Source organism: Sus scrofa, chromosome 2, assembly GCF_000003025.6.
Source record: "Sus scrofa isolate TJ Tabasco breed Duroc chromosome 2, Sscrofa11.1, whole genome shotgun sequence".
Taxonomy (NCBI): domain Eukaryota; kingdom Metazoa; phylum Chordata; class Mammalia; order Artiodactyla; family Suidae; genus Sus; species Sus scrofa.
This window is the reverse complement of record NC_010444.4, coordinates 1,395,565-1,447,500: the sequence shown is the minus strand read 5'-3', so window position 1 is coordinate 1,447,500 and position 51,936 is coordinate 1,395,565. Positions and strand designations below refer to the sequence as shown.

The 51,936-nt window shown below is 64.9% G+C and overlaps 1 protein-coding gene and 1 long non-coding RNA gene across 3 annotated transcripts; one reads left to right on the top strand and one right to left on the bottom strand.

Moving 5' to 3' along the window:
• On the top strand, positions 6,339–22,798 carry LOC110259219. 2 transcript variants are annotated; one of them, XR_002341386.1, is made up of 6 exons: positions 6,339–6,630; positions 18,936–19,741; positions 19,922–19,986; positions 20,222–20,437; positions 20,741–20,796; positions 22,669–22,798. It is a non-coding gene; the product is annotated as an uncharacterized LOC110259219 (long non-coding RNA). The 2 variants fall into 2 exon arrangements; XR_002341385.1 differs by having other exon boundaries at positions 19,919–19,986.
• On the bottom strand, positions 20,433–23,370 carry LOC110259218. The gene is made up of 2 exons (XM_021082609.1): positions 22,921–23,370; positions 20,433–22,890 (listed from the first exon to the last, which is right to left on the bottom strand). Exons 1-2 carry the CDS (start codon positions 23,343–23,345, stop codon positions 22,383–22,385), a joined length of 933 nt encoding a protein of 310 aa, XP_020938268.1. The 5' UTR covers positions 23,346–23,370; the 3' UTR covers positions 20,433–22,382.

Genomic DNA, 51,936 nt, shown 5'->3' with positions numbered 1-51,936 from the left:
GTTGTGTCAGCTGAGCCATGTGTGTCTGGGTGGCAGAGGTAGGTTAAAAGCATACCTCCACTGTGACCCCCCTCCTCTGGACTGGGTCCATACACAGACCCCACCTGGTGACCTGGCCTCTGCTGGCTTGGGATGGAGCCCTGGGTCCTGGATTCCCTGGGGCAGGGCCCTCATTTCTGGGCATTGTGGGCACAGCCCCCCAAGACACAATGTCCTGGACAGCAGAGGTGGGGAAGCCATGCTGTTCCTGACTCAGGCCCAAGAGTTTCCTGGCTGGGTAATTTGACCCCAGGAGCCACTGTTGGATTTGATGGACAAGAGGCTGACTCAGCGCCCCCTTCCCTGCCTGCCACTGTCTCCCGACATCTGGAAGGGGCTGGCCTGAACTCTTCTCAACTGGCCAGCCTCCTCTTCTTCCAGCTGGTGGTCTGTGGGAGGGCGGCACAGCCCAGACTGGCCATGATGGGTAAAGGGGTGGGGGGACAGGAGAGGTGACCACCATAGGACGAGGATGAGGGCAAGAGAAGCAGGCTGTTGGGCCTTCAGAGGAGTGACTTGAAGAAGAAAGACAAATAAGAAACCAAGCAGTGTTCTGGACAACATGGGGAGGGGCCATGGCCTGCACCCCTCCTGAACACCCACCCCCCAGAAAGGCCTGTCTCTTCTGGGAGCCTGGGTCAGCCAGGGCAGCCAGTGCCAGGCCAAGAGCCCTGGCCCAGAGGGACAGCACCTTTCCATCGCCGGCGCTTTGCAAGCCCTTCGGGCCCTGGTCGTGTCTGTGCTCCTGCCCCCCGCCCCCCAGCTCCCTGGCATCCAGCTCTGGGCCTCAGCACCCTGTCGGAGGTGGAGGCAGCCTGGGTGGAGCAGCCCAGCAGAGGGCGAGGAGCAGGTCAGGCCTATTGTTCAGAAAAGAAGGAACTGACTTCAGCCCCGGGAGCAGGGCCCCCACCCCACCCGGGCTTCCTGCTCCCTGGGCGGCCAGAGTGGACTTTGTCCACCTTATTTGGGGATTCAGAAGCCACACTGCATGTATGGCCCTGGAAGCCACAGCCTCACAGGGTGGAGGGTACCTTTCCAGCCACTCTCCGTGACTCAGAGTTCAGTCCTTTGGGCAAAGAAAGTGCTAATCAAGGATCCATTCGATTCTCCATCCAGCTGTCCATCTACCCTTCCACGCACCCACCAACCCCCCATCCGCTCACCCGCGTCTCTCCAATCATATGTCAGCACCTGTCCCCGTCTATACTCACCCCATCCACCAATCTATCCCTCTCTCCACCTACCCATTCATTCCATACCCACCACTCTACCCATACCCTCACCCACCCTCCATCGATTGATCCATCCCTCTATCCATCTATCCATTCATCTATCCACCCACCCACCCACCCATCCACCCATCCACCCACCCATCCAACCACCCACCCGCCCACCCACCCACCCATCCATCCACCCGTCCACCTACCCATCCATCCACCCATCATCCATCCATCCACCAACCAACCACCCATCCATCCACCTGCCCACCTACCCATCCACCCGCCCACCCACCCATCCACCCATCCATCCACCCACCCATCCACTAGCCATCAACCCTTCTTTCTTTCCTTCCATCTGTCCATCTATCTACCAGTTTTTCCATCGTAATTTTGTTGCATGTTGGTTTGATAACTGGAAGCTCATTGCCAAGAAAACTTCTTGAATGAATTCCTCTGCCAAAAAGCAAAATGCTGCCTCACTTTGTCCCCTGCATCTGTGGCTTGTGGCTTTTGAACTGTCATGAGTCACGGCTGAGACCAGGGCTTGGACCCAGGACTGTGCTGTCAAGATCTTCTGTTTTCCATGATGCACCAGGGGGGCCAGGACCGCAGCAGGGAAGGCTCCATCCTGGCTCTGTAAGACCTTGAAAACACCTCATTCCTCTGGTCTTGGCCTGCTCTTCGGTACGCCAAGTTGCTGAGACTGATGTGGGGATCAGTGGGGAGCAGGAATCTTTCTGATTCAGCCGTTTCAAAGTGTCCCAAGCAGAAGCTGTGATGGCAATGCCAAGGCTATCCATGGAGGTGGCTGTGCCAGGGGCCCCATTTCCTGGGAGCCCATTCCAGGAAAGGAATCTTGTAGCCCCAGGCTCCAGCAGCCAGTGCACGGCCCCTGGGACTATCCGGGTAGATCAGAGGGAGGAACAGAGCTGTGGATGGTAAGCAGGTGGCCCAAGTCCAATTTATGTCTGTGGTCCCAGCAGGGTGCCCAGGAGGCCCCTCGTAACTCTTAAGAATCTTGGTCTGGTCAGCTAAATTGTATGACCATTGTACTGAGCACACATCCCGTTTAAGTAGAATTTTCAAGGATGACTAGGAGTTTGCCACCTGAAGGCAGGAAGGGCATTCCAGGCAGAGGGTACAGAGGTGAGAGGGAGGCTCTGACACTTTGGGCGTGCAGGGGGTTTGATGTGACTGCAGCTGGCACACAGTGTATGCCCAGGCCTGGCACGGCTGTGTTGGTGTTTGGAGAGGAAGGGAGAGGTGAGTTGAGCCCAAGGTCTTCCAGGCCAAAAGACTGAAGGTGACCGCGGCTGTCCGGGGCTGGCCCGCAGACCAGGAGGGAGCAGGTGGGAGCTGGCTCTTGTTCCGGGGACCAAACTGGCTCAATGATGGGCCTGGTGGCGTCACCTTTCCTGTGCTGGGTAGGCTTCCTGTCTGGCCTCAGGAAGTGACCCCCTGCCACCCCCAGCAGATGACATCAGCGTCCGAGGTGACAAGGCCCAGTGCTGGCACCTGCCCCGGACTTTCTCTCTATAATGTGTCTGAGCTGTGTGCGGCTGAGGCCATCTGGGCTTGGGGAACGCTGCCCTCGGCCTCCGGTTAGAGCAAAGCATGTTTTCAGAGGCCTGCGTGGGTGGGCTCTACCCTCAGGACTCTTGACTCTGTGCTGGGACCAAGCAGTCCCTCCTCATGGACACACGGGGCCCAGAGCCCAGCACACAGCGGGGGCCCAACAAACAGGCAGATGAATGGATGAGGGCTCGCTGAGCTTGGTAAGTCCTAGTTTACGGAAAAGAGGGGCATTTTAGAGGCTTGGGAGGCAAGGGGGCAGGCTGGCGGCCACCCAGTGCAACAGGTCCCTGGGAATTAATGCCTGGAGCTGGGGCGGGGGCGGGGGGGCAGGGTCTGCCCCCCACGCCCCCTCAGGGCCGCCTTCGTGTGGCCACGGCTGTGGCCTGGATGTGCCTGACCTGGGGCCCCAATCGTCCTTCCTGTGCCCCACCCTGGGCTCCTGCATGGGCTAGGGGCAGGGGCAGAGGCGAGCGGGCATCTGCTAGCGTAGCCAAGCAGGCTGCCTGGCACTGGCCTCCAGTGAGAGCAGCGTGTGGCTGCCAGGCCTAGTGTTCCCACAGGTGCTGTGGTCAGGGGTGGGGCCAGCAGGTGAGTGGGCGGGAAGCATGCGGGGGTGCACTCAGCCCAGCGCCTGGCACCAGTGGGCCCTTTGGCACCCAGAGGCTGCTCCTCATGTGGGTGCCCTGTGCCAACTGGAAGGGAAGCCTGGGGATGTTTAATTACACTTTGCCCTGAAAGCCGCAGCTACAGGACACGTCCCTGGAGGGCCAGGTATTCTAGAGGATCTGACACCTCCAGGCAGGAGGGTGCAGGCTGGGGTCCCAGGTAATGGTGTGCTGGCCTGTGGGGCGTGGGCTCAGCTCTTAGGATGGTGGGCTGGGCGCCGACCCAGCAAGGACAGGGTGATGGCAGGTCGTGGGCTCAGCAAATGAGTGCCCAGGTTGTGGGGGTGGGCACTTGGGGCTCAGGGGAAGCTCATCAGCTTGGAGAGGGACGGGGGAGGGAGGGGGCCTTGGCCAGCTGGCCCAGATGCCTGGATGTGAGCACGCACGTGCCCCGGGGTCCACCTCCCCTCCAGTGCCATCTGGGCAGGAGGCTCCGATGCCTGTCCCTGGGACCCGCTGTCCTGAAATGAGGTTCACTTGGTGCCTTCCCCAGAGATGCTCGGTCCGGAAGCTGACGAGGCAGGAGTGCACAAGGGTCTGGGGAAATGGAGCAGAGTGCGGCTGGGGCACAGAGGCTGCCCCCAGCCTGGGAGGATGGGGAGCTTTGCAGGGTACCCCGCCAGCTTGTGGGGCCCTGGATACCCAGGGGTGGGGAGGAGGCCTGAGGAGGCGACCACAAGATGACCTGGACCCTCCCCAGCTCTGCTGCTTGGCTGGACAGCTGCTCCTATGAGGGCCAGGTGCCCACGGTGGAGTGGGGGGGGGACAGGCCCTCTGCTTTACCCCTGATGCCATGCCCAGATGCCCAGATGCCCAGACTGCCTGCCCCTCCTGGCCCCTCACTGTGCCCCTCCCCAGCGGAGGGTGACAGCCCCCCCTGCCTGGTGGTCCGTACAAGGTTGAGTGCTCATTTCCAGTTTGCTGGATGCTCTGTGCTTCTGTCCTGCCGAGGGGCGGCGGTCCTGCCCGCTGAGGGCCGGCGAGGAGGTCCTGTCTACTGGCCCCGCAGGAGTCAGGCTGACCTCACGTTGAGGAGAGACCCTTCTGGGTGGCCCCTCTGGAGTTCTGTTCCCTTGGTTTGGGGGTTTGCACAGAGGGGTGCGCCTCTGCTGCTGGCCTTCGCCAGTCCCTCTCAGGCAGAGCCCCGGTCTTGACCCCTTGGACATGCCTGCAGTGGGCATTCCCCGGATTTCAGAGACACGGGTTGGTTCCCAGCCTCAGGCACCTGCCCCCTTGGCTGGCTTTTGCCCCGTGTTCATGGGCAGGTGTTCAAAACCCCTGTGATGCCTCCCCCCAGGGGTGGGCCCAGGGCGAGGCACACCCTCACTCCGGCGCCTAATAGCTACACACGAATAACTTCCCTTCCCGGCTGCATGCCCGCTGGTGAATTGCTGGTCGAAGCTCCCGTCAGTTAAAGCAGTTACTGCGCAGCCCAGCCCCTCCATGTGGGGCTGGGGCGGCTCACATCACAGACAAAAAGCAGGCTGAGCCGCCTGCCCGGGGCGCACGGGCAGCCTGGGGCGGGGGGTGCCGCTTCCTGGCCCTCCGCCCCTAGGCAGGTGGTTATGGCTAGAGAAGGTGTGTTTACTTCTTTTATTTATTTATTTATTTTTGTCCTTTCAGGGCTGCACCCGCGGCATATGGAGGTTCCCAGGCTAGGGGTCCAATCAGAGCTGCAGCTGCTGGCCGCCACCTCAGTCACAGCCACACCAGATCTGAGCCACGTCTTGCGACCTCCACCACAGCTCACGGCAACGCCAGATCCTTAACCTGCTGAGCGGGGCCTGGGATCAAACCTGTGTCCTCATGGATGCTGGTCAGATTCATTCCCCTGAGCCGCGACAGGAGCTCTGAGAAGGTGACTTTATGTAAGACCTGGGGGCAGGCTGTGCTGTCCCCTGGGAAACGGGGGCTCTGTGTGGTGGGGGACCAGCCGGGGGATGGGGCTGGGGATCCCAAACAGGGGGAAGCTGGGTGGGTGGCCCCAGGATGGGGTCTGTTGTGCTGCTGGTGGAGTTGGGGGTCACGGGGTGGGGGGCGAGTGCAGGTCCGGGGCCCGTGGTGACTGCGGGTGAACCGACTGGGAGGGCAGGGCTGTCTGCGTGAGGGTCGGAGCTGGCTCCGCGGCGGGGGGGGGGGCGGGGGCGGAGCATCCTGAGGTCTGGGGACCCTGGCGGGGCAGAGGAACGAGTCATGAGTCCTGACACGGAGCTTAGCACGGGCAGGGCCGGCGGGGAGCTGGCGCGGCTGCAGGAAGGCGGCCGGGCGGGGCAGGTGGAGAGCAGCCAGCCTGGGCTGTGGGAGGTCTCGGGGTGCTATCTGAGGACACCCCCTTGGCCGGCCCGCGAGGGCCCAAGGGAGATTGCCTGTGGCCCCGCGGGGACGTGCAGCCTGGCCCTGCAAATGTCCAAACTCGTGCCTCCTCTTCCACTTGTAAATGACTCTCCAAGGACCTGGGTGTCCCCTGGGTCTCCCCAGGCCAGCCCCGGGCACCATCTGGGCACCTGCACGCATGTGGAGGTGGCAGGCAGGGCCAAGGCCAGGGTGCAGGGTTAGGAAGCCCCCAGATGTGGGGGTTACTTTCTGTGTTGCCGGGGCCGAGCGGGAGCCGCAGGCTGTCAGCAGGGCTGGACGGAGTGGGTCGCGGATCCAGGAAGAACAGGAAACAACGGGGTTGAGGAGAAGAAACGGGTGTCTGGCAGGGGCACGTGCCAACGGTCCACCGGGTGCTGCCGCGCTGCGGCCTGGCGCCAGAGGGGGCAGCTCCGCCCCTCGGGCCGCGCCCTGCCGCTTGTGCTGGCTCGCGGCTGGGCTCTGCTTGGCTGGGTTACAGCTGGGTGCAGCCGCAGGCTGTGGTGGGTGCCGCCGGGTCAGCCAGCCCGGCCCCACCCGGCCCGTCTCGCCGGCCTGGCCCGGGCAGCCCTCCTGCAGTCGAGGAGTCGCCCTGACGGGCTGATTGGTCCACAGCCTCAGATGCAAACCAGCCCCACGTGCCTGGAGCCAGCCAGCCCGGGACACCCTGGTGGAGGCAGGAAGGCAGCAGCCTGGAGAGCCGCGCCGGAGGATGCTGCGGGGAAGCCGGGCTCCCGCGGGGGCGCCTGGCTCTGGCCAGGCTTGTCTTGAATGCTGAGGTGAGCGGGGGCCCGAGATGGGGCAGGCTGGCCACTGCACCAGCCGAGGGAGGCCACTCCATGGAGGGCGTAAAACCCCAAGTGCCATCCGGCCTCTGGCTGGGAGATGGAGCGCTCAGGGCGGGTGGAGGTTGCAGCTGGCGAAAGCTGGTGCCTCTGCTCCATTCCTGGTCCCCCGGGGGTCCCGAGTCCCCCAAGCATCCCTGGACCTCATGGGGCCTGGACCAGACACCTGCCTTTCCCTGCCCGGCCCTGAGGCCATGGCCACCTGGCTCTTTCCTCCATGGCCAGCTGGGCATGACTGCGGTGAGCTGGTGGGGGGACTGTTGGCAGCTGGTGGCCTTCCCTGTCCACCTGCGGCTCCTCCCAGCCGCATGCACCCTCCACCCACGGCTCCCACAGCCACAGGCAAACCACGGGTGCCGTGGAGTATGGAGAGGGTCCCCAGCAGGCCTCAGGCTCCTCAGTGGCCCCTGACCTCTCAGTGACCACAGAGCTGGCCCACCCCATCGGGGGCGTGAACCGTCTCTGCCCTGGGGGCTCATGGCTTAGCAGAGAAGGGCCTGTGACCAGGTGTGACACACCGCTGTACAGAAGGGCAGGTCTTGGGCGCCCTGACAGGGTGAGAGGGGGCCGGCCTGGCAGCATTGCGGGGGGAAGAAAGTAGAAGCCAGGCTCTGGGGTGCAGACCTGGCTGGCAGGCTGCCCACAAGTCCCTCCAGAAGCCCTGGGAGCTGGCGGCGGGGAAGGGCAGTGTTCAGCTCAGCTCTTTGCAAGGAGGGTGCCTTGGACCTGGAGGGGGGCTTGGCGAGCATGGTGGGTATCCAAGGGGTGGAGGGCCAGGCCAGGCTGGCAGGAGGCTGAGGAATCAGCTGGCACCCTGGGCCTCAATGGCCCCACCTGCACAGCAGGCCCCTCCCCATCTGTCTTTTCAGGGCCACCGTGGTCCTAGGAGCACTGGTGGCCTGAGTGGGAGCTGTCACCAGGAAAGGGCATTGGTGAAGGCTGGAACAGCGTGCAGGCAGGTGCAGGGGTGCGGGCACACGGAGGCGCCATGTGTCAGGGTGACAGCGGAAAAGACACGGGCCGGGGACTTTTGGCCTGATTGCTCCGAGCCGTCCTGCCAGGTGGAGCGGGATTGTCCCATGCTACAGGCGAACCGTGAATGCTGGGCCCTCCAGGGGCCGGCCTGGCCACCACGGTGGGGGAGGCGGGGGCTGTGCTCTCTGAGCTCTGGTGTGTGGCAGCCTCTGGGGGCAAGAGAGACAATGCAATTCTCCCCTCGGACTGTGCTGTCCCTGGCTCAGGTGCCCCCTGCCGCCTGCACAGCCTGTCTCCGTCAGCACCCCTCCCAGCTCATGGCCCAGAGCCGGCCCAGAGCCTGCCCAGACCCTGGCATGAGCACAGCCTGCCTCTGCCCTGGCCTGGCCCCGGCCAAGTGCTGGTGGGGTGCTGGGGACCCCAGGGACCCCTCACTGGCCTGGTAGGGCTGGGTCTCCAGCAGGCTGGCCCGCCAGGGCAGGAGCCACATCAAGTCCCATCCCTCGGCTCTATTAAGGCACATTCCCGGGGGGTCAGGTCAGTGACCCCCCAGCCCTCGGTGGGGCCTTCATGAAGAAACGGAGTCTGGAGTTGTGTAATGGTGACGGCCTGGGCAGTTCTGGAAGGGTCCGGGTGGGGCAGGGAGGGTGTGCCCTGCCCTTGGCCGCCCCCCCCCCCGCTCCCGTCTGACCCTCCAGCTCAGGGCCTGTGACCGCGGCAGGCCCCGGGCTCCCCGCCTCCCGCAGCCAGGCGGAGGCTGACCGGGCCTGGACTCAATTTGTCCCAAGTGCGAGTGTGTGTGTTTTTCTCTTCGTCACTGGATCCCGTGCGTAGTGAATTAATTTCCTGATGTAGTAAACATTTCCGAAGGCCAAGATCTTGCCTTCCTGTCCCTACGCCAGCAAATTCCCCAGCCCAGCCCTCTCTCGCCGAGCAGAGTGGCTCCTTACCCTGGAGGTGTCAGCTCTGGCTCCGAGACCCCCCGCCGGCCCCCAGCCACCCCGACCCTGGCCCCCGTCCTGCTCCCTTTGGGCTGAACGCTGTCCTGGGGGCAGCAGGGCTCCTGGGCTGCCCTCGGGACAGGAACGGTCAGATCCGGTTCTCAGGCGCACGGGGCAGAGGCTGAGGGTCCGAGGGGCTTTGGGTGCTGGAAAGCCTGAGTTTGAATCCCAGCTCGGTTTCTTAAAGCTGTGTCTCCACGGCCAAGGAATGGGGCCTCTCTGGGAAAGGTCTGGGGTGAGGCTGGCGGGACCTGCCAGCCCCGGAGGGCATCTGACCAGACAGCTTCTCAAGCTCACAGGGCTTCATGGCAGGATGGGGAAGGCTGTGGTGGGGAGTGGGGAGCACTCGACACCCTGTCCAGGCCTCTTGAGTCACGGTGGCCTCTGAAAAGGGGTTCTCTCTGTCCAATGAGCAAGTCTTTGTCCGGGGCAGGATTGCTAAGTCCAAGGGTGCCTGCCCCTCCGTGGGGCACAGAGCAGGGGCCCCAGATCACGTGGCTGTAACTGCCAGGTTGCAAAGCCTGCCACCATGTCCCACTGGGTTCTCCAGTTACCTTGGGAGGTGCAGGGTGGGGTGATGGGGAAACTGAGGCAGAGAGCTGGCAAAAGAGTGCCGGCAGGGACTGCGGGCGCCGGACCCAGCTAACCGACCCTCACACGGAGCTGCTTCTACTTTGCAGCCTGGACGTGGGAAAAGGTTACCCCACAGCAGCGTGTGCAGGCACGCTGGTATGTCTGTGTACTTATGCATATGTTCTACGTGCATGCACGTGAGTGTGCTGTGTGCATTGTGCCTGTGTGTGTGTGCATGTGTGTGTGCACGCATGTGTCTATACGTGTGTGTAGTGAATGCTTGTGCATGTGTATTTGCATGTGTATGTTTGTACGTGTGCAGTGAATGCATGTGTGTGCAGTGGCGGCATGTGCGTGTGTGCGCATGTGTCTGTTTATACCTGTGTGTAGTGAATGCATGTGCATGTGTGTGTTTACATGTGCACGTGAGAATGTGCACTCGTGCATGTTTGCATGTGAGTTTCATGTACACATGCTTTTTAACGTGTGCACGTGTGCACATGTGTTTCTGTGTCCCTTGCACGGCTCTGCTTAGACTGCTGTTTTCTTATACGTGTTTGGCATATTTTGCTGCTGAGTTGGGGGGCAGCGGTTTGGGGGAGGCTGAGCCGTGGGGAGGGGTTTATGCCGGTCCTACACCCAGGCGACACAGTCTTGTGGTTGTGTCTTTAACTTGGTAAAAATTTGGGAAATTTCTAAATAAAACAAAACAAAAGGAAAAACATTTTTCAAAAGGATTTCAAAATCGGTACTGCTGCTTCCCCAAGTAACCAGACCCATGCGGCCTGGGAGAAGCTCCTTAGTTGGGAGTGAGGGGAGGAAGACTTTTCTAAGAATGGAAGAATCACGCTGTGGAGGGATGAGCTCCCCGTCAGGAGAAGTATGCAAGCTGCTCTGGGACCCACACCCTCCCCCAACCCCCGCCGCCTTCTCTGTGGCAAGAGCCCTAAAGGGTCAGGATTGAGAGGAGAGGCTTGAGGTCTTCCAGGGCAGTCATGGGGCAGGGGGTCCTGGACCCCAGTCTTTTTGCGGTCAAGGGGGGCAGCAGAGAAGCCAGGTGTGGGCCCATCAGGGCAGCTGAGGGGGACACTGGGAGACAGAAAAGTGGGGCCTGTTGGTGGGGTATGGACCCCAGATGTGCACGGCAAGGGCAGCACCAGGGCCCAGCCAGAGAGGGGTCTTGGACCGCAGAGGTGTGAGGGGGCGCGGGGCCGGTCACAGGCTGGGGGAAAAGGGCCCAGCTGGTGGATGCTTGCTGCTTCCCTTGCGGGTGGGTGATGTCTGGGCCCGAGGCCGCTGGAGAGGGGGTAGTGTAGAGAGCCGCTGCAGAGCCAAGGAGAGCTGCCAGCTTCAGGGGTCACCCGGCAGGGGTCCACAAAGCTCTCGCAGGTTGCAAGCTCCTAGCAGGTATGCGTGGGAGCTGGAGGGCTGGGCCCTGGTCCCCGGATCAGAGGGGGCAGAGGCAGCGTCTGGGGGCTGCAGCGTGGGCCTGGGGACAGTGGGAAGACAGGACCTCGCAGGAAGGTGGATGAGGCCGGCGGAGGTCCACGACGGCCCGGGCGCAGGCTGAGGGGCTCCCGCAGGATGCTTGGGGTGCTGAGGGAACAGGGAGATTGAGGGGGGTGGGCGGGGAGAAGGGTCCAAGCCCTCAGAACTCTCTGCTCGGGGCCGTGCTCTGGTTGGTCCCACAGTTCCAGGGTGAGCTGATCTGTCACGGTTAAGGAACACGCCCCCTTTGGGGACATCTGCCCATTGCAGGGACCCCAGGGATCCAGTGGGCCTCGAGCGACACCCACCCCGTGCTGCCGGGCCTGTGGGCCCCTCATGTGCAGGGTCGGTGGCTGTGACTGGGGCCGGTCCGATCCCTGCCTTCTGCATCCAGGGCATTGCCCTTGACTGGCCCCACCGCCGCCAGTTAGTCCTGCGGTTCCCGGAGGCTCAGGGAAGCCTGTGCAGGCGGCCTGGGGGCCTCCCGGGTTTCAGCTTTTCCACTTCCCTTTCAGACCCCCTATTTTGTTTCCCGGCGAGTTTTTAGCTGGCGATGGCTCCTGGCTTCCCTCTGGCTGGATGAGCAGTGCCTGGTGAGAAGGTGGTTGCCCAGAGGCCTCCTGGGCGGGGCTGGCCTCTCCCCTCAGGGCCCCCCAGATCAGGTCCGGGCTGGCAGCTCGAAGGCCAGGCTCAGAGGGACCGCAGGACGCCCCCCGGGATGCGTGTCTGGGAGCCGTCTGGGCCAGGAGCCACGAGGCCTCCACGGGCCTGCGGCCAGCGGCATCGGGCTGCTCCCCCTGTTCCGATGTCCAGGGCCCGGCCAAGTCTGGCAGGTCCTCTCTGGGCACACGCCCTGCACACTCCTGTCTCTGCCCTCTGCCCAGGCAGTGCCCCCTCCCCTCAGCGTCACACGCCTGCCCTAGGGCCCACTCCCATCTCCCGTGTCCTGCCGTGGGCCGGCACGCGGGGCTCTGTCACTTTAAGAGGGCCACACTCAGCGCTGTGGTCAGCTGGGAGCTCCTAAGACGAGGTGCCACGTCCCGCCCTATGGGTGGGACCACAGTGAGCGCTGGCCAGCGGCTGAGCCGTGGCCAGGCAAGCTCTGCCTTCCGGCTGCGAGGGCCACGACTCTACCTCCAGAGCGCTCCGTGGCTCCCCAGCACCCTTGGTTCTGGTCCAGGCCCCCTGGCCTGGTGCTCTGGGCACTCGGCACCTCCCGCTCCCGGTGGCCACCTGTCCCAGATCCTCGCCATCCTGGGCCTTTACCCCCTGCCGGGAGCCACAGCTTCTCTCCCCGCATGTTCCCGGCACACCTTCCATACCCAGCTCAAATGTCAGCTCCATGCCACCTGCCGCCCTCCGCAGGGACAGGTTTCTCCTCCTGGGTGGCATGGCCTGCCTCGCTGCCCTTTGATCTCCAGGACCTGATGCAGCAGCCACGTCGCGAGGCCCCTCCCACGAGGCCCCTTGTTGACCAGCGCTAGGGAAGGGGACCAGGGAGATGCTGAGAACGGGGCCTCCGAGGGGGCAGGTGGGACTGACTGTGACCCAACACTCCCCACCCCCCTCTCCCGCTCCAGAGGGTGCCAGCCTGGAAGCTGGCAAAGTCCAATCCACAGGTGGGCTCACGTGGGGAGGCTGGTGGCCCCCACCTGGTGGGGCCCCAAGCTGCCTCTGGGCGGGGTGGGGGCTGCTCCCAGCAGGGTCCCATCCAGCTTCTCCCTGGGGAGACTCACAGTTCTGGGAGAAGGGTCCTGACTACACCGCAGCGCCCGCCCCCTCCCCAGACTCACCCAAGTTCTCTCTCTGCATCGGTGACTGGTCTCCGCATTTGCCCAGGCTGGGCATCTGCCCAGAGGATACGTCCAAGGGCAGGGCAGAGCCGGGCCCGCCCGGGAGCTCCCCGCAGGCGCTGAGGGCTGGGCTGGATCTCGGGGGGGTGGAGGGGAGGACCTCAGAAGGTGCAGCGGGGTGAGGCGAGGCTGAGCAAGGTGCACGCGAGGGCCAGAGAAGGCCGAGGCGGGCAGGAGGAGAGAGCGCCCGCCTGGAGGGGGGTGGGTGCCCTGGGCAGGTCTGGGGCTCAAGAAGAAGAGAGTGTGTGTGCAGGGGGCTGTCCAAGCTGCCCGGGAGGCTGCCTGCCCACCCCGGGGAGCAAAGCAGGGAGGCTGCTGCTGGCCCGGCCGGCCGCTCTCCAGGACCACGCGTGGCCCAGGCCTCAACGCTCCTCCCACAGCCCAGGAGACCCAGGGCACCGGGTCCATTTACCGCGGGCTCCGGGTCCGTTTGCCTGCGCCCTGGGATGGACTGTGGGGGCGGGGTGCTGTCTGGGGAGGAGGGTGGTGTCTGAGGCTGGACACCTTGAAGGCAGGTGAGAGTGACAGGTCCGTGCGCAGGAGCCCTTCGGCTCTGGATTCTGGCCTGAGCGAGGGGCTGGCTGGAAACTGGGCCGGGGCTGCCGCAGGAGAGTGTGCAGGGAGAGGAGACGGGGTTTGGCCCCGGAGGTGCCGGGGTGGTGCCCTGGAGTGCGGCTGAGTGGGAAGTGGGTGTTGGAGTCTGGAGACGGGGGGTCGTGGGCTTGGGATGGTAACAAGACCCCCAGGTGGAGGCGGCCGCAGAGGAGGCAGAGAAGCCAGGCCCCAGCCCCACGGCAGGAGGCCTGGGAGTCAGGAGGGACCAGCAGAGCCCTGGGCTCAGTGTCACCTGTCCTGGCACCTCGCCGACGGATGTCCTGGCCGTGCAGTGGTTGTCCCCTCACCCTGAGCCCTGAGAACCAGGCAGGATGCTGGTGTCACAGCAGGAGAGGGCCAGGGCCTGGGGAGGAGTCTTACTGGAAGGCCTTCTCCTTCCGTTTGCAGCAGGCGGGAATGACTGGGGGGCCCCGGGATCTGAGGAGCGCAGGCCCAGGCCTGAGTGTGCCCAGCTTACACCCCTGGCAGCTTCGTCCCTCCTGGCCCTAACCCCCATCCTACCCCAGCAGCAGGGGCTCCCCCGGTGGGGCCTGGTGAGCGTCTGACTGGGGTTTGGAGTCAGGTCTGCTCCAGGCTCAGCCCCCATCCCCAAGGGTGCCCTGCAGCACTGCTGCCCACCCCCTAGCGCCCCCAGACCTTCGCCCCTCCAGCCTGGATGTACCCACGGACCCTGAAAAGTGGGGCTGAGCAGGTGCCCTGGCTGGAGTCCCCCTGACTTGGGGCTGGCCAGGCTGCCCTGGAGGGGCTGTGGGGGCACAGCCTGCCCCAGGGGCCCGCTGGGCACTGGCTCTGGAGCTGACGACAGGCAGGCCCTCTCTTCCTGGCGGGGCCACACCCTGCCCTGGGGTTTGGGGCCAAGGCGGGCACGCCCCATGTCAGGCGGGGGCGAACCAGGTAATTACAGCCTGGCAGCCCGCTCCCCAGACCCCCAGCCCCGGAGGGCCCCCACCCAGGCTGTGCCACCAAGACCTGGCATCCAGGGCCCAAAGCAGGTCAAGGGCAGCTGCTACAGATTCTTTTAAGTTGAGACAGAATCGACACATGACAAGTTCCTGGTTTTACGTACTTCGCTGCCGGGGCCGCCAGTCAGTTTAGTGACCCAGCACACCCCACACAGGTACAATTGCTCTTCTCAAAAGAGGCCCCTGAGAGAGCGCCTGTCTTGGCTCAGGGGTAATGAGCCCAATGGGTATCCATGAGGTTGCGGGTTCCATCCCCGGCCTCGCCGCGTTGGTTAAGGATCCGGCGTTGCCGTGAGCTGTGGTGCGGGTCACAGATAGGGCTCAGATCCCGCGTGGCTGTGGCTCTGGCCTAGGCCGGTGGCTGCAGCTCCGATTCGACCCCTAGCCTGGGAGCCTCCATATGCTGCGGGAGCAGCCCTAAAAAAAAAAAAAAAAAAGAAGAAAAGAGAAGAAAGGAAAGAAAAGACAAAAGTCAAAAGGAGCTCCCCTGAGCGATGTCTGTCTACGAGCAGGTCCCTGGGAGCCTGAGGCAGGGTGAGCCTGGACCACTGAGGGCCACTCCAGACTCAGTGCTCTCACTGGCCAAGGTCTTTGGGGACCGGCTGGGGGCGCGCGCAGGCTAAGGAGGAGGTCAGAGGAGGGGCTTCAGGCTGCAGGGCCAGCGGCAGCTCTGGGCCCGGGGCGGGGGGGAGATGGCCTGAGGGCCTTGCGGGGGCTGGAGGGTGGGGGGCTTCCTGGAGTGGGAAGACGGGAAGCCAGGTCAGAGGAGAGGAGCGAGGGCTGAGGCTCCTGGAAGGCGCTGGCTACCCCCAGCTGGCCCGCCCCGCTGCCACATCCAACAGCCACCCGCCTGTGGTCCTGGCAGGGTCCTGCAGGGTCCTGGCAGAGAAGCCCCAAGGGCCCCAGCCTGGCCCTCTGGGCCTAGAGAGCCAGGCCCCTGGTGTGCACATGTACGCACGCACACAGGCACCCACGCGCGCACACAGGCACCCACGCGCGCACACAGGCTGGCTGAGTGTCTCTGTGTCAGCGCGGGGGGGACAGCGGGGTCCAAACGTCAGAGGCCACGTGACCAGATGGATGCGCCCACGGAGGCGGTGAGAGGAGCAGGCCCAGGGAGGGGAGCTGGCAGCTTCACCAGGCCGCGTGGGCTGCCGAGGTCGAAGGCAGTTTGGAAATGACATGCGGGGGCGAGTTAATCCAGGGCAGACCTGGCGGCTCCTGGGCGAGCCGAGGGAGCAAGGGGTCCAGGAGGACCTGCCCGGAGGACCCTCATGGCCACCTGCCCACGGCTTTTTTGAGGATGGAGCCTTCCCCTTCCTTACAGGCGGTGCGGGCTGTGTGCCCACACAGTGCCCAGCGCCTCCAGGGGGCAGAGGCTGGAAGGGCCCAGCATCTGTGGGACAGGGTCCCTGGCCTGGCTGGGACGTCAGCAAGCTGGGCGGCTGGCTGGCAGAGAGGCAGTGCTGAGTGCGGCCGCTTCCCGCTTGGAGCTTAGCAGCCCCAAGCTCCCCTCCCTTACTGAGTTGTTTGGTGGCTTGGTGGCCTCAGGGCCCTCACGTGGACCCTATGAGCCAGGTGGGGCTTCATTTCCAGGTGGCCCCGAGCAGCCCCTAGGGAAGCCCGGAGTCCAGGACCCAGCGCGCTTCGGTCCCAGCGAGCCTGGGACACCTGAGGCCCTGCGCACAGGCTCCCTCGCCCAGGTGCAGCACCTGTGGGCCCCTGTTTGGACTGAGCCCCAAGTCTGGGCACCTGACCATCAGCTGGGCAGAGGGCATCAGCGAGGCAGCGGCTCCACAGGTGTGGAGGATCCAGCAAACAAATGGGGGTGGGGCTGCAGGGTGGCCGGTATGTGCGCCCAGGCGGGTGGCAGAGGTTTCCACTCTTGCTTTCACCCCGTCATGCCCTTCCTGTGATGGCCGCACAGTCCTGGCTCCCCTGCCAGCCCGGGCGCCCAGAGCCTGCCATCATCACGGACCCCAGTTTGTCCATTCCATCTGCAGATGGCAACTGCCCTTCTGTGTTGCCCCCTTGGGTTCCTGGCCTGTGGTGTGAGTGGCCGACGCCAGGGGCATGCCTGGGCTGACGGTCCTGGGGATGTGGGTGGCAGGAAGCAGATGCTGGGAGGTGGCTGTCCTGCACGGGCAGGAGGCAGGGGAGTCCCAGAGCCGGGCCCCAGTGCCCTCAGCCCTCCCCGGCCCTGAGGCTGGGCAGCCCAGGCTGGCACCCACTGGTGCTCGCCGGGTGGCAAAACAGTTCCAGGAGCTGCAGCCCAGACCCATCTCTCTCCAGATAGTCTGTTAAGGAAGGTTCTGGGGATGCTGCCCCTAAGAGGCGGCTCCAGGGGGCTGTCCCTGTCCCTGTCCCCGAGTAGCAGAACTGCAGGTTGGCGCCTCTTCCCAAAGGCTCTGGGGGAGGGGCCGGCTTCGGGAGCAACTGGCACGCGCGGGCAGCCCGGTCTCCACCTCCGTGGTCCCGTGGTCTCCCCGGTGTCAATTCTCTCTGCCTCCCTCTTACGAGGACACTGTGGCAGCATTGAGGGCCTGCAGAGAGCCCTTTCCGCCCTGTCCCTGTCTTGGGACTGGGCATCCCCTGCTTCCCGCCCCCGCTTCTCTAGGCAGTTCCTCCCCAGGTGGGGGTGACCTCAGACTTCCTTCCTGCCCAGCTCTCCCGACTGCGGGGCTTGGTCCCTACTTGCCGTCTCAGCCCTCTTAGGGGTGTGGAAGCCTCTCGGACCTGAGCCTCCGTGAATGCCTTTCCTCTAACAGCCTCCCTCCGGAAGCCCACCTTGATTTCAGTCGCTCAGACCCAAATCCCGCGGTCATTGTATTGTAGATGAAGCATCTGGATTTCATACTAATTTTGTCTTTGCCTTATCACAGCTCATTTTCATTGCGAGCTGGAGGGAGACCTTATAAAACTCCAAGTGGAGGCTTGGCGCCACCGTGCTCTCTGTAGCCAATCGGTGCAAATTCGGCGTTGGCGAACTTGACCTGTAAAAGTCAGAGGGCAGGTGTTTGAAGCATTGTGGGTCCTGCGGTCTCGGGGTCTGGGTGGCGAGGCTTCAGTTCCTCCACTAAAAGCAGCCAGAGGCAACCAGGGGACGCGTGCCGGAGAAAGGGCGGATACAGAAGCACGATGGTCACGTCGGGTCCCCGGCGGCGTCCGCCCACCCTGGTCTGGTGCGGGCGATCAAAGCATTCAAACCAGATATTTGCAACAAAAGCGGATCTCAGGAAGGCGCTGGTCTGGGCATTTATGGTGGCAGAGTTACCACTCTTAAACACACGCAATGGTTTCAAGAGACTAAAGGATTTCCCCACAGTTACACAGAGTGAAGGGATTTCTCTTTGCTTAAACAGCGACGGGCAATTCCAACAGCCCCAAAGTGAATATCCTGAATCCCACGCAGTATCCTCACCAAAATCTAAACACAGGGGCTCCCTGCTGGCCTCGTGCTTAAGGATCCGGTGCTGTCACTGCTCTGCTTGGGTCACAGCTGTGGCACGGGTTTGATCCCTGGCCCAGCAGCGTCCCCACGTGCAGGCAAGGCCAAAAACCCTAGGAACATCTAAAAATAGATTAAGGAGTTTCCATGTGGCTCAGCTGGTTAAGACCCCAACATAGGGTCTGTGGGGATGCGAGTTCAATCCCTGGACTCGCGCAGTGGGTTTTGGATCCGGGGTTGCCGCAGGCTGCTGTGTAGGTCGCAGACGCAGCTTGGATCTGGCGTGGCTGTGGCTGTGGCTGTGGCTGTGGCATAGGTCAGCCACTGCGACTCCGATTTGACCCCCAGCCCGGCAACTCCCACATGGCACAGGTGCAGCAGGGAAAATAAATAAATGAAATAAAAATAGGTGAAGACAGTGGATTTCATCTCTTGGGGTTGCGGTAAGCTCTACACAATAGGGAGTTTACCATTTTACCTGTTTCAAGTGGCACTGAGTCAGCTCACAGTCCTGAGGGCCCACAGATGCCGTCTGCCTGGGAGATTGTTCCTCTCACCACACTGCCCCTCTGTCCCCACTAAATACTCACTGCCCTCCCCGTCCCCCAGCCCCTGCCCCACCCTCTGCTTCCTGTCTCTGAACTTGCTGGCCACCAGCGACCGTCTGGTGACCTCACTCTTCGGCCCCATTTGTCGCACACCCCACCTGGCCTCTCCCCGGCATGGGCAGAGGGACCCCTGGCCCTCCACTGTCCTAAGGCTGCCCCTGTCAGCCCTCCTCTCCACTGGTCAGCACCCTCTGAGCCCCAGCCACATGCACGTCCCAGGCCACAGACCACCCCGAGGGACCATACGGCCACACGCTCTGCTATGGACCTTGGCCACCTCCGGGGGGGGGTCTCTCTGTGACAGGGACATCTGGAGGGCCCCACAGCGCAGCCAGGTCCTTGTGCCCACCACGGAGGAGCTCCACCACACCGCTGGCCTGTGTCAAGGCCTCAGGGGCACAGTGCTTCCAGACGGCCAGTGGTGGCTGGGTGTGCGGGGCCCCAGTCTGCAGCGAAGCCATGCTCCCTGGGACAGGCAAGGCCTCCAGCGCCTTCCGCCCTCCCCAGGCTGGCCCGAAGCTGGGGAAACCCTCCCGCAGCCCCCAGAGTCTTCTGGGGAGGGGCATGACACAGCCCTGGATGCCCCCAACCAGGTCCTATGACGCCAGGGACAGTCCCCAATTCCCACCTCGGAGACAGGGCTCCGGGTCAGAGGGTGGCCCTTAGTGATGGGTCACGAGGACAAAAACCTGAGCCAGACGTTCTGGTGCGGGCAGGGGCCCCCAGACCCCGCCAGCCACCCTGCGTCCCTCCGTGGGGCTGGCCGGAAGCCACAGCGCACGCAGCGCCTCCCAGAGAAAACAGGAAAATGCGAGCGGACAACGCAGCATCGGGCCGAGCATCTCAGAACCAGGTCAGATCAACGTTTGCTCTGAACCCAAACCTGAGACCCCAGCCGGCTTTGTCCCCCGGCGCCACGCATGGGGAGGGCGGGGGGTCTCCAGACTGTCCCCTTCCTTCCCCACCATGCACACGGGCAGGCATGAAGACCCCAGCCTGGACCCTCTGCATGCTTGGGGGGACAGAGTCCTGGGCCCAGAAACCCCTGGATGTGAGACGGGAGCAGCCCGGACATCTGGGGCCTGGGGCGGGCCCCCAGACCCCGGCAGCTGATGCATAAGGAGGAGGAGGTGGCTCTTTTCAGGATGGTTCCATCCCGTTTCAGGTGTCTCCTGCTGGGTTTGGGGAGTCTGGGCCAGGGGCGGGGGCTGTCCTGCTTTCTTCCTGCTCCAGCCCCACTGGCCCAGCCACGCAGGGTCTGACCTCAGAGAGCCTCACCAGACCCAAAGCAAAGGATGCTCTGGATTTTTTGAGGTGGGGGGGTCAGGGAGCCCTGGGGGAGCCTGCCTGACTTCAGCCCACTCAGCCATCAAAGGCCCAAGCAGCTCCCTCGGGGCTCCCCCGGCACCCCACTCCAAGAGCCCCTGTTCCCTGTCACCACCGAGTCCCACTGGGCTTCCAGACCATGCAGCGGAGGCCCGCGTCGGCTGAGAAGACAGCCTCAGGAGGCAAAGTCCAACAGGTGCGTGTTCGAGGCTGAGCTGTGAGCATCCGTGTGGGGCAGGGGCTGGAGGGACAGGTCCGTGTGCTGGACGCTCTGGGGTCCCCGCTGGATCCCATCCCTTCCCCGGGGGGACCCCACCGAGGAATAAGTTCTCCTGGTGGGAGAGTGGCCCAGGCTGTCCCTGACATCTTCCAGCAGGAGCTGCTGAGCCCAGGCCGGTCTATCACATGTCCAGACCCGCCTCCGCCAGGACCACGAGGCAGGTGAGGCTCCCTGAGCCTCCAGGTGGCCCTCTTTGTCCCCGAGGCCTGTGGGCCAGGAGGGCTCAGCACGAACCTGGGGTGCTGGGAGAACGGATGAGGAAGGTGCCAGAGCCTCCAGACTGGGGCCCACAGGCCAGGCCCGGCACCCCTGGAGGGGTGGGGCGTCCAGGGGGGTTGGGGACTGGGTTGTGGGAGACAACCACTCTTTCCCCACTCTTTCCGTTCTGGTCACCAGTGGAGACGCGGGGACAGCGGTTGGCTGAGCCTAGGCTGCGTGGTGGACGGACTCACCCCTCACTCATTCGCTCACGCTCTCATTCAGTCATTTGCTCACTTGCTCACGTGAACTTGGCCTCGGCTGGTACCTCTTAGAGATCCTGGTGTTCCAAGAGCAGACCCGCGGACCCGCCCACACTCACGGTGCCCGGACTGTGCCCAGCGTGGCTTTAGGGTGGGGCTCCCGGCAGCCCGGCCCCCAGCCACACCCGAGAAACAGAGGGAGGGGTCCTTACCAGCTCCAGGCTCTTGTCGGGACCTCCTCGACCTGCCCTATGGCCTCCAGCCTCTGTCTCCCCATCCCCCATCTGACCCCCCCAAATGGCTCAGCCCCACCCAGCAGAGGAAGCACTGGGGGATGGGGGGAGCGGGGCAGCAAAGCCTGGGCCCCAGCCCCCTGGCTTGGCCCTGCCTGCAGGTAGGGGAGGGACGCGGTGACCTCCGGGGGCCTGGCCACCGACTCTGCCCCCACCCCCAGGGCAGACGTGCACAGGAGAGGAGAGGCTCCGAGGAATGAGGCCATCAAAGGGACAGGTGAGGCCACGAGCCGTGGGACCTGGAAGTGTTTAGGGCCTGGGGGACGAGGCTGCGGCCTGCGGGCTCCGTGGTCAGGAGGCCCTCTGCCCACTGAGCAGCTCCCACCACTGGCACACGAGCCTCTCTGGGGTCCGGCTGGTCTCCGGCAGGGGTGGGCTCTGAACGTCCAGCTCCGCAGACAAATCAGATTCCCCCGAGCCCTGAGAAAGCCCCCTCCCCCAGCCCGTCTCCCCACCTGTCGGTGGACAGAGTGACCCCTGCTGACCCCCTGCCCGGGCTCCCGCAGGAGATGTGAGAGAGTAAGAGGCGGTACAGGACGGCCGGGGCGGCCCGGGCGAGGTGCAGGTGTGTGGGTGTGAGGCTGGGCACAGGCTGGCACAGCCTCCCTGGCCCAGTCCCTTGGGCACCTCTGGGCACCTCGGTGTGCCTGCCTCCTGAAGGGATCCACCCTCCAGCCACCTCCTCTCGGGCCAGCCCCCACCCCACCCCCGAGCTACAGATGCCTGCGCATTCGCCCCAAGTGTCCTGGACCCTGGAGCCAGGCAGCCCACCCGCTCAGCCTGGCCAGACCCAGCGTTGCCCTTCACGCCCTCCTCCCTCCCGCCGGGTCCTCGCGCTCGTCTCCTCAGGTTGGAAGCCCCTTCCCACCTGCCATCTTGCCTGCGCCCAGGATACACGGCTCAACTCAAGGCCTCACTCCTCGCCCTCTCCAAGGCTCTGTCCAGGCCCCTCTCTGACCTGGCACCACCTGCCGCCTCCTGGCAGCCCCAGCAAACCCCCTGCCACAGTCCACGACGGTCCTCTTCTGGCTCTGCCCCAGGATGCTTCTAGAACTGGGGGGGGGTCCTTCCAGCCCACGCAGCATCCACTGGGCCCTGGGCTCCCTCCCCAGGTGCCCCTCAGAGCTTGCAGCTGGTGCAGACGGCTCTGCTCCGAACCCATGCTCCCTGCGCCCTTGGACCTGGTGAGATGTTGCAGGTCATTTGGCTGCACCCAAAAGAGTGGCCCCTCAGGGTCCCCCCTGCGCCCCTCCATCTTTCGAACAGTGGGGGTGACACAGGGCTTCGTCCCAGGCCGTCTTCCCTCCTTGTAGACTCTTCCCTGAAACTCCACACCCAAGACCCCTGCATCAAACAGTGGGGGCCTGGTGGGGGTCACAGGCCTACTCTGAGCCCAGGGCCTTCTGTTCCAGCGCCAGCTGATGGCTTTTCTCGGGGGCTCAAGGCACCACCTAGGAGGTGAATTCTGCCTGCAGCCCCGCCGGCTGCCCATCTCCACCAGTTCACACCATCAGCTCTGGCACAGCGCGGAGCTGGGCGTCACCCTCCAGGCCAGGCGCACCCCGCTGGCTGCGCTCAGCCCGCGGCCAGCACCTCCTTCAGCCCCAACCTCTTCTTCTCCAGGGACGCCAGCCCTCCAGCCGGGGTCCACTCAGCCGCCCCTGCTCCAGGCCTCCTCCACCTCGGTGGGGCCCCCACGTTCCTGCCCACACGGGGCCCTGCCAGCTCACCCAGGCTGAGGACACTCACATCCAGGGCAACACAAAGCCACAGAGCATTTCAGGCTGTGGTTGAAATGCCATCTCATCCTCCCCGAGGCAGGGCCAGGGGGCGGGGGGCGGGCAGGCTGGTGGCCGGGTCTTCGCCAGTCCTTCTGTGTGGAGTTGAGCCAGAAATTGCTGCCCCCTGTCCACCTGTGCCCACACCGTGCCCACACTGTGCCCCTGCCCAGCTGCCCCGTCCCCGTCCTCTTCTTTCTGGAACTCTCTTCCAAGCGCCCTGTCTCGGGTCTCCACGGACCCGGGGGCCAAGCTGGTGCCGGCGTCTTCCTGCTCCATTTCTCACCGCCGCCCTCTCCCTGGCTCCCCAGGCCCCAAACACGTCCTGCCTTCCGCATGTGGACGTCGACTCTCCTGTCCTCGCTGCTGGACGTGGCCGCCCTCGAAGCCCCGGGTCTCCACCAGGCCGGTCCTCCCGACCCGTCTCCAGTCCTGCCTGTGACCCGCTCACGGCCGAAGGACGCCCCTCAGAGCAGCCCACCCTCAGAAGGCAACGCTGCCCCTTCCACAGGAGACGGACGGGGTGGGGTGACCTGCTGGCAGGAGGCTGGGTCCCTGGTGACCTGCTGGCAGGAGGCTGGGTCCCTGTGTCACCGCGTGCAGGTGCAGCCAGCTGTGCAGGAGAGACGTGGGTCACGTGATCGGTCAGGGGCTCCGCTGGCTCCCACCTCCCACCACGGCTCAGAGGCCGCCAGCACTGTCGCCAGCACATATCATTCATGTGCTTTCTTTCGAAGGCTACTTTTTCTTGTGTTTTATTAAGAGACAGAGATTTTTTTTTCAGATGATGAAAACAATGCGCCTCTGATGGGTGAAACTTGGACCGCGGAGGAGGGAAACAGAAAGAAATGTCGCTCGGAGACACAGGACCGGGCGAGGCCTTGGGACCAGGCTGTCTCTCCTTCCGGTCCTCTCTCTGCCGCCCGAGGGGTGGTTCTGGTGTTTGAAACGTCGGGGTGGGGGGCGGTGGCGATGGCATGAGGATCATGGCACTCGCGGTTGTGACTGAGCTACCGGACGGCGCGAGCAGGGCCACGAGGGCGACAAGCGCGGGGCTGAGAACCTGTGCGAGGGCAGGTCCCTGCGGCTGCAGACAAGCCTCTATCGCAGGCCCACAGACAGGAGCCCCCGTGTGACCCTCAGGCTGCGAGACCAAAGTCACGGCTCTGCTGGGAAAACCTCGAACCTGATGACTGGGTGGGTGACCCCAGGACCTTGAATTCCGGCCTCTGCAGAACGCTCTGAGCCTACGGGAGTGGCCACCCTCTCGGTTAGGGCCTGTGTCCTTCCCTGGCTTCCAGCCTAGAGCAAAAGCATTAAATCACAGTGTGGCCCAGCCCGGACCGTGCAGGACCTTAGACAAAAGAGGAGGGAGAGAGAGACGAGGCAGAGAGGCAGAGAGACAGAGGTGGAGAGACAGATAGACAGAGACAGAGGCAGAGAGAGAGACAGACAGACAGAGACAGAGGCGGAGAGACAGACAGACGAGACAGGCGGAGAGACAGACAGAGACAGAGGTGGAGAGACAGGCAGACAGAGACAGAGGCAGAGAGAGAGACAGACAGAGACAGAGGCAGAGAGAGAGACAGACAGGGGTGGAGAGACAGACAGACAGAGACAGAGGCGGAGAGACAGGCAGACAGGGGTGGAGAGACAGGCAGACAGAGACAGAGGAAGAGAGACAGACAGAGACAGAGGCAGAGAGAGAAACGTGCCCCAAACATCAGAAACCAGAGAGGCGGCAACAGCCTCTCAGACACCAAGAGACGAGAAGAAGCGAGTGTCGCTAACAACTTAGGCCTACGGGTGTCATAAGCTTGAAAAGGATAAATACAGGTGACCCACAGGCAGAAGCTGAAGTACAAACCGTTCACAACGGCACCCAAAAAATACCGAAGGCTCAAGGGTAAATCTGACCCCAGATGAAAGGCCTTCTCACGGAAAATGGCAAAGTGGCGCTGAGAGGCATGAGAGGTTCGAATAGATGGAGGGCTCCGCCGTTTTCCCGGGTCCGAGGATTCAGTGACGTCACGACGCCAATTCCTCTGAAACGCCTCTCTAGGTTCAGTGCAGCCCAGACCCACTGGCAGCCGCCCTCGCTGCAGAGACAGCCCAGCTGGGTCTTGAGGTTCCTACAGCGAAGCAAAGGGTCTAGAAAAAGCAGACGTCTCTGGAAAGGGAGAAGCAGCCGATGGATTGGCATACGGCGACAGGAGATTCCTCGGACAGTGGCACCAGGAGAGGGGTGGACAGAGACTGGTGCAACCGAGCGGGCCCAGGAATAAGTCCACACCCACACGTACCATCTCGTTGTTTATTTATTTTTTCCTTTTCAGGGCCACTCCTGGGGCATGTGGAGGCTCCCCAGCCAGGAGTCGAATCGGAGCTGCAGCTACAAGCCTACCCCACAGCCACAGCGACACAGGATCTGAGCCATGTCTGCAGCCTACACCACAGCTCCCGGCAATATTGGATCCTTAACCCACTGAGCAAGGCCAGGGACTGAACCCACGTGCTCATGGATACTAGTTGGGTTTGTTACCACTGAGCCACAGTGGGAACTCCTTTAATTTTAATTTTTGAAGGTTCAGAACTCTTTAATTTTTTAGTGAGGTATAGATTATATTACGCACCATTTCTTTCTGACTTCGGTGCACGGCTTTTCAACAAATGGGTGCTGGACCTGCTGGGTGCCTTCTTCAAATGAACCACAAGCCCTCCCTCGTGCCGTATGCAAAATTTAACTCGAGGGGCTCATAGACATAAACGTAAACTCTAAAGCTATAAAATTTCCAGAAGAAAACGTAAGGAAAACCTTTGGGGTCTTGGGCAAAGATTTCTTACCCATGACAGCAAAATTACAATCTACAGAAGAACTGGTGGCCTTTATCGGCATTTAAAACACCTGCCCTTTGAATGATGCTGTCGCAAAACCGAACATGCAGCAAAACGGATGCAACTAGCAGGTCTCACACTCAGTGACCCACGTCAGAAAGGGAAAGACACGCCACGTGACATCCCTTAGATGCAGAATGTAAAACACGGCCCCCGTGAACCGACCTCAAGAGAGAGACAGACCTACAGACGCAGCAGATTTGGGGTTGCCGAGGGGGATGCGGGAGGGAGTGGGATGGAGGGGGAGTTTGGGGTTAGTAGGTGCAAACTATTTCACTGAGAATATGGATACGCAATGAGGTGCCTGCTGCACAGCACCGGGAGCTGTGTCCAGTCTCTCGGGAGGCCGTGATGGAAGGTAACATAAGAAAGAATGTGTGCATATACGTACACACAACCGGGTCACTTTGCTGTACGGCAGAAATTGGCACAACGCTGCAAATCACCTATACTTCATTAAAAAGAGAAGCAAAGAGCCCCCCACATGCCGAGGAGTGACATCGACCCCGGTCTCACACCAGGCACCGAAGACCCTCCAAATGGATTACAGGCTCGAAGGCACGGCCTGAAACCACACGACATCTGGAAGAACACAGGGGCGGCAGCTCCTCGGCACAGACCCTGGCAATGGATTTTTGCATCTGACATCAAAACCAACGGTGAGGAAAGAAAAGAAGATAAACAAATGGGACCACATCAGACCGAAGCCTTCTGCACCAAGGAGAGCCAAGGAGACCGCCCACACGTGCCAAGGTGGCCGGCGGAACATGGGAGAACGGACTTGCCAATCGCATAGCTGATAAAGGGTTGATGCCCCCCATACGTGCGGAACTCACACAACTCAACAGCAAACCCCCCAAACAATCAGACTGAGAAATGGGCAAGAAGCCTGAACAGCCCTTTTTCCGGAGAAGCCACGCAGGTGGCCCAACAGGAACGTGAAACGACGCTCACGGTTGCTCCTCGCCTGGGCCGCACGGAGACTCCCCTCACACCTGACGGAGAGGCCGACATCCACAGGGCAAAAATAGCAAGTGCGGGGAAAACGTGGAAAAAGGATGGGGAAATCCGTGCACTTCGGTGGGAATGTCAGTCGGTGCAGCCACTGTGGAAAGCGCTCCGAGCGTCTTCAAAAAATGCAGCACAGAACTGCAGGACGACCCAGCCGTTCCACTCCGGGTACTTCTCCCAAGAAAATGAGAACACTGGCTCAGAAAGCGATCGGCCCCCGTATTCCCGGCAGAGCGTCACACGGACGCAGCCTGTGTCCTCCACAGATGAACAGAAAAAGAAGATAATCCTGGACTGATTTTCAGCCACAAAAAAAAAAAAAAAGAAGCAAATCCTGCCACTCCCAGCACCATGGATGGACCCTGAAGGGCTTAGGCTAAGTGAAATAATTCAGATGAGAAAGATAAATACGGCACGTTATCACGTGTATGTGAAATCCTAAAAACAAAAGCAAAGGAGTTCCCGTTGTGGCGCAGTGGTTACCGAACCGACTAGGAAGCATGAGGTTGCAGGTTTGATCCCTGGCCTCGGTCAGTGGGTTAAGGATCTGGTGTTGCCCTGAGCTGTGGTGCAGGTCGCAGACGCAGCTTGGATCCTGTGTTGCTGTGGCTCTGGCATAGGCTGGCAGCTGCAGCTCTGACTGGACCCCTTGCCTGGGAACCTCCATATGCCGTGGAAGCGGCCCTAGAAAAGGCGAAAAAAAAAAAAAAAAAAAAAACAACCAAACAAACAACAAAAGCCAAAACACACAGAACTCACAGACACAAGAAGAGACTGGTGGTTGCCAGAGGTGGGGTCGAGGGTGGGAAAAATGAGGAGAGGGGGCAAAACACACAAACGTGCAGCCATAAAATGGTAAAGTCCCGGGGACCTCCGGTAGCGCGTGTGGGGACTCGGGTTGAGAACACACCGTGATGTGTATTCGCGAGTTGCTAAGAGTCCCTGTTGGAGAAACAAATGCGTAGCGACGTGTGGAAATGAAAGTTAACCCGACCTGCTGTCGTGATCACTTTGCAACACATACAGACATAGAATCATTATGTTTTACCCTGGAGCTGACAGCGTTATACGTCCCCCAGCCTCAATTTAAAAACAGCGTTGCCGTGAGCTGTGGGGTAGGTGGCTGATGTGGCCTGGATCCTGCGTTGCTGCGGCTGTGGGCTAGGCTGGCAGCTGCAGCTCTGATTCAGTCCCCAGCCAGGGAACTTCTATACGCTCTGGGCGCCGTCCCCAAAGGCAAAAAAGAAAAGAAACCCCAAAAACCCTGCGAATGGCCAGCAAGTACATAAAAAACGCTCAACCTCATAGCCAGGAAAAGAAAAAGCACATTGAAGCCACACGGAGGCACCACCCAGCCGTTCCGACGGCTGCGACGCACAGAAAATAGGAAGCGAGTGGTGGAGACCTCAAAGCCTCGAGCACCATTCCTGTGAATGCGACGCATGCTCCGTCACTCTGGAGACCAGCCTGATGGTTCCCCAAAAAGCTAAACACAGAATTACCTTATTGAGCATATCCGCTCTGGGTGTGCCCCCCGAGAGGCCTAAGAGCATGGCCTCCAGCAGGTATTTGCACGCCCGTGTTCACACAGCAGTATTCACAACCGCCAAAAGTAACTCAGCCTTAGTGGATGGATGAGCGAACACGCGCAGTGTGGGGCAGCCCCACGGGGAGCATCGCGCAGCCGCAAAAGGGAAGGACGTCCTGACACAGGCGCAGCGTGGAAGCACCCCAAGCTCCGGATGCTCAGAGACACACACCGGACGCAAAGGGACACACGTTTTGTGATCCCACGCACAGGGGCTCCCTGGAGGCGCCAGGGCCACAGAGACAGGAAGGGCAGGGCTGGGGGGGACAGGGAATTAGGGATCAGTGGGGACAGTGTCCATCTGGGACGACGGGACCTCCTGGAAGCGGATGGTGCGATGGCTGCGCCCCAAGGGGAGTGTACCTACGGCCACAGAATTGTCCCCGTGAAAATGGACAAACGTTCAAGGAGACGTTATGTGTATTTCAGCAGAATTAGGAGCAAAGGCGTCAGGGGCGATCTGGGTGCCCAGGCAGCTCCGGGGCCGTGCGGGGTGTGGAAAGAGCTGCCCGCGCGTGGGACTCTGGGGATCGTAACGACGGGACGGTTGACAGACTGGGGACGACGAGGGCACGTGCCTGCCGAGTGCCGGCCCGGCAGGAGGAGCAGGAGGCAGCCCCGCTGTTCGGGGATCCTCTGGACGCACGGAGCGATTTTTAGGGCCTGTGGTCAGAGCAGATTCGGACTCCTGCGGAAGAAATGGTTAGTTAATGGCATCCGCCTCCCTGCTAAGACCACGCGGGGCCTGGCGGCCTCTTTGCCCAGACGGGCAGCCGCACTGGGAGTTTGCCCTGGCCATGGGCGGGCGGCCCAGGGGGCCCCAGGCGGGAGCAGAGCCTGGAGCAGGAGAGGCCACTGTGGCCCCCCGTGGTGTCCCCTGAGGGGCACGGTGCCCTGCCGGGCCCAGCTGGAGGGGATCCTTGGCGAATATATGAGACCTTTATGCGCCCCCAGCGGGAAAATGTGAGTTCCCAGAGCGGAGGGGTGGAAGCAGGGGCCTACAGCCCACTCCCCATCACTCCAGACCCGTCCGGGGCTGGTGTCCCCTGCCCCCTACTCCTGTCTCTGGTGTCCGGACGCTCGAAGGAGGCACTCTGGCCTGGAGCCTGGAGGGTCCCTGAACTCCCGCTGCCACCTGGGCCCTCGGGCTCCTCCTGCGCTGGGACCCGCGGTGGTGGGAAGCAGCCCTGCTCAGTGGGAGGAGGCAGGGCTGTGGCCGCCCCGCACGGCCCTGGGGGGGACGCACGCAGGACGCAGGTGGGCGTGTGTGAGTCCGTCTACACGTCCAGCCAAGGGCGGCCGCGACCGGCCAGGGTGGGCAGCCCCAGCCTCAGCAGGGCGCTCTCTGGGGCTCAGGCTGCGCCGACGGGAGATGAGGGGTGAGGCGCAGTCTGGGGCTGCTGCCGCAGAACCTCGCCCAGCTGGCAGCTGGGCACAGGGAGACCTGTACTCCCAGAACCTGAGGCTGGACGTCCGAGACCCGCGTGCCGGCCTCTTGGGTGCCTGGTCAGGGTCCTCTTTCTGGTTTGTGGGCAGAACCTCCTCAGCGCGTCCTTGCATGGGGTGCTAATCACGGAGTAAGGAGCCAGAGAATGAGGCACGGAGTATCCAGTGTTAACCCTGGAGTATGGAGACGGGAGTACTAATTGTGGAGCATGGCGCTAAGGAATGGAGTATTCGTCACCGAGAATGGGGGGCCGGGTGAAATACGGAGAGCGGCGTGCGGACAACGGGGACGGGGTATCCGAAGGGGAGGATGGAGTATCGGCCGGAGGGTGGAGAATGGACACTAAAGGATGGAGCATGGAGTGCCGAGTATTCACCCAGGAGCATGAATGTGGAGCATGAATGCTGCGATAGGAGGAATGGAGTAATAATCCTGCAGCGTGGCACGTGCGGATGGAGTGTTTACCGTGGATTACGGAGCACTCGTCACAGCGCGCAGCGGGGCAATGGAGTATAGACTATTAACCCTGGAGTACGGGCAACGGAGGCGGAGGACGGGCCCTGGGGCAGGGAGGGGAGTGCGGGGCATTAATCGTGGGGGTTGGAGTGTGGAGCGTGGACCCTGAGGGGTGGAGAAAGGAGTAGGCCCGCCGGGTGGCGCATAGGGTCCGCAGAGGCGGTGACCCCGCATCCGGAGCCCGGCCCTGGGGCGCCTCGAGGGCAGTTTGCTGGGTGACGTACAGCCAGCAGAGGAGGTGGACGTGCGAGAGCCACCTGGACTCGGGAGGAAGACGGGTGGGAGGCCGAGGTGAGTGGGGTCTAACCTCCAGAGGTGTGGGGACGTGAGGGCGGGTGACCTCTGTGCCCTGGTGACGACATGAGACTCAGGCTGGGAGGGCTTAGGGCCACGGGGAGCAAGGAGGAAGCCCCCGCCCCAGGCCCAGGCTCCCAGCCCCCACCCGGCTCCTCGCTCTCCCATCTCAGCATCTACAACCTTAAAGCCATGGCCAACCCAGGGCTCTGCTCGCCCAGGGTCCAGGCGATGGCGTGACCTACCAGCCAGCCCACAGCAGGGGATGTGCACACACAGACCCTCCTGGTGGCAGCCACTGCGGCACATTCGGCCCCCTCCCGTCAGCCTTCCCGCCTGGCCTCCACCCGCCCGGGGCCTCTTCCCCTCCGGGGCCTCACCTCTCCCGAAGCGCCCTCCCCACCGCACCCCGTCCCCGACCCCGCCCTCTCCATATCTGGCTCCCAAAGCCTCTGGGCCTGTTCACAAGCCAGGTCCTGTCGAGGAGGAGGCAGAGTGGAGAAGACCCTTAGCAGCCCCTCCTGAAACCGCCCCAAACACACCCAGACCTGCGCGCCTCCACCTGGCTCCGAGCTCAGGGCGCGCCTCCCTGCCCGGCCCGCCAACACGCACCCGCCCGCCCACAGCTGAGCCTGCAAAGAAACCCCGCCAGGCCCTGCCTCCGGCCTGTGGCGGGGAAGCTGCTGATTGACGGGGCAGGTGGCCCGCAGCCTCCCTCCCCCACAGCCCCCAGGGTCCCAGAGCACCCCTCGAGCTGCCAGAGGCGGGCGGTGCCCGGGGCACCTGTGAGCTGTCACCCCAGGCAGAGGTGAAGGCCAGGGGAGGGGGCATATTGCACAAGAGCCAGGAAGCAAAGGTTGGGGAAAAACAAATGCGATAAGGCTGCTTTCGATTCTTTTCCACGAAAAGGCCCCTCGTCCAGCCTCACGGCCAGAGGACAGCCTGCCTAGCCTGCTCGCCCCCACCCATCAGGTCCCCGCCCACCCCCACGTGCCCGCCTCCCCAGGTCTGGGCCCTGCCCTGGGACCACCGGGCCCCCCTTCCTGCAGGAAACGGGCTGGGACCCCGAGAGCATCTCTGCTGCCTGTGCAGCCTGGGACCCGCCCTGAGCCACCTGCTCTCAAGTAGAGTGACAGTGACAGGCGCAGGGCATGCAGGGGTGGGGGCAGGCCCTTCTCCCGCCACCTCCATGCGCCCCTCCCACCGCAGGGGCGCTCCCCTGAGGGGCTCCCCAGCTCCACACAGCACCCAGACCACAGCCAGCGCCAGAGCTGGTCCGGTGGGGGAACCGGGTCCGGCGGAGAAGGAGCACTCCCTGGCCTCGGGAACGGCCAGGGTCCTGAGATCTGAGCCAGGGCCTGGCCCAGCTAAGCCCCTGGAGCCCTCCCGGCCTGTTTCCTGCCTCCCATGCTGGCGGAGCTCGGCTTACTGAGCGGGGGCCAGGCCAGTGTGCGTGTGGAGGTAGATTCCACTCAGCTGGAGGTTGAGGTGGGCAGGGGGCCGCAGACCCTCAGGCCAGCTCTGGCCGGCCAGGTCCCTGAAGCTCCCCCGGCTGGCCTCCCCGTCCCTGCCTCTGGCCTTGTCCTGGCCCTTGCCTGACAAGCTTCTGTGGCTCTGCCTGCAGGAGAGGCACTGGCTCCCCCGCTCTCGAATGAGGACGGGGCTTTTCTGCACAAGTCCTGCCCCAGAATGTTTGGGGCGCCAGCAGCTGAGCCCAGCACGTCTCCCCCTGCCCCTGGCTGGACACGAATCCCGGCATCGAGGCGGGAAGGGGGATGGAGGGATGGGGCCTACCCACCCCTGCTCCCCACCCAGGAAGGCTGGGCGGCCCCCAGGGGAGGCCGCCCCCAGGTCCGATCCCGGCCAGCAGCGGAAGGACACCTGCTTAGGGAGCTGGAGTTGTCCTTCAGGAAGGATCCCAGAGGTCAGCCATCTGACAAGCCCAGGGACGGGCTGAGCTGCCCCCACGCCCCCGACAGGCCGGGAGACGCGAGCCCCCCAGCACCTGGGGAGCGTGCCTCGGACTCACCCCCAGAGAGCTGACCCCCTCAGCTTCCCCATCCAGCCTCTGGCCGCACTGCCCTTGCTCAGCAACCTTCCATGGGTCCCCACCCGGGGCCTCCAACCGGCTTTGGGGCCCTCCCCTCCCAGCCTCACCCTCTCTGCCTCTCCCAGGCTCCGGGGTTCAGCCACACCCCCTCCCTCCCTCCCAGACCTTTCCCAGAACGGCCCAGGGCTCTCCTTCCCGCCCCCCAGTGCCGCCCCAGGGTGCCCCCCGGAACCCCCTCTCTAACGCAGAGACCGGGTGGCGACTTGGGGTCTCGGTCCCCAGCTCAGTCTAGGGTGGGGCCTCGGCTCTGCTCCCTGGAGGCCTGGCCCTGCAGAGGGGAGGTGGGGAGGGGACATGGTCAGAGGCCAGCGGCTGCAGGGGCAGCGGGGAGATGCCCGTCCAGAAGCACTGGGTTTGGGGAGCAGCTGGGAGGAGTGGGCAGGGTGTCTCATACTGGGGGGAGAGCTGGGGGTCCCCCCCGAAACTCAGCCCCTAAGACTCAGGCCACAAGTGTCCTTCCCCCAAGAGTGGCTGAAATTTTGTTGTCTCCTGCGCCCCCGTGAGGTCAGTGGCCATCATGACACCCACTTTGGCCACTAAGGTGGGGTTTGGGGGGGGTGTGCCGGGAGCGACCCCCGGCCCCATCCCCACCAGCCAGCAAGTTGGGCCTTTCCTTCTGGTTTCTCTGCCCAGGCATCCCAGAGGCCTGAGGAGAAGGCAGATCCTTTCAGGTGAGACCTGCCTCCTCTCCTCCCCTGAGACCAGGCCCCCTCCCTGCGGACAGAGACCCCCTGCTCCCGGGCCCAGCAGACTGGCCGCTCCGGCCCCAAAGGGGCCCCAGATCTGGCCTTGGCAGGACCCTCACTCAGCTGCAGGCTGGGCCTCAGCGGCCCCAGAGCCCTGTGCTTGTCTTATACTGGCTGAAGGTTTTCAGGGGACTTGCTCTGCTCGTGGTCTCAGCGAAAGCAGAGCCTGGGAGGTGGGGGCCGTCACAGCGCTCAGTACATGAACCCTGAGCCGGGGCCGCAGGAAGAGTCTCGCCAGCGGCTGGGCCCTACGCCCTCAGGCCTGGGGCAGGGCCTGAGTCTGCACTGCGGACCCTGATAAGAGGGAGCGTGGCCAGGAGCCCTGGGCCACCCACCCACCTGCCCGCAGCCTCCCCAGCTCTCCCGGCCCCCTGCCGGCTGCCATCCCAGCCCTGATGGGAGCAGGACTCTGCCTGGAGGGCCTGGGCCCCAGGAGCTCAGCCCTCTGGCCTGGGGTCACGGGCTGCGGCCCAGAGGTCTAAGGACCAGCTCGTAGTGAACCAGAGGAAGAGGGGTGACCAATCCCCAGGCCCCGAGAGCTGCTGGCAACTCCCCGAGAGCCCAGGCTGGGGATGGCCTCAGAGGACAGCTAGGGGCAGGAGGACAGGGGCCAGTCGTCCCCCGCCCCAGGGCAGGGGACAGGACATGCGGCGTGAGGGCGAGGCGGGGGGGAGCACAGTGGAGTGGTCCCAGCCCCTTGTCCTTTTGGGGTCTCACTTGCCCGAGGAGAGGTTACTCTGCCTCCCACCGAGCCCCCTTCTAGCCCCGACTGTGCTTTGGGGGAAGGGGAAGGTGGCCGGAATGGCCGCGAGCCCCCAGGTGAGGCGCAAGGCCAGGACCTTGGGGAAGGAGGGGGAGACTGCCCAGAGGGGGTGATGGCAGGTCCCAGAGGCCCCCCGACATGTGACTCTGAGAGGCTGGAGGCCATGTACCCTCCCAAAAGGGAGGCCCTCTGTCCCTTCACCCCCAGGCCTGGCTGTAGCAAGACTCTGCGCTGGCTCAGGTCTGGAGGGGCCAAGGCAGGGGGAGGAAGTGCATGCGGGGAGCCCAGCTGGGGTGGCAAGTGGCTCCTCTCCCCCCACCCGCCTGCCCGTCCAGGGCTCCATTTATCTCTTGCAGCCACCACACGGCCCGAGCCCAGGGTCCCAGGGTTAGGCTGCGCTGTTTCTGTCCCGCTGTGAGCAGTTCCAGCCGGACACAGGGCCGGGCTGGGGGGTGGGGGGAACAGCAAGGATGCTGGGACCCCCCGCTTCAGCACCCTGCCTCTTGAGTGACCCCGACAGGACAGGGGCCAGGGGTTCTGAGTGGCAGAAGGGCTGAGGGCTGTGCAATAACATGGGGCTGAGGAGTGCTGGGCTTCCAGAGGCTTCCAGCTGGAGGGGGCCTGGGAGCCCAGCCATCCCCACTCTGCCCTGGGCGCCAGGCAGTGAGCAGAGGCCAGCTCCACTCCAGGGCTGTCGCTGCGCCTGAGGGCTCTGGTCCTCAGGGCCTGGCCCGCAGAGTGGCAGTCCGCCCTGGGCTTCCTGTCTCCCCACGACCCAGGCCTCAGCCCCACGGCTGCCCCAGACCAGCAGGCAGCGCAGGGGAGACCACCACTGCCAGGTGCCACCACGGAGGGGCGGGGACCTGCTCGCCACGCACCCTCAGCTCTGTGATGTGCTGAGAGCGCAGGCAGCCAAAGCCGAGCCCCGTCCCGGCAGGTGCCGTCCCTGCCCCCTTGTCGGCAGAGCGCAGGGCCGGGAGCCCCACAGTGTGCGGTGTGGCCCTGGGGACCCCAGGCTCCCCTCAGGCCAGTGCGTGGGAATCCCTGCCCCACTGACCTCAAGCGAGTGACGGCCCCCTGCGGTCCCCTCCTCTCTGCACAGGCCGCTGGGCCGGGGTCACCTTCTCCACGAGGCCGGGCAGTTCACCCAGCCCTAGGCAGAGTGCGGGGTAACCTCAGGGCCCCAGGAGCACCCCCTCTCAGGGGTCTCCCCAGAGTCTGAGGGAGGCAGGGGCCCTGGGAGAGGTGGCGCCAACGGAGGGAGGATCGGCTCAGGAAGCGCAGGGGCAGCGTGTGGGGCGACGGGAACCAGGGGGTCTGTCTTCCCGCCTCTCCTCAAGCCCACCGCCCTGCTGCCCACCTCCGACTCTGCAGCCAGCATGCCGGCTAGAGCCCCTGTGCACCCAGCTGGTGGCCTCTGGCTAAGGGCAGTGCTGGCTGTGGACGCGTGTCCCCTCCCCAGCAGCCCAAGGGTCCCATCTGCCAGGCTGGTGGCTGAGGTCTGCCCTGTGTGGTCCTTGCAAAAACCCCGCCCTCTCCTGCCCCTTGAGGCGTGAGGGAGACGCGGGCTGGGCGGATGCCCTCGGGCACAGCCGCCCGCGGTGGCGCCCTGTCGAGGAGGGGGCTCCGACGTGCCCTGACGGCCCTGGCCGGGCGGAGAGGTGAGGCCACCTCCTGGCCACGTCCACCCAGGCTGCCACGCCGCCTAGCCAGTGGCCCGGGGCCAAGTCAGCAGAGCCAGGCTTCCGACAAGCAGAGGCTGTAGGCCGTCGAGGGCCTCGGGGCCTGGGGTCAGGCATCTGGCTCCCCACGTCCACGGCCTGTCCCCAGACATTCAGGAGCCACTGCCGGGTCTGGGTGGTGCCTGCATCTTGCCTGCGTCTGGCGAACCTCAGGGGCCCGGGCTGTCCCGGCTCAGACGCCTCCCCCCTGACAAAGCCTCCACGCGGGACACCCTGCCAGCTCCTAGGCATGCCCGGGAGTCTGCTCCACGTGGGAGCTCACCCTCGGGAAGGGCCCGCTAGGCCCATCCCACCCTATGCCCGCCTGTCCCCCTCGGGGCAGCCTGCCTCACGCCTGCCCCCTAGGGCGGCCCGAGTGCCCCTCACAGCCAGCACCAGGTGTCCCCAGGCCCCCTTGGGGACACGGGACCCATGCCCTGCTCCTGGTGTCAGGACCAGGGGAGATCCCTCCCACGACCTGCCCCTCCAGGGCCACATCTGGCGACACCGTCGCAAGAGTTGGACCGGCCTGGTGTGGCCACAGCCTCAGGCCTTGTCTGGCCGCCCAGGCCGGCTCCAGGCTCCAAGGAGCTCCTGCCTGCCCTCCGGAACCCCAGCACCCCGGGCCCGCTTCCCCACCAGACCTGTTTTTCCAGGTCAAGGTCACAGCTAATTTGGGCTTAAACTGGACAAGGAGGCCTTATCTGGAGCAGGCTCCCGGCCCTTTGGCCTCTGCCCTGGTGGGGAGGCCTTCCCAGAGGCTGTGTGTTGGCGCTGACCGTGCAGCCCTGAGCTTGAACCCGGATAAGGAGGGACCCCACCTGGGCTGGAGCCAGAGAGCCCTCGTTCCCCAGCTCCGCAGGGTTCTCACAGTCCCGCCCCTGCCCTGGGGACCCTGGACGTCCCCAGCAGGTGAAAGGTCCAGATGCCCTCTGACTAGAGGCTCCTCCGCTGTCAGACACGCTCCCTTCCCGCACCGAGGACGAGACCTCAGCAGCCCTGCGTGGCCTGGGGTGCGGACCCCAAGGCGTCTCTGAGTGTGTTCTAATGGGGAGCCGTGGGGCCTCAACAGTGGGGGTGGCACTTGGAGGGGAGCCTCCCCACAGCTGCCCCAAGATGGGCCCTGGACTGGATCCCCGGCTAGAAGCCACGAGAGCCCCCAGGCCCCGCCCGACGTCTCTCCTGCAGGGATTCGGCAGCCCTGGGGCCACAGGGCCTGAGCAGACCTTGGGGTTCCGGTGTGACTCCAGCCAGGGTCCCTACTGTGTAGGCACCAGGGCAGAGTCGGCCTGAGACCATGGCCACAGCTGCTCCCGCCTGAGCCGGGCCCCCCGCCCAGGCTGGGCCCCCTCAGTGCACTGTCCCAAGCCAGCTGCTCTCCCCACCTCCACCTTCTCCATCCAGGTCCTGCCCCACGGCCTTTGCTCAGGCCCAGGACCCGGCCCCCTCCCCCAGCACCTGGCCTCCCCCCCCAAGCCATCCAAGCCTCAGGGCCTCCGGGGGAGGGGCCTCCCTGCTGTCCTGCCCTGTCCCCTCCTCAGCTCCTGCACCCTCTTGATGTGTGGGTGGCCTCGCCCCCCCAGGTCCTCCCCGAGACCCCCGGAGGCTCTGAGGATGTGGTCCTGCCCCAGCCCCTCCAGGCCACCCCCGACCCCGCGAGACCATCCCTCCCGGGGCCTCCGCGCAGCCTCCTCCTCGGCGAAGCGGGATAAACACAGGAAACGGGATTAGGGGGGAGGGGAAGGGGCCCCCTGAGGCCGGCGGGGTCGGAAACACCTGCCCACGAGAACGCTGCTGCCTATCGTGGCCCCGACACCCCGGGCTGGGCCCTCGTGGATGGGAGGGCGGGGGCGCCGGTCAGGAGGGAACGGGGTGCGGGGACCCCTCCTCCCTCCCCCGGGGCCAGCATGGCCAAGGGCGGCCCGGGCCTGGCCTCCCCTCCTCCTGTCCCTCCTACTTCCCTGCGGGCAGTTTTGTGGGTTGGGGGCCTGGCTTCACCTGCCACCTGGGGTGGGCTCCCCTGGCCTGAAGCTGAGAGGCCTGGGAGCTGCCTGGTCCCCTGGGTCTCTTCCTGGCAGTCCTCTGGGCCTGCCCACAGGGGTCCCGGATGGTCCCCAGGCTCCCCACGGGGCCTGAAGGGATGGTATGTGCAGATCCCCCCTCCAAAGCCCACGCTGAGAAAGCAGTGGGACCCACCTGCCAGCTGGTCCCCAGCAGCGGGGACCTCGGGGTGCCTCAGCAGGAAGGACCGGGCCGCCAGTTGGGTGGGGAGGTGGAAGCCAGTGTGCGGCCCGCCCGGGACAGGGAGGGCACAGGAAAGGACAGGCTGGAGATGGACGAGGGGCAGGCGGGGCTGGGGGTGCTCTGGGCAGCCAGCGGGAGGAGACGCCCCCTGCCTCCTTAAGCCCTATACACCCCTTGCCCTGCTGGGGTCCCAAGCTGGAGGGGGGCACAGAAAGCAGATCCTGGATGGGGTGCCTCTCAGCTCTCTGGGCTCCCAGGGGCTCGTGCCCCAGCCCTCCTGCCCTGCCTTCCTGGCCCTGGCGGGGAGTCCTGTCCTGGCCCTCCAGGCCACCTGGTCCCAGACTGGCTGGGGCAGGGGCGGCTCGGATCAGACCCACGCGTGGTTTCTGCCAGCCTCGCAGGCCGGCCGGGTCTCAGGTGGGTGTGTGCGCAGCACAGGTGGCTGTGTTGGGGGGCTCTGCCTCCCCGGCCTCACGTTTTCCTCCCACCCTAACCCGGGCCTGGGCTGCTCCATCCTGTGGGCCCTCCCGCAGGGGGGCGGGGGCGGGGGGGTGGGGGGTGCAGCAAGGGAGCAGTGGCAGAGCAGAGCTTGGGGCACTGCTGAGGGCTGGCTTGGGCTGGAGAGGCATTTCTGGGTCCGGTCCAGAGCTGGTGGTGCCACCACGGTCTCCAAGGCCACCAGCTCCCACGGCCGGCCACCTGGAAGAGGCCGGGGCCACTGCTGCGGCCTTTTCTCCCTGCAAAAGATTTTGAGGGATTTCTTAGAAAGAGCAATTAGAGAGAGGTACAGGCCGGGCGCTCCAGGGGCCTCCAGGCCCGGCCCAGCCCGCCTTCTCCCGCCAGGAGCTCGGGGTCCCAGGGAGCCAAGGACGCAGGCGGCCAGCCTACCCAAACTCCGGCCGTCACCCGGGAGAGAGGGGCCTCTTTCCTCTCCAGCCTGCAAAGGCCGGGTGTGAGGGACTCAGGGCCGTCAGGGAGGTCCAACGGCCAGTCTGGGTAGACCAGCAAGCCCAGGCTAAAGGGGGCTCCCCGGCCAGCACGCCATCGGCAGCCCGCCCCCCTACCCCGCCCTGCCTCAGGGCCCCAGGGGCTCCTGCAGCTCAGGGCCTGGCCCAGCTGGCGTTGGCGGTGCCCCAAACTCCATTCTGCCACGGCTCTTCCTCTGCTCCCCACCCTTACTGCACCGCGGCTGGCGCTGGCAAGGTGTGTCCTCCCTGGGCAGTGCCCTCCAGCACGGGGATCAAGGCATCTGGGGCTTTGGCTTCTGCCGGGCGGCAGAGGCCAGCACGGGGGGTGACCCGGGGCCGGAGGGGCTGGGAGAGCTTCCTAGAGGGCGGTCGGGGAGAATCTTGACTCTGAGACCTGCTGGAAATGAAGCCTGGCCCAGAGAGCTTGGGGCCTGGTGGGGGTGTGAGGCTTTCCGAGGTGGGCGGGGTGGGCCTAGCAGGGCAGAGCCCCCGCCAAAGCTTCCCAGGTGTGGGGTCCACTCGGGGAGGGGCTGGGAGTGGGCAGGAAGCCCCTGGGGGCAGAGCCGCCACCAAGGTCCCCTCCCCTCCCCATGCTCCTGTCCCCTGGGCTTCGAGGGCTGAGCCTGATGTGGTCCACGTACCACATGGCAGCGTCCACCCCCTGACCAGCCCGGGCTGCCTGCTTGTCCCCAGCAAGCACCCAGGGGCCCTTGTCCGCCATGGGGTCCCTGGGGCCGGGAACGAGCGCCAAGAAGGACGTCGCCCTCTGAGTTCAGACCCGGGCATGGCTGCCAGGGCTCCAGGCTGCTGCCCTTGTGCTGGATGCCGGGCTGCCCACCCCAGGCTGCGGGGCCTCCGGGACACCCCTGGTGCCCCCGATGCCAGCCCTGCACGTACAGGCCCTCCTGGAGCAGCACCTCGTAAATCACGGCCTCTACAAAGCCGCCCTGTGCGCGGGCCCTGCTGGGCCTCAGGGGCAGCAAGACCGAAGTCAGAGGCCGAGGAGGTCCTGGCAGAGCCGCCTGGCTCCTGGGGAAGCCATTTATCACTCCAAGGCTGCGGCGCTGCGGTCAGCGGCCCCTCGGCCCTGCCCACCCGCCGTCCGCCTGCGGCCCCCGGGCCGGGCTCTGGCCACCGTCCACCCGCAACGCCTTCTGGCCGCCCCAGCTTCTTGGCCCCTCTGTCCAAACGAAGGCCCCCAAGAGCCGTCCTGGGCTCCCGTCCCTGCACACGGAGCGAAGGGAAGGCCAGGAGCTGAGGCGGCCACTTTAAGAAATCCTGGCAGACGACGCCCCTGTGCCCACAGCACGCGGGCACCAGGGACGAGCTGTTTCACAGAAGGGCCCAGCCCCCAGCCCTGTGACCTGCCTTGGGGGCATTTCAATGCCGCCTTAGTCTCATAGCCTTTCGGTTTCGGAGCACCTCAGGGACACTGGCCAGGGCGCCCCATGTTGGGGGCACCGTTGCTGACACAGTGGGCCGTTTCAGCCCCCTCTGGGGAGACGCTTTGGCAAGGCAGCCACTTCCTGGCGGGGACGTGTCTGGGCACCACGCATTCCTGGGCTCCGGGGCTGAAGGGAGGTCGAGCCGCCCGTGACTCCAGGCTCCAGGTGGGTGCGGGGGACAGACCCCCGGCTCATGCCCACCCTGTTCTCCTGGCCCCTTTCCGGGCTGGCCTGGGACCCTCATGGATGGAGGCGGGAGAACAGATGCACGGAGGCTGGAGGTGCCGTGTCCCCGGGACCCCGGGAAGGACGCCTGGAGGGGCCCGTCCCAGCCACAAGGACCCCTGCCTGCCCCCAGCCAGCCTGGTCTCACCTGCTCGGGGCAGGTGGCTAGTGGGGGATGTGGGGCCACACTGCATGCCTGGCTCCTGCTGAGGGTCCCAGGGCCCGCCATCAGCTCTCACAATAGTCAGGGCTCCGCAAGGCGCCTTCTCCACAGACCAGACCACTGGCCCCCGGACGGGCCAGCATCACCCCCCGGGCCTGGCTCCACGGGAGGGCAGAGGGGCCATCAGGGTGACGGGCCCCGGGGGGATTTGGAAAGTGCAGAGGGTAAAGCTCCATCTCTATCTCGCCCTGAGGAGGGGCGGCCCGGAGCACCCGCGGCCCCGGTACGCAGGCAGCACCCCACTCCCGGGGTATGGACGCTGCGTCTGAGGCCCCAGCCTGTCTGTGCTGGGCTGGCACCAAATCTCCAGGCTCAGAGGTCACTAGCCTGAGCCTTTCCAGCCCGAGAGCCCTGGGCTACTCTCCTGGCTTGTCGAGAGAGATGGCGACCGCTCAGCCAGAGCCGCCAGCCTGGAGGGCGCACTGGACCCCGAACCAGGCCCAGCACCCCCAGCAGGGCGCACCTTCCTTCTGCCAGTGCTGTGACATCAGCTGGACACCAGGGTCCAGGGGTGTCCACCAGGGAGACCACAAACTCCCTGCAGGCAGAGCTGGTCCCAAACCGGAGGCCCAGAAGCTGGCACTCCTGCCTGATGCTGGCTCTGAGGGCACAGGGCACTTGAGGCCCCCAGCTCAGTCTCCTGAGAGCCTCTGGTTGGTGGGGAAGCCTCTGGCCCCAGCTCCAAGCCATGTAGGCAGAGAGAAAACGCCGAACGCCACAGGTTGAGCCGACGCTTGGGCTCCACTCTGCACCGCCCCCACAGCCCCAACCCCCTCCCACCACCACCACAGGCTGAGCTGGCGGCCCACTGGCTCGGAGAGGACCGCTGGCCCCTGGCCCCATCGCCCCAAGTTGGGGAGTGGTGGGTGGGCATGGCCAAGGGTCGGGTGGGGGTTGTGACCTGGGGCAGCTCAGGGGCTTGGGGGGAGCTCCAGCTGGATGTGGGAGGCAGCCCCGGCTCTTTTCAGGGCACTCAGTCGGGGCCTGGGGAAGCAGCCTCTGGAGCACCCAGGCTCCTGGCTGCCTGGCTGGTGGCTGTGCCAACCCGCTGGCCTGGGGCAGGAGTGGTTTGACCATCTCTGCAAACTCTGTGCCTACTTGGCACATCCCCTGGGAGGGAATCGGGCCGCCTGCAGGCGTGGTTGCGGGCATGTTTGCAGGCGTGTTCAGCCCAGGAAGCACCATCCAGGGAGGCTTCGCGGAGGACCTGGGCCTCAGGTTGAGCCCCAGATCCTGGGCGCTCCCAGGACGCTGGCCGGGCAGGCACTGTCCACTTTGCTTGCCCTGCCCTTCCATTCATGGCTTCTGCCCACTGCTCCCAGGCAACGTGCTCGCTCCTGCCCTCGGCCACGGCACCTGCTCTGCACAGGAGGGGGCATGTGGCTGCCTGGCCGCACGCTGAGGGCCAAGCTCCCGGTGGCCTTCAGGCAGCCCTAATAGGGTGGCTCTGGCTTTCCGGGGGCAGAGGGCAGATGGGAGCGGAGACACATGGGGAGGGCAAGGACGGGCAGGTTCGTTGTCCTGCAGCCTTCCCGCCCTCGCAGGGGGCTGGGGGCCGGTTGCCTGCCGCACCTACAGGGTGGAGCCAGCCCCCTCCCCACAGCCCTGGGCAGGCCGAGTGAGGCCAGCCCTTGCCTAAGAAGCCCCAAAGCTTGGTCTGAACCTGTGCCAGCCCCCCACCCCGCTAGTGTGCCAGTGCGGGCAGATCTGATTGTCCTCCAAGACCTGGTAAGCCCAGCCCCCAATCTAGGCCTTCCTGCTGGGCACGGAGAGCCAGGTGGGCCACCTGAAAGGCCTGGGGCCACACGGGGGCTGTGGAGGCAGAGGTCCACCCGGGCGGGAAGAAGGCGCGAGTATGCAGCTGTGTGTGGGCGCTCTGCCCACCACCTCCGCTTGTGCGCCCTCGAGCGCGGCCAAGTCCCCAGGCCTCTCAGAACACGGGTGACGACGGGGCCTTGAAACTGCCGGGGCTGAGGCCTGGGGAAGGAGCTGGCCTGAGGTGACCTGTCGGCCCAGCCCTCACTGCCATTTTTGGGGTCCCCGTGCGCCCGGCTGGCGCCTGTGGGGCAGGTGTCCCTGTCCCTTCCTCTTTGACAAGAGGCCTGAAACCTACACCCGCCTGAAATAGCTGCTGCCTACAGCCTGCGTGCCTGCGCGGCCCAACGTGCTGATTGGCCTGCCCGCGGGGGGCTTGGGTGGCCTGGGGTGGACAAGCCCAAAAAAGGCCAACGGCCCCTCTGAGCCCCCTGCATGCAGCCTGAGCGGGGCGGGGCACAGGCGATGGTGCCTGGCTCTGGGCCGGGGCCGGGCCGAGGCCAGGCGGGTTGCCACTGGCAGGTGGTGGAGACGGGAGGGGACAGCTGGCAAGAAGGAGCCGTGAGGACGTCCCTGCTGAGGCCAGGACTTGGGGTGGGGAAGGGGGTGTGAGCCTGCAAGGCCCAGGCTGGCCAGAGCCCCCCGCTCTCCCGCCAGCCTCCCCTGGCCCCAGCCGCCTGATAGGAGCGGGTGGTCCCAGCTCAGGAGCGGGGAGCCTGGGCTCCTTGGCTTGTGTGCAAGGGGGTGCAGGCCCCATCGCCCCACTGGGACCCAGGCTATTCTGTGCACCGCACCGCGGTGACAGCCCCTGTCCATGTCCACAAGTCCCTTCCCCTCCTGGGCCTGAGAGCTGGGGGCAGAGGGACACGGCGAGGGAGAAGGGACACACGAGCGGGCACTGCCTTCCATTTTGACCACTGTCACCTCTGCAGCTCTTGCCCCTTGGGGTCTCTGCTGAGCCTGTGCTCACATTCCCTGCCTCTTTGGGAAGAGAACTGGGCCGAAGGCTGGACGTCACCATGGCCTGAAGTGGCCCTCCTGCCCCCTTGCCCTACCTGTGTCCCTGCTGGGGGGTGCTGTGTGCAGGCTGGGCCGAGGCCAGGGTCTCCCCAGGCGGGCAGTCGGGGCGGATGGGGTTCTGCCTGTTATCCCAGGCAGATGCAGACAGTGGGGGGCCCCCGGGGCAGGCCTGGCGGGGCGGGGGGCGGGATCGAGGCCGTGGCCGGGGAGCGAGCCCAGGCAGGGGGCTGCAGGAGCAGCTGTGACAATGGAAAGAAGGCGACCGCGGGCGGCGGGCCCGGTGCTGTGTGAGCGGCCTCTCCCCGGAGGCCCTGGCGTCGTGTGCTCTCCTCGCCGGGGTTGCTCACTTTCATCTCCTTCCTTTCCCGTGTTGGCTTTTTCCCTGGGTGGGGATGAGCGGGGAGCCTGTTCTGTGCCCTGGCTCTTTGGAAAGGCGCTTCCTGGAACCCTTGGTGGGGCCTGTGGCTGGCCCCGCAGGGACAGTGGCTTGAGGGGCCCTTGGCCGCTGAGGTGGATGGGGGGCCCTGCCCTTGCCCAGACCCCCCATCAGGAGAAGCCCTGAAGCTCTGCAGTCAGAGGGTCCAAGACGGCCACCCCCCCAGGGGCTGGTGGGAGCGTTGTGTACCGGGTGGGGCATGACCTGCCCCCCTCCCGCGCTCCTCCCTGGGCCCTGCCCTGGGCCTCTGCCCCTGGAAGCCCCCTGCCCACCAGGACCCAGCTCCACGCCTGTCCCCGTGTCCTCCCCACCCTGGCCAGCCCTCCCGGCCTGTGTGTGCCCACCGCCAAGGCCCAAGACACATGTCCTGGATGCTCTGGTGGCACCGGCCTGGTCGCCTGTGGGAGGGCTTTTATTTCTTTCTTTCTGCAGGGGTGGCATATGTGACTTTACTCTCCCTGCTTTGCCACCCAGTCAGAAGTTTGAGCAGCGGGGGTGGGGGCCAGATGTCGGAGGGAGGGCTTGGGAACCAGGATGGCAGTGGGGGTGCGAGGCCCCCGGGAGGAGCAGGCAGAGGAGGACAGAGACCCCGGCCTGGAGAGGGGCGGTGCAGGCTGCAGGTGAGCAGGGCTGAGCTGAGCACTGGGGCCCCTCCTGCCTCCAGGGGGGTCTCTGCTCAGCCTGTCACGGACGGGTCAGCCGCAAGGCCCTCCTCAGAGCCAGTTCCCCAGCCCCTCCCAGGGGACTCCACATGCCTCGCCGGTGGGCTGCTGCCCCCGAACCCCCGATCCTGTCCATGGGAGCAGGTGCTAGGGTGCAGCCTTGGCTCGCTGCCCCAGGCTGCCTTGCAGGGAGTGGTGGTGGCCCCAGGTGGGTAGATGGAGGCCCGTCTGCCGCTTGGAGCTAGCAGCCCAGTCTGGGGTCCCCAGCCCTGGGAGGGGGCCCTGTCTGGAAGGCACATGAGGAAAAATGGAGTCTGGAATTATTTCCCTTACAAAAAAAAAAAAAAAAAAAGAGAGAGAGAGAGAGAAAGAGAGAGAAAACTTGCTTTAAAAAGGGAAAGATACACTTGGTCTGGGGCCAACGAGGTGGTTTTGGGAGAAACAGAAGAAACGCCCTCTCCTTCCTCTGTGCAGTGTAACCAACACAACCCACGTCTGCCGAGCCCAGGGACCCACGGCTCCCAACGGCCAGGCCTCTGACCCCTGGCCAGGGCAGCGGGTGCCCCAGGGCCCACACTGGGAGGTCCCATGGCTAGCAGCAGGAGCCCGGGGGTGGGGTGGCACGTAGGCAGCCTCTCAGGGGCCCTTGGCTCCTTGGACACTTGGGCTGCCCATCGGCGTGGGAGAGCTGAGAAGCCGGGATGGGGAAGCGGGCGCGGGGGGCCTTCACACCGTCCCCTTGTCTCCAGGCCAGGCCGGGAGCCCCGGCGGTGTCCCGGCCTCAGCCCAGGCCTACCAGGTGCAGGCCACCTTCCGCCACTGCCCTGGTCCTGCGACCTCCCTGCCTCCCAGGAGTTGGGGGGAGAAGGGCCACATCTCAGCCAGGGGACCAAGGCCAGGCCCTGGACCACAGACACGCCTGCACACACACAGGTATCCACATGTGCTGCGTACGCGCGCACACACACACGTGCACAGATGGGCACACACACAGCGCCCCCACCCATCCTGCCGCCATTCCAGACGTGAGGACCAGGAAGCAGAGTCAGGACAGAAGGGTCTTTGGAGCTGGCGGCCCCCCAGCCCCCTCCCAGCCCTGCTCCACACACTCTGCGGGATCCTGGGACAAGCTGGAGGAAGGGGTGGGGGCGCCTCAGGGAGGAGAGAGGGGGGCAGTCAGAGCCCAGCCCCTACTCCCCAGGGCCCGCAGCCCAGCCCCCGCGCCTTGGGAGGCCGTGGGGTGGGGAGCGGGCCCTCTGCCTGCCAGCCGGCCCCGGGAAGGAGGTTCCCGCTGGACAGGGCCCCGGACCCCTGAGCAGGCCAGCCCCGAGGCTGCTCGGGGGGAGGCGAGGGGCGCCCCCCTGTCTTGAGCCAGCTGTCCACCTGTGGACCCGCAGGATCAGTGTCCAAGGGCGGGTGGGAAACAGGACGAAGACAGGGCTCGTGGGGACGGCAGAGCCCCAGAACCCTTGGGGAGCCTGGGCATGGCCAGAGGCGGCCCAAGCTGGCCCGTCTGCTGCCTTCCGTGCCCCTGGGACAGGGGACAGCCGTCGTGTGACCGGTCTGGACTCGGGCTGTCCTGCAGCTGAAGGACCCACTTGTAACTGGCAGCGCGGCCAGATAAGCCAATAAAAACGCGGAACATCCGGTGAAATCTGAACTTCAGATAAAGCACAAATAGTTGCTTAGCACATACGAATGTCCCCAGCCGTGTCCCGAATACGGCACGGCACGTCCTGGTGCCAAGGAACATTCGTCCTTTACCTGAAATTCAGATGGACCTGGGCACCGGCATTTCTCTGGCGACTCAGCGATGGGCACAACAGCGGCCCTGACGGGGTGCCTCTCGGGCCAGGTCTGCAGCATCCAGGAGGACTGCCAGTCTGCGTTGCCGTGAATGGAAAGGAAACGCGCCACGTGGGGTGGGGGGCTGCCCACGCAGAGCAGGACCCTCCCGCCGCGGAAAGTTCTGCGGGACCGTGGGCTGCGCACCCTCTCCCAAGCCTGGCCCGTCCCCCTGGAGCCCGCGAGGCCAGGCTCAGACACCTAGCAATGGCCGGAAGAAAGGACGGCAGGGGTCAGGGCTGCCCGACAGACAGACAGAGGGGCTGCCCTGGTTGCTGGTGGGACATGCGGTCTCCTGTGATGGAAGAGGGTACAGGGCCCACCCTGCTGCTCCGTCTCGGGAGCCCCAGGCCACCAGCTGCCCGTGGCCTCTGCAGCCGGCCACCTCTTGTCTCCAGACACGGGCGTCTGCCCCGTGGGCTTCCTGAGCAGCCGAGGTCGCAGTCCCATGGCGATGGCCCTTCTTTGCGGGGACTCACTCGGCCGAAGTCCTCTCTGTCTCCGAGGGGCGTGGGGTGCTTGGAGCAGGCCCACTCAAGACAGCGTACTAGGTGAGGGGGAGAGGCTGGGGACGAACCCCGGGGGCCCTCCGGACGTGGGGAGGGGAGCAGAGGAGGGGGCCGAGGGACACAGCCTGGGTTTATGGAAACAGGCGTCAGGGGCTAGTTATACCCCAGTGATGGGCAAACGCCACCGCTCGGCAGGCTTCAGGCCTCCCAGGCCGCTGCCCCGGGAAGCCAGAGTTCCTGCTTCTACCCAGGGGCCCAGGGCCACGCCATCCTGCAGGAAGAGATGTCCCAAAAACCAGAGGCTGGCAATTCTCCCAAGAATTTTATGACGGGGAAAATATTTGCTGTGGGTTAAATGAGGACAGGACATCTGACACACGGGCCCGAGCGGTCTGCCCTCAGGGGCAGCTGGGGCCGGAACACTCTAGGCCCCCGCCCAGGGGGTCCCTTCTACCTGTCACTCGGTCACGGCCACGCCCGGGCCCCCGAGGATTCAGTGCCACCACGTTCCATTGGCACACGGTCAGCGGAGGGATCTTAGCAGGAGAGTCGTCTTTAAAGGTGACATCCCTCACGTCTCAGGGCACCCTTGGCGAGATGGAGCAGGTTGGAGCCAGGGGACGACGAGGCTTAATCCCCAGACCTTCCCTGCGGGGCTTTGCCCAGGAGACAGCACGGCTCTTGACCCAGCCCGAGCCCGGCAGCCCTCCGCTGCCCTGGCTTGTCAACTTCTAGGGGTCAGGGCCACAGCAACCTGCCCCGGACGGGGGGATGATGGGGGTGGCACCTGGCTGGAGCAAGGCACCTGCCTGTCTGACCCCTGCCCACAGCCCGATGCCCTAGGGGCAGAAGAAGACACCGAATCTCGGGGTTGGGGGCAGGCCACGTGGAGGGAGGGACCGCAAGCCCACAGCCCGCCTCACGTCCCCGGCGGCTGGGTGCAGGAGCCCCTGGCCCTGACCCTTGACCCTCCGGGCCCCAAGCTCCCTGCAGCACCAGCCTGGAGGGCCTTCGGTCCAGCACGCCAGCCCCGGAGAGGGCCGCGCCCGCCCGTTCCTGGGTGGGCCGAGCCAGCGCCGGCATAATCTCCCCTCCCGGCCACACTGCTGCAAATGTCATTATTACCGGGAGCCATTTATAGGGTAACTTTGTACACATACAGGGTTTACGACCCCTTTTATTAGTCATAAAAAGGGCAGGGGGAGAAGGCTCCAGCCGCGATGGAGCTGCAGCGGCCTCCTCCACCCACGGGCAAGGCGGGCGCCCGCGGGCAACTGGCCGCTCACCTCGGGCCCGCTCCCGGGGGCCGGGGCGGGAGGCAGTCCAGCTGCAGGACAGGGCCCCCGGCCCCTTGGCTCGACCTGGTAGAGGGGGACAGGCCCTGGGAGAGCACGTTGTGCTGGGCTGTCTGGGACCAAGTCTGGGCTTTATCCCGAGGGGAGCCGCTGCCCCGAGCCTCCCCCCAGGGCACTGTGTCTCACCTCCCGGTATCTCCCCTTGCTGGAGACCCCCCGTCTGCCACCCCCCGCCCACAGGAGAATCCTAGGACCCACATCTGAAAGAGGGGTGCAGGCCCAGCCCGGGTCCCTCTCCCTGCAGCTCTCCTTTGCCCCATCCTGTACCCTAGATCGAAGCGGGGCCCAGAGGCCTGCCCCCCACCACTTCTCCCAGCCCTGCTGCCTCTGGAGGGGCTGACTCAGAGATCAGGGCTGGGGCCAGACCCCTGGCAGCCTCCACCCAGGGCAGGAGGCACCACCTGACTTCCCTCCGCATCTTAAAAGGGCCTCAGCCTCCCGACTCCTGCAGGCCGGCCTGGCTGGAGGCCGGGGCTGGACAAACCCCCCAGGCCTTCCCTGCGAGGGGCTGGGCCCTGTGGTCCACGGCTGTCCAGGCCCAGCACCTACCTTCCGCAGCTACTTCTCTGCCGGATCCCAGCCCTGAGCCCCGACGCACACCGCCCAGCCTGACTTCTCTGGACTTGGGAGGCTGCCGGTGGTCCCCGGGGGCTAGAGGCTGGGGGATATCCGGCAACCTCTCGGGGGCAGGGGAGACGGGGGCTCCATCCTGGCAGCTGGCTGAGGCCTTGACATCCCAGGGGTGGTTGGTGGCCTGGTAGGGACGCCTGGGGACCTGAGGGCAGGCCGGCAGCCTCCTGGGGTCTGTGATCGCCGGATCCAGCGCACCTTCAATGGAGGAGGGCGGGAGGGTTGCTCCCGCGGGACAGCGGGCGGGCTCCCAGGTGAGCCATGGGCCTCGCACCCGCAGCAGGTGCAGCGGGGGAAGCAGGGCTGGTGCAGAGAGGATGGGGCCGACCCCCCCATAAGTGGTGAACACTATGTCTCTAGGGCTCTGGGGCTGCCCTCGGGGTCCTCACAGGCCCCCCAGGCCCAGAGAGCGTAGAGCAGGGTGAAGGGCCCAGGCCTGCCCAGGCCCGGCCGCCTCCTCGGCTCCAGGTATGTCTTCCCAGGTACACCGGCTCCCCAGGGCTGAGCAGCCTCTTGGCCCTGGGTCTCCCTGGAGCAGGGGTGGCCTCCTCCCTCAGACTGGGCCCTCTCCACAGCAGGGCTGGCCTCTGTCCTCAGACCAGGGTCTCCCTGGGGCTTGGGCTGCCCCTTTCCCCACAAGGGCGCCTCTGGTGGGGCAAGAGGGGCCGGGACCTCGGCGTCTGCCCGGAGGCGCCTGTCGGGCGGGCCCCCCAGACCAGAGATCCCGGGAGCCAAGGCGCCTCCCCCACCACCGTGGAAAGTTGGCCTAATCAATAAGGCCGCACGCTAAATAAATCACTCGAGGGGCTTAGCGCAGTGTTTTTGCAGCGGCTGCAATAATAATATTAATAACAATGCCCCTTAGAAACCTGGCAGTGGCTGGACTGTGGGTGGGGCGGGGCTAGGGGGCCGCGCTGGCGTCCCTGGGCCTGAAAGGCCCTGCCCCCAGCCTCTGCCCACCCACCAAGCCTGGTGGCCACCCAGGGCCACTGGGTAGTGGGGGGGCTTCCATCCAGCCCCCTCCCCAGGGCAGCGCACATGATGGGGGGGCGTGTGGAGGGCAGCCTGGGAGACCCCCACAGATACCCTGACCAGAGGGACCAAAAGGGCCAGGAAGCAGCAGGCAGGGTGGGGGCTGAGGCCTTGGGGAGCGCAGAAGTGGGGGTGGGGGGGTCACCTGGGAGGGTGGGATAGGGCCAGAGAAAACTGGGACTGGGTTCCCACCCAACCCCTCGCTTCCCTGGACCCAGCCGTGCCCGGTCCTGGCCCCCACTGCCAGCCAAGGGAGAGGAGCTTTTTCCATAGGAGTCGGGACACCACATACTGCCCGGGATACCCATACTGCCCACCCCCTGGTTAGCGGGGATACAGCTCTGCTTCTGGGCTTGGGTCGGATGGGCAGGCTGGGGGACTCAGAAGGGCTGCCCCACAGTGTCTGCCAAGGCCCCCAAGCCCTCCCTCTGGAAGTGGATATGGGGCCTCCGTGCCTGGGCCTCGGACACCTCGGGGTGGCCAGGCTGACGCAGGGGCTCTGACTTTGGGGAGTGGCAGCACAGGGCGGAGGGGAGCTTGGTGCCATGCCCAGAATCCTGCACCCGAGCCCAGAATGGCACCCAGGAACTGCCACAGAGGAGCCCCAGGAGCAGGCAAGACCCGGATCCAGCCCAAGCCAGCCTGGTGGCCTGGTGGCCAGCCTTGCTCCCTGGAGCCAGAGGCAAGAAGGCCCGGGTGTCCCCTCTCATGCCACGGGTTCAGACTGGTCACATCAGTAACTTGGCTCCAGTCTGCTCCCCTGTGGGCGCCACCTGGCCCCCATGGGCTCCTGAACCTGGAGGGAGTCTGGGGGGCAGAACAGGGCCCCTGGCAAGCTGGCCATTGGCTGGAGGGCAGAGGCTGCCTCGGCTGCTTGTCCCCTTGAGAAGGTCCACGGGCAGAGGAAGACTGGACAGGCCTGGTGTGCAGAGGGGCACTTGGGGCTGGGCGTGGGCAGGAGGGAGAGTGGGCAGGGGGCTGGGGGCACAGAGGGAGGCAGGGTGGGTGGTTGAGCTCTCCAGGCCGACTGGGCAAGACAGTCCCTGGCTGGCATGATTTGTGAGGCCAATTTCCGGGGCCCTGCCGTGTCCAGATAGGGCAAAGGTTAGAGGGCCCTGCTCCTGGGGGGTCATCTTCGCAGAGCCCGCCGGCTGCCCGCTCGGGAGAGGTGACCGCGGCACGAAGCAGGCGGTTTCAGGTTAAAACATGAAAGCTTCGTGGAGTTCAAAGATGTCAGAGGGTAAAGGTCACAGGGCCCCGGGCGCCCTCTGTTTAACCTCAGCCCCCCAAAGTGAAAAGGGAAGTGGGGGGGTGGGAGTAAAGGCCTCCCTGTGGGTGGGGGGACGGCGAGGGTCCCCCGGGCCTCTCCAACCCCTGCCCGCCCTTTCCTTGCAAAAGCAAAAGAAAACAAACAGTCCCCCCTCCCTGGCCCCCACCCCAAATAAACCCAGCCCAGCACAGCAGGGCTGCCGGCTGGAGTGGCTGTTTGCAACCCCAGGCGCAGAGAAAAATAAATTCCTTGTTTTATGATGAGAGGGGAGGGAGGGGGCCGCAGAGTGAAACGGGGAGAGAGTGTTTGGTTATTTTTCCTTCTCATTTTTTTAAGACCCTTATTCCCCTGGGCACCAAGGACCTGGCCCTGCCCAGATGCCCACCCCCCTGGGCCTGGGGCCTGGCCGGGAGAAGGATGCCCTGGGAGGGGCAGGGGCAGGAGCAGGCAAGGGTAAAACTTAGGCTGCGTGTTGGCCAACCACCAACCTAAACCCTATGGGAAGGGGTCCCACAGGGGTGCCAGGCTGGACGGGGGCCAGGTGGGTGGTCCAGGCAGCAGGACCAGGGCCAGGTGGCCCACCAGGACTGGGCAGTCCCGAGCTGTCCTGCACCCAGGGCGGGGAAAGCCTGGAGGGCAGCTTGTAGGTGGTGCCTAGGGGGCCAGCCAGGGTGGGAGGCCAAGGGCGTGCTTGGTCACCCGCAGGCAGGGCTCACCAGGGTACCTCCCCCCACGAGGGAAGGGACGCCTACGACCGGGGACCCCTGCCAGGGGGCCTTTCCACTTGCTGGGAAGGGGCCGGTGCCCTG

What these genes read in the sequence shown, in the direction of transcription:
- LOC110259218 (XM_021082609.1), bottom strand. Translation starts at nt 23,345, where the DNA reads ATGATCCTCATGCCATCGCCACCGCCCCCCACCCCGACGTTTCAAACA. An exon ending in ACCCAGCCTCCTGCCAGCAG is followed by an intron (nt 22,891 to 22,920) that starts GTCACCAGGGAC and finishes TCCTGCCAGCAG; the next exon opens with GTCACCCCACCCCGTCCGTC.